This window comes from Camellia sinensis, chromosome 2 (assembly GCF_055761805.1).
Source record: "Camellia sinensis isolate YWXY chromosome 2, ASM5576180v1, whole genome shotgun sequence".
Taxonomy (NCBI): Eukaryota; Viridiplantae; Streptophyta; class Magnoliopsida; order Ericales; family Theaceae; genus Camellia; species Camellia sinensis.
Genome location: NC_138962.1, coordinates 35,248,020 through 35,320,108, shown reverse-complemented (window position 1 = coordinate 35,320,108; position 72,089 = coordinate 35,248,020). Strand labels below are relative to the sequence as shown.

The 72,089-nt window shown below is 36.2% G+C and overlaps 4 protein-coding genes across 10 annotated transcripts; 3 read left to right on the top strand and 1 right to left on the bottom strand.

Annotated features, from left to right (window-relative positions):
- Positions 1-31,906: 31,906 nt before the first annotated feature.
- On the top strand, positions 31,907-35,179 carry LOC114316026 (putative indole-3-acetic acid-amido synthetase GH3.1). The gene is made up of 3 exons (XM_028262678.2): positions 31,907-32,348; positions 32,436-32,537; positions 33,636-35,179. Exons 1-3 carry the CDS (start codon positions 31,942-31,944, stop codon positions 35,005-35,007), a joined length of 1,881 nt encoding a protein of 626 aa, XP_028118479.2. The 5' UTR covers positions 31,907-31,941; the 3' UTR covers positions 35,008-35,179.
- A 2,047-nt stretch (positions 35,180-37,226) lies between these two features.
- LOC114316028 (MAR-binding filament-like protein) lies at positions 37,227-46,302 on the top strand. Of its 2 annotated transcripts, none has more exons than XM_028262683.2 (6): positions 37,227-38,853; positions 40,394-40,599; positions 40,978-41,266; positions 41,776-41,883; positions 44,929-45,173; positions 45,946-46,302. In XM_028262683.2, exons 1-6 carry the CDS (start codon positions 38,476-38,478, stop codon positions 46,034-46,036), a joined length of 1,317 nt encoding a protein of 438 aa, XP_028118484.2. In that variant the 5' UTR covers positions 37,227-38,475; the 3' UTR covers positions 46,037-46,302. The 2 variants fall into 2 exon arrangements, with proteins under 2 accessions (XP_028118484.2, XP_028118483.2); XM_028262682.2 differs by having other exon boundaries at positions 41,776-41,925.
- A 435-nt stretch (positions 46,303-46,737) lies between these two features.
- Positions 46,738-50,565, top strand: LOC114316027 (putative pentatricopeptide repeat-containing protein At3g08820). Of its 6 annotated transcripts, none has more exons than XM_028262679.2 (4): positions 46,738-48,739; positions 49,508-49,608; positions 50,024-50,074; positions 50,151-50,565. In XM_028262679.2, the coding sequence occupies exons 1-4, from the start codon at positions 46,832-46,834 to the stop codon at positions 50,185-50,187; spliced, it is 2,097 nt and encodes a 698-aa protein (XP_028118480.2). In that variant the 5' UTR covers positions 46,738-46,831; the 3' UTR covers positions 50,188-50,565. The 6 variants fall into 6 exon arrangements, 2 of the variants coding, with proteins under 2 accessions (XP_028118480.2, XP_028118481.2); XR_003648035.2 differs by having other exon boundaries at positions 46,742-48,879; XR_014360796.1 differs by having other exon boundaries at positions 46,742-48,879; positions 49,429-49,608.
- A 12,598-nt stretch (positions 50,566-63,163) lies between these two features.
- LOC114297132 (uncharacterized) lies at positions 63,164-67,781 on the bottom strand. Its single transcript, XM_082908175.1, has 5 exons — positions 67,694-67,781; positions 66,113-66,987; positions 65,609-65,649; positions 64,361-64,757; positions 63,164-63,891 (listed from the first exon to the last, which is right to left on the bottom strand). The coding sequence occupies exons 1-5, from the start codon at positions 67,700-67,702 to the stop codon at positions 63,249-63,251; spliced, it is 1,965 nt and encodes a 654-aa protein (XP_082764301.1). The 5' UTR covers positions 67,703-67,781; the 3' UTR covers positions 63,164-63,248.
- Between the last annotated feature and the right edge of the window lie 4,308 nt (positions 67,782-72,089).

Genomic DNA, 72,089 nt, shown 5'->3' with positions numbered 1-72,089 from the left:
CGCAGTCCGCCGTCGACGGACTAACTCCAGAGGGGGGCACAAGGCGTGAAGGATTACCTTCTGTCCCTCCCATGGCGGACTTGGAGCCCCAAAGACATACCTCCAGGAGGGATGCTAGGGGGAGACGGACTCACAGCCCCCGTCAATCCCATTCTCAAAGTCCCGACAGACAAAGACGGAGGATTGACCCTCAAACTCTGGAAGATCGCGTGAAAGAGCAAGATGAATTGATAAAGAAGATGGCGGCGGACATGGAAGCCTTGAAGCGCCAGATGAAGAAAAAAGAAGTGGCGACAGGAGAGGGGCGCAAAAACAAGACGCTCCCTCGCCACTCAGAAAATCGTAATAGGAATACTACACCCTCGCAAGGAGAGAGCAAAAGCCTTAGGACAGGCGACACTCAATCCTGGTCTTCCAAAACTCGTCATTCCAAGTCTGAGAGGACGAGATTTGAGAGATCATATACTGAAGGAAGCACATATTGGCCTTCACATTCTCACCAAACCAGATCTAGACAGACAGAATTACCCAGATCATCTGACTTACGAACCGTGCTCGAAGAGAAAGCACGATGCAAGGAGGATGCCAGGGCAAGGGATCCACATAGAGTTTCAGCCTTACAGCGGTTGGCTCCTCGGACGCATGGAAACGTCGAGGTTGGAATGCCAATACCGCGACCGGCCTACGAACCAACGGACAAAGCATTGGCAAGACTACAGACTTCGCCGTTTGTTCCAGCAATCGAAAACGCGCCCCTACCATCATCAGGCTTCCTTCAACCGAAATTCACTACATATGAAGGGAAGACGAACCCGTGTTCACACTTGAGCCACTTTCGCCAAGTCATGGCCGTATACAGGTGAAACGAGGCCTTAATGTGCATACTCTTCCCATCAAGCCTTGGCGACCTAGGCTTGACATGGTTCGAAAAGCTTCCAGAGGGCAGCATAGCCTCCTGGGCTCAATTGGCAGAAGCATTCGTAACAAGGTTCCGAACAAATACTAAGACACCGGTAGAGATCGACCAGTTACTCTCCATCGACATGGGAGATAAAGAGACCCTTAGATCCTACAACAGTCGTTACTGGGAAACATTCAATCAGATTGGAGACTGCCCCACCAATCTTGCCATTGCGCAGTATAAGAGAGGCCTTCCAGTCGGGAACAGACTAAGGGAATCAATCACCATGACGCCACCCTTAACCATGGAAGCCCTGATGGAGAGAGTGCATCAGCACATCAGGGTAGAAGAGGATGACGCACGTGCCAAAGCAAAATCTAGTGCGACCGTAGTACCAGAAAAGAAAACCTCAGCAAAGGTCAATACAGTAGATCGGCAGAATAAAAACGGACGTGGCAGACGAGATAACGGAGAAGACCCAGACAAAAGATGGTTGAGAATCCGCACTGTCATAACAACGGTGTTCAAAAAACCGATATATCGGATTCTGAGCGAAATAAGAGATGAACCTTTCGTCAAGTGGCCAGCCAAGCTAGGAGAAGCCCAGAAGGATTATGACGAAAGATCACGGTGCACCTTCCACAAAGAAAAAGGGCACCGCACTGAGAATTGCACGCCATTGAGACAACACTTGGAAGAGTTGGTGGCAGCAGGCCACTTGGACAAATATATTGAAGGAGGGACGCAACCAGCCCCCCAAGATCACAATAACCCCAACGGAATGCCAATCGACGCCCCACCTCAAGGCATTATCAATGTAATACATGGAGTCTTTGAACCTGAGCGTGTATGCGAGCTCAGGGGATCAATCAAGAAGGCTGAGCACTTTAGAGAGGTGCTAAGTGCCCTACCAGCCATCAAGAAGGGAAAGACAGAGGCAACAAATGTAATGTCCTTTTCGGATAAGGACTTGGATCGAATATACTGTCCTCACAATGATGCCCTAGTCGTCACTCTCCAAGTCAAGGATTTTGACGTCAAGCGGATTCTGATTGACCAGGGTAGTTCATGTGAAATCATGTACTACGACACATTCAAACAACTGAAGCTACAAGACAAAGACTTGGCGCCTGCAGTTTCTCCCCTAATTGGATTCAACTCCATGCCAGAATGGCCCGTCGGCAAAATAATTCTTCCAGTCAGAGCAGGAAGCGTGACAAAACAAGTGGAATTCTGGGTGTTGAAAGTCCCCTCCACTTACAACATCATCATGGGCAGAACATGGCTGCATGCCATGCGATCGGTGGCGTCATCTTACCACCAAGTAATGCGGTTCCCCAAAGACACTGGTATAATTGAAGAAGTCTATGGAGATCAGATCATGTCAAAGTAATGTTTCGCCAAGTGAATGGCAGCCGCGCTGCCAAAGGATACGTTCATTCGGTGGAAGAACGGAAAGTAATGAACTATTCGCGGACGTCGGTAAAGAGGCTGATCAGAAAGCGGTGGAGGACTTGGTGGAGGTAAAAATAGATGAGAAGAACCCGGATAAGTTCTTCTTGCTTGGCTCATCGTTGTCCAGCGCTGAGAGATTAGAGGTCTTGGAATTCTTGACCTCTAACATCGAAGTGTTTGCCTGGACGCCCTACGACATGCCAGGCATTGATCCAAACTTCATCAGTCACCAACTCAATGTCCACCCATCCGCCAGACCAGTCATTCAACGCACACGCAGATCGGCACTCCACCACGCCGAAATAGTGGCAGAAGAAGTAGGCAACCTGCTGGAGGCAGGAGCAATTAGAGAAGTGCACTACCTAAGATGGATCTCCAACACAGTCGTAGTGCCAAAAAAGAATGGTAAATGGCGTGTCTGCATCGACTACAAAGCTGTCAACAAGGCCTGCCCAAAAGATAGCTTTCCTCTACCAAGGATAGATCAACTGGTGGACCTGACGGCAGGGCACAACCGACTCAGCTTTCTGGATGCATACAGAGGCTACCACCAAATCGCCATGCATGAACCAGACTAGGAGGTCACATCCTTTACAATACCAAGGGAATTGTACTGCTACAAGGTCATGCCCTTTGACCTAAAGAACGCAGGGGCGACATTCCAACGGATGGTCACCAAGATGTTTGAACCATTGTTAGGTAGAACAATAGAGGCTTACATCGACGACATGGTGGTCAAAAGCAAGGATGAGAATGACCATCTTAGGGACTTGGGAGAAATGTTTAAAGTCTTAAAGAAACACAAGTTGCGCCTCAATGCGTCCAAGTGCGCATTCGGAGTTGGATCTGGCAAATTCTTGGGCTTCCTTGTGACCAACCGGGGTATAGAAGCAGACCCCTCCCAGATCAAAGCAATCCAGAAGTTGGAGAGACCAAACTCAGTCAAAGAAGTGCAGCATCTCACCGGCATGGCGGCTGCGCTCAATCGGTTCATAAGCAAGTCGTCAGACAGATTACGACCATTTGTACCTGGCAGTCTCTCAGCACGCAGTTAGCGCAGTGTTGGTTCGTGCAGAAGGAATACAACACTTGCCCATCTTTTATGTCAGCAAGACATTGTTGGGAGCCGAAACAAGGTACTTGCCCTTGGAGAAACTAGCATTAGCATTAATGATGGCATCCAGAAAATTGGCACACTACTTTCATGCCCACACCATAGTCGTCCTCACAGCTTTTCCACTAAAAGCTTTGTTTGAGAGGGCGAACTTTTCTGGGCGAATCTTAAAGTGGGCAGTAGAGCTGGGACAATTCGACATCAAGTTCTAACCCAGAACCGCAGTAAAGGCCCAGTCTTTGGCAGACTTTGTCGCAGAATTCACTCCTGGTAGTCATCATATCTGCCCAGTCGACCTAACTGACACGACCGAACTAGGGATGGAAGTTGACGCCGGAATAGCGCAACCCCTAGCAGTTAGCACTCAGTCAGACTCCAAGGCAGACCAGACCAAGGACAACAAGGAAGAAACAAACAAAGATTCACCAACAGTACAATCAGATGACGAAGGGCAGACAGCAAACATGGACCTTGAAGAAAACACCATCCTTGACCCCACGACATCATCTGACCCCTCCACTTGCTGGAAGTTATTCGTTGGAGAGATGTGGAAGCTCTTTGTGGATGGAGCATCCAATTGGCATGGTGCAGGACTTGGCATAGTCCTCATCTCTCCAGACGGCCTGGTTGTAGAGCAAGCAATCAACCTTGGCTTCCCAGCATCCAACAATGAAGCGGAGTATGAGGCGCTTCTCGCAGGACTCAAGTCAGCACACTACATGAAGGCCACCGAACTAATGGTTTACAGCGACTCACAACTGGTGGTAAATCAAATTTCTGACGACTATGAAGCGAAGGATGACAGGATGGCCAAGTACCAAGAGTTGGTCAGAACAGGGATCAAGAAATTTGAAGTAGTAAGGATAGAGCAAATCGGCAGGGAGGAAAACAGCAGAGCAAACGAACTAGCAGGCTTCGCCTCAATGGCAGATTCCTCCATACCTCATCCACTACTGATCGACTATTTACCAAGACCAAGCATAGAAGATCCCAAAGCAGAAGAAGTATGTTGCGCAGAATTAGGCCCCTCTTGGATGGATCCCATCATCCTGTTCCTAAAAGACGGCATCCTACCAGAAGAAAAAAAAGAAGCCAACAGAATAAGGGCGAAGTCGCAGCGATTTTGGCTATCTCCATCTCTGGCATTATACAAGAAGTCATTCTCAGGGCCTTACCTAAAGTGCGTTCATCCCAGCAAAGTAGAAGCATTCTTGTTTGAAATACACGAAGGAGTGTGCGGAAGCCATCAAGGGGGAAGGTCGCTAGCTTACAGGGCCATTTCACAAGGTTATTGGTGGCCATATATGCAAGCAGACTCAGAGAAATATGTGAAGAAGTGTGAGAAATGCCAAAAATTCGCACACCAAATACATCAACCAGCAAGAGAACTCCTACCATTAACCAGCCCATGGCCTTTCGCAATGTGGGGCTTGGACATAGTAGGACCACTTCCAACAGCATCTGGCAACAGAAAATTCTTTCTCGCAGCAACATACTACTTCACAAAGTGGGTGGAAGCAGAAGCATTGGCATCAATCAAAGAAAAAGATGTGAAGAAGTTCGTTTGGCAGAATATCATCACTCGGTTTGGCATACTAAAAGCACTGATCTCAGACAACGGTACTCAGTTCGACGGCAGAATCTTCAGAAGCTTTTGTGAAGAATACAAGATAGAATTCTACAATTCTACACTGGCATATCCTCAAGAAAATGGGCAAGCAGAAGCATCAAATAAAGTCGTCCTGGATGGACTAAAGAAAAGGCTAGAAAAGGCAAAAGGCAAGTGGGCGGATGAACTTCCTCATGTTTTATGGGCTTACCGCACCACACCTCGGCGATCAACAGGAGAAACACCATTTTCCTTAGCCTATGGAATGGAAGCAGTAATCCCACTGGAAGTTGGCCTCCCCACAATTCGAAGCGAAAATTTTGATCCAAACTTGAATGGAGAATCCATAACATTGGAACTCGACCTTGCAGAAGAAAGAAGAGAAAGAGCACTTGTTCATATCGCCGCATACCAACGAGAGTTAATCAGAAAATACAACAAAAAGGTGCATCCAAGACAATTCAAGATCGGCGATTGGGTACTGCGCAAAGTAATGGGAAACACCTTGGTTCCAGGAGACGGCAAGTTAGGGCCAAACTGGGAAGGTCCTTACAAGGTGGTTAGGTTAGCAGGCAAAGGGGCATACCACCTAGAAGACAAGGATGGCAAAGCAATTCCTAGGCCATGGAACACGACCAATCTCAAGTTATTTTACTTTTAGCTTTTCTTTTTCAAACATGTAATTTTTTCTTTCTTCAATAAAACAAGCAATTCTTTTCAGCATAAATTGTTTTTTGTAAAAGTTAGCTTTAGTGAAGATTAGGTACATTGCAAGCATTTTTCTAAGTTAGCTGGAAAAACTAACTTAGAGGTTGGCTGGAATAAACCAACACCCTTCCTAAACCCAGGATAAGGATCCAGGCTGCAGGACGTTTGGTCGGACTAACCAAACACTATTCTAAGTTGGCTGGAAAAACTAACTTAGAGGTTGGCTGGAATAAACCAACTCTTTGTACCCTTCAGCCGAAGTAAGGGTATGGCTGAAAAGTGGTTGGCTGGAATAAACCAACTCTTGTTGCTCTTCAGCCGAAGTAAGGGTATGGCTGAAGAGTGGTTGGCTGGAATAAACCAACTCTTGTTGCTCTTCAGCCGAAGTAAGGGTATGGCTGAAGAGTGGTTGGCTGGAATAAACCAACTCTTTGTACTCTTCAGCCGAAGTAAGGGTATGGCTGAAGAGTGGTTGGCTGGAATAAACCAACTCTTTGTACTCTTCAGCCGAAGTAAGGGTATGGCTGAAGAGTGGTTGGCTGGAATAAACCAACTCTTGTTGCTCTTCAGCCGAAGTAAGGGTATGACTGAAGAGTGGTTGGCTGGAATAAACCAACTCTTGTTACTCTTCAGCCGAAGTAAGGGTATGGCTGAAATTGGATCGGCTGGATTAAACCAACTGTGTACTCCTCAGCCGAAGTAAATATGTCGGCTACGGAGTGGTTGGCTTGTAAGTATAGTTTAACCAGCTAAAACCGAAATAACAGTTGGAGTAATAGAAAGACATTACAAGCGCAACCATATGAATTAAAACTGGAATAAGAGTTAAAGTAAAATTTTTCATTTATTGAAAACCCATTACAAAGAAGGGGCATAGCCCGGTTACAAGAACAAAAAATAACGAAAGAAAAAAGTACATAATCAAGAAAAAAGTTCTTCAATTTCGGCGTCAAAAGCTGCATCACCATCAACTTGAAGACCGGTTTCAAGAGGAAGTTCGCTCTCAGTTGCCAGGATGGTTTCGGTTGGAACCACGGTTTCACTTGGCTGTTCAATAGGTAGGTCCTCTACCATGGGCTCCAACCGAAGTGATGGGTCTGCACTAACAACCGGAGTATCTTCGGAAGCAGAGGAGTCGTCGGAATCTGAGTCTTCTAGAAACTGCTGCTGCATAACATTCGCATACTCTGCAAAGGATTTCGGTATAAAGTAGGCTGGAGGGTCGAAAACCTCGGTCTGAGGATCATGACCGAGCTTCTCAACGGCTCCCCTCCAGCCGCACTTAAAAAACAACTCCTTGGCAGCCTCACATTGCTTGACGTATACATCCTCAGCCTTTTTGAAACCTTTCTTCTCGGCCTCTTTTGCGCTCTCCTTCGTCTGGGTTATTTCGGCGTCTTTTTTCTTTTCAAGTTTTACCAGCTCGCGCAGGTACTTGTCCTTCAGAGCAATAGCAGTCTTTTGTTTTTTGGCTTCGGCCAAACTAACCATTCCGGTCAGTCTGCCGACCTCACCCCGTAGTTCGGCCATTTCCTTTCTGGCCTCCTCCAGCTCGGCCGCTTTTGCCTCAGCCTCTGCCGCTGCTTGCCTAGTTACTTTCCTAAGCTCCAGTACTTTCCTATGGGTGATTTTGTTTTTCTGAAGGACCTGACAAAGCAAAGATTTCCCTTTAAACCGAAGTAGAAGTTGAAAAAAGAAAGTAGACAGCAAAACGACCAAAGTTGCTTACCAGAATCATGGATTTTGTCGTTGACCGGATGGCCTTTAGTTCGGTATTCAGTTGTTTTTGGTGATGCTCCATGTCTTTGGGGAGGCACACACCCTTGGCCAGATTGAGGGCCAACAAGTGGTCTTTTTCAGCAACAACCGAATCTGTATCTCGGATGTCTCGGTCGTTGAAGGTAAGTTTTGGGGCCCAGCTGCCGGTAGTTCGGTCAGAAGGTACCAGTTGAGGGCTCGGTGGCAAGCTCGGCGAAAGTACGGGTTCTGCTTCATCAACCAAAATTTGTTCGGTCTCAGCAGTCCGGGCGCGCTTGGTTCGGCGAGAAGAGGACGGCTGTTGAGAAGGGAGGGCCACAACAGCAGGTTGCGATTGGCTGGGTGGTGTTACTTCGGGCCTAGTTGTTTCGGTCAGAAGGGCCCTAACTCTGCTTTTCTTTGCCATCTCTTCTTCAGCGGTTAGTGGGACAAGTCGTATTTCGGGCAAGGTTGGGTCCGGTTCAGGTGCTTCTTCAAGAAGGAAATCGGTCACTCGGGCTTTTCGACGACCGCTATATCTGTAGGTCGGCTCAAAGTTCAGAAGCTTCGCCCAACTCCTTTCTTTAAACCATAATGCCGCTCGGAGTGTGTTCAGATTTGGGTAACTGTAATGGAAAGCAAGATGAGCTGAATCTGCAAAAAGGATACAACTGTCAGATCGGTTATAACATCCGAAACCGAAGTAAAAGAAAAGAATGTATAAAACCGAAGTAACTATACCAGGTTCTCCTTTCTTCCAATTTATACTTCGGCCTGGGATTGGGGCTTGCTGATCTTCAAAATTGCCCGATACCCAGAAGAAGTCATCATCATTTACATCCTTATCCGACGTATCTTTTATTATCTTTTCTCTACGGCGACGTATCCTAAGGTAATAAACCCAGCCATCATCTTTGGAACCTATGGAGTACTGGTGGAAGATTTCGGCTAAACCGAGGTTCAGGCCTGCTTGGCGGTTTAGTTCGGCTATACCCATTATTATCCGGTATGTATTGGTGGATAGCTGGGTTGAGCATAGTCGGGTTTGCCTAAGAAACTCACAAATTAAAGGCTAGACTGGGAACCTTAGTCCGGTCTCTATAATTGAAAGCAGGGTAAAGGGTACAAAGCCTGCCTCGCCCCATGGAATGATATCCTTCTTGGCTAGTGTAAGGTGAACATCGTCTGGGATGCCATAATCCCTTCGGAATTCGGCCATGCCACCAGGGGTCTTTACCAAATATCTATACTTACCCATTTGTTGTATAATTTATGGATAAGTTATATCGGTGCAAAAGTTGTGCTCAGTAGCACGGTTGAGCGCATGAAGATGTGCCTGGGCAACCTAAGTCTGCAAAGTAGAAAACAAAGGGGTTAAGCACTGATCATTGGACCGTGCTACAAATCAAAAGCAAGGTATAAGAGCCCTACTTCGGCCTCGTAAACTGGTTCTACCTCGGTTCGTCAAAAGGTTTGGTAGCTCGGTTTGAGCAGGTTGCTTATTAGACCGGTTCATCATCTAGGGGCAGCTTACTGAGTTCGGTCCAAAAAACTAAGGAAGCTGGCTTAGCCCCGAAGGCTTAGCTCGGTTGAAGACCGAGGTTCCAAGTTTAATAAGTTCAGACTTCATTCAAAAAGGTTATCTCGGCCAGTGTGATTCGGGATTTGGTAACCTATTGAGATTTCTGTTATTTATACAAGTTCTAGTTCGGTTATTGACTAAAGTGATCTACCTATGTAGGACAAACAGTATCCTAGTTCGATTGCTACATAATTTTGGATCTAAGACTAGTTTTCTACAGAAGTTCATACACGCAAGGGTTCTGCTAATGTTTTTTCATAAAAGTACAGAAGCGAGCCAGAAATGGACAAAATGTTTGCAAAAAACATACGAAACAAGATATACAGATACGAAAGCAAAACAGAGCAAGAAGGATAGGCTTGCTTACCAGATTGAATAAGATCTAAATGGAAGCGGCAACAGTAAATGAGGCACACACGAAGTATACTTCACAATTGCAAGAAAAATGAAGAACTCGAAGAAAAGGAAGAAAGTGAATGGCAAAAGTGAAGGGACCTAGCCTCAGGGATTGTTTTTGTTAGAGAGCCCAAAATTTGGGCGGGACTGTTCAAAATTCGCGAAGTACGAAAGACGGCGTGACAGCCGTCCTCAGCCTATCAGAATCTGCCACGTGTCATTAGAAAGGGAAACGTTACAGTCGCTGTGATTAAAGAGACGTTTTGACCGGACAAACAGAGCCCGGAGTGAAAGTAGCTCGGCTGGAGAGGCTAAACTGTTTTTTAGCTCGGCTGGAAAGGCTTAAAGAACTCTAGCTCGGTTAATAGACTAATAATCCCAATCATGCTGTGTAGATGGAATTAAGGGGCAATTGAGAGGGTAATTTTTGGGAAAAATTGGGCCGAGCTGTAAGTTGGGCTTTGTGGTCCAGAGTGCGAAGGACTGAGTAAAAAGGCCGTAATGATTACTCCGGCCCAATAGAAATGGTTACTCCGGCCCAAGAATTATAAAGTTACTTCGGTTCAAGAATAGTAAAGCTACTTTAGTCCGGGCAAGTTAGAGCTAGGCCGGTCTCGGAGTTAGTCCGGTCGGGATATATCTTGAATAGGTCGGTCTAACGGTATCTTTGAGTTAGACCGACCTAGGAGTTATACCGGTCGCGACTTGTTAAGATTGGTTCAACCGTGCTACGGGTTGAGCAGAGGAGAACCGAGATGAGGAGTAAAAACAGAGCCGAACTAAGAGTAGTTTGGCCTACTCGGCGGCTCTACAAAGCCAGGTTTATCTCGGTCAAGTGACAGTTCGGCCGTAATGAAAACCATCCCACTTGGTTTAAGCAGTGGGGGGGGGGTGTAAAAGGATAAGCATTATCCTTAGGAGTATGAATCCTAGGAGGACTCTGCATGGAGGAATAAAAGTCCTACAAGGATTGTGCCATTTGAAACTTATAAAAGCTCACAAACATCACCTTGGTGGAGGTAACAGAACACAACACACAATTTTGCTTTCTGAAAACATAGAGCTTTGTCTATTTGTCAAGTTTACTGACTTAGGCATCGGAGAGGTTTCTGGCACACACCCGCCGGCTAGCTCACGTTTGTATTTTCAGGTGACAAAGCGACGTCGTACGGAGGAGCGTGGACTTGGTCAACAGGATTATACGAGGAGAATTATTTCTTCCCCGTACACATATCATTTTAAATTTTAATTTTTGTTGCGAAGCAATCTTGCTTCACTACCAATTTAATTGGGAGTTTTTTTTTTTTTTTCCACCGGCCTAGCTAAGAGTAGAGTATGGAAGTAAAAATCAAGGTTTCAACAATGGTTTCTACGTTCAGAGTTTTAGTTTCAACAATGGCTGCTACCCTTAAAATTTAGAGTTTTAGTTGTATTTGTAAGAATTTGTTCTTAATTAGGCTGTCATTGACTATATTTTGTTTGGTTTGTGAAAAACGGGCTGAACGTGATTCAGATAGATTACTGGTATGAGCCCAAAATTATTATTGTGATCCATAAAGTTTGGGCTACGGTCATCTTAGTGTATATATTATTTTATATGTGGATATGTGATATGGAGGTGTAAGGCCTGTTTTAAGTTATTTGGGTTCCTTAATGGGAGGGCCCAGTAATTGTTTTATTTAGGCCCAGTCCCCTCTCCTATCCTTATTAGGGTTTACATATATCTATATATATGTAGATCAAAGGGTTGTCAGCCCCATTGAAAGACAACGTGAAGATTAGGAGAAGGAGGGAAAGAGCTGGTGCTAAGGTTTTCCAATTGTGAATGCCATATTCCTTCAAGGAAGCAAAACTCAAGACAATAACGGAATCAAATGGTATGTATCTGAGTTTATATTTTAGTAGTTACTTATATTCATATTGTTTTGATTTCTAGTATATAGATCCTATAATCTTACATGTGGTATCAGAGCAAGTTTATACTAGAATCAAAATTATGGCAGATTATTTCAGTAAAATTATTTTATATAATGATAAGGAATAAATTAATATTTCTTTTACTGAATGATGTTTTTGCATCTCAAAATTGTGCTTTAGTAATTTCAAGCAAACTTTTTCAATGTAACGAGTGCATACTGTTTGAGTATTGATAGTTTGCTTCCAATTGTATTATATATATAAAAAAAAAAGTAATTTAGATCTGGTAATTTTACGAAATTGTGAAGTATGGACATGTGTATATTGAATCTGTATTGATATATATATATATATATATATATCTCAAATCTTACCTAATCAAACATTTGCAAAACATATGAAACATATTCGTTTTTATGACTTTTACATAAACATCAAGATTGTTTAAGAGTTCTATATCATGTATATCACTTTGGTGTATTTTTGTAAATTCATATGCGAATTTTGGTTGGCCGTGAGCTATTATTTTTGAGTAACTGTTTGGTAGTGATTCGTAATATGATATTATATATGCTTTGATGGGTTACAGATTGCATTATTGTTAATAAATAAATAAAGTTTTAAAGGTGGACAAATATTTATTTTGTAGTCTCAGTTTGAAGATTTTTGAATCAATATGGGTGATACTGCCGAAGTGGTTAACTCATTGAGATTTAAAGTGATTTACCAATAGGGATTCTGGGAAGCTCTTCTAATATTATATCACTCAATTACCTACCCAAAGAGGGTTAATTGAGTGTATTAATTTTAGAGGTAGTGTGAGCCGCTAATAAGGGAAATTTTATTGTTTTTGAAAGAATTTATCTACCCAAAGGAGATAATTTCTTGATAAATCATTCTTGCTGGTTGACTTGTTTATAGGTGTTAGTGTAATGACCCCGAAATACATGCTACAATTAGCGGTAATTAATTATGTGTTTATGTGAATTAATTGAAGAATATCTGTTTGAATTAGAAGAATATCTGTCGAGATGAGAACTTTGGGACTGAAATTGATGACCGTAATGGGTTCAGAAAACGAAATTGAGCACACCTATGTGATACCGGGAATTTTTAGAACCATTGGGGAAAATAAATTGAGGACTGAATTTCGTCTGAATCGTTAAGCCTTGTTTGGCTCATGTTTATGGCACAATTTTATGAATATGACTTAAGATAAGGATGTTGACCATGTTTTGACTCAAAACAAAAGAAAAGAAAATATCTAAGAGAAAGAGAGAGAGTGAATTCGTGGAAGAGAGAAACCAAGGGGGAGAAGATAGAAGAAAAGGGAAAATCAAGCTTAAATCTTCCTCAATTAAAGAATCAAGGTAAGAATTTCTTCTCTACTTTCTTGAAATAAGGTTGAATCATCAATGATCTCGTGTCGAATAAGAGGATTGAAAGGAGAAATATGTTTAATTTGAGCATGTATGGCATGAATAGATGATTTATGTTTATATTTGGCATTCTTGAGGAAGAACCTCCATGGATATGAAGAAATGAAGCTTTTACATGAATAGTTATGATTCTTCACCTCAATTCATGGTTTGATCTTGTATATGATGCATTTGGGTTTGTTTAGAAGCTATAATGTGTAATTCAAGTTGTGTTTCAAGTGTTTTGAGACTTGGGTTTCATCGTGTTGAAGTGGTTTTGCAAAAAGGAAAGATTCAAGCTTTGGAAGATTTCAGAATTTCGGATTTTTGCATGGTCCGCTCGAGCGGAGGGATTCCCGCTCGAGCGTGAAAATCAGCCTCCCAGCAGTTTTGGGACTTTTTACAATACGCTTGAGCGGCCAAAGTGGCGCTCGAGCGGGAAGGCCTTTTTCAAGAAAACTTTGGGGAAGTTGTAGACTTGATTTTAACATGTTAATTGCATCATTTATCATCTTATGAACATGAAATGAGTATGAATCAAAGTAAAGAAAGATTAGAATGAACATGAAATGAAGTAAAGGAAAGAATGAAGTGCATGAATTAAGTGATTTAATGATAATGTGTATTGAAGAAATGTGTTATCATGTTGATAATTGCAGGTCAAGAGGCGAAGACCGTGCAACCGGTTTTGGAAACCCACTGTGAGTAACATTTCTGTAAAGATATGTTATTATGAACTATGTTTTAAATGTATTACGTTATGCTATGCTTTGAAATGAGAATTTTTTCCGTGAATGAATGTCCTGATTTGCGAATCTAGTATGGCATCCATAGATAGTTGGGTCATAGGGGCGGGAACATGCAGGCCCATGCGTCATGAGTCATGGGGAATGGCATGGAAGGACAAGCCCATGACTAGTTACGAGATCTCGTAGACTGTTGACTGATAGACTGTTATGAAAGGTTCTGTGGAGTATGCCATTACGTATGTTCTTATGATGACTGATGACTGATATATGTTTATGATTGATTTATTGTGGATTTATGAAAATGTCGGACTTCATTCACTAACCCCTTTACTTTAATGTTACTTGCTGAGCTCTAGCTTATTGTTTGTAATTATGTATTATAGGTGAGCATTCTGGAAGTCAAGCCTAGGCGGGTTCTCTAGCCGAGCTGCTGTTTTGAAGCCTAACAAGTGTTTTGTGTGCTCCGAGCCGGGGCTAGGCCTGGAAGGCCGTTTTGTGAGCTTTGCCTTGTTGTATCTGTGGCTTTTGCCTAGGTGTTGTATATGATCTTTTATTGCATGTGATGTACAGTAAGTGGGTAAATTAACACCTTTTTGGCATGAAAATACTTGTTCATATTTATGCACAGCTCTTTGGACTATTAGTGGTTATTATTTTCGCTTCCGCGAGCCCTTTTATTTATGCTTTGTATAGCAAGGCATGTGGTAATCTAGGATTACTAGCCGGTCTCGTTGCCAAACTTCTAGGGGCGAGTTTGGGGCGTGACAGAGTGGTATCAAAGCGCACGAGTTAATTTACCCACACACGTGTCCATCAGAGCTGTAGGGTGCCATAGAAAAGAAATAGAGCATGGCATACATGTGTGCATGTGTGTGTGTGTTTGAAAGAGAAAGAAACGAGAATTGTATGATGAGGCAACAGAAGAACTGTTATGTGAAAATGAGATGTTGTATTTTCTATGGGTTCTATAGACCAATGGAAGACGCCAATGCAAGAAATGCAGATGAGACAGAACCTTCTGATGCTAGAATGACTCGGTTAGAAAGAATGGTTAAAGCTCTGACTGGATTGGCTAGACAACAGCTAGAACAAAACCAACAACCACAACAACAGAGACAACCATTTCCACCTCCTCCACCACCACCTGTGCAAAAGGAACCGATTAATAATGATGATGTTATCACCTTAACACAGAAATACAAGAAATTGAAACCGCCAGAATTTGCAGGAGGTATTGAGCCATTACAAGCAGAGGCATGGGTACTTGAGACTGAGAAAATTTTTGAAGTGTTTCCATGTAATGATACATATAAAGTTCTATTAGCCACATTCACTTTGAAGGAAGAAGCGAGAAGATGGTGGATGCTCATTCGAGATATGAACAGGGACTTAACATGGGATCGATTCAAAGAAAAATTTTATGAAAAATACTTTCCACAATGCATGCGAGATAGGAAATTATCTGAATTTGAACAGTTGAAGCAAGGCACTATGTCAGTAGCGGAATATGAAAGTAAATTTACTGAATTAGCCCGTTATGCTCCTCATATGGTTGACACAGATTACAAGAAGGCAAGGAAATTTGAGGGTGGCTTACATGTTGAGGTCCTTGACAGGGTGAATGTGTTGAAATTAGAAAAATATGTTGACGTACTTGACAGAGCCTTGATGGCTGAAACAAATATTGCTAACTTGAAAATGTGCAAGCCAACAGCAATGACCGAAGCAGAAAGTAAGAAATTCAAGAAACAGAAAGTAGAAACAGTTAGTGAATCCATGGGCTCCGTGAACGAAAATGTGACTTCAAAGTTTAGTGACAACACAAAAAGGGAAAATGGTGGCAGTGTAGGTGTACCTACTTGTAGGGAATGTGGAAAGCAGCATGGGGGCATTTGCCGCCGAGGAACTGGAGGTTGTTACAAATGTGGACAACAAGGACACATAGCCAAGACTTGTCCACAAGTGTATCCACGGAATGAGAGACCCGTGACTAGTGGAGCTAACTCAACAGTGACCCCAAGGACAACCGCAACAGCTACTCCCGAGGGGAATACGTTGCGGCAAGCAAGAGTTTTTACCCTAGTGGCAGATAAAACGCAAAATACTGGAAAAGCAAAGACAGGTATGACTTTAATTGTCTATTATGAAGTTAACACTGTTACCTATGCGATGGAAATATGAACATATGACCATGACGGAATAATATACCTTTGTTATTACTTATTAAGGAATGATTATGTCTATATGACTACTTTTATATTGAACATTTCTGACGGAAGAATTATCACGTACAACCGAAATTTCTGATTTGAATATTATCAGCATAAGCGAAGTTTGGAGGACCAAACTTTTTAAGTTGGGAAGAGTGTAATGACCCCGAAATACATGCTATAATTAGCGGTAATTAATTATGTGTTTATGCGAATTAATTGAAGAATATCTGTTTGAATTAGAAGAATATCTGTCGAGATGAGAACTTTGGGACTGAAATTGATGACCATAATGGGTTCAGAAAACGAAATTGAGCACACCTATGTGATACCGGGAATTTTTAGAACCATTTGGGAACATAAATTGAGGACTGAATTTCGTCTGAATCGTTAAGCCTTGTTTGGCTCATGTTTATGGCACAATTTTATGAATATGACTTAAGATAAGGATGTTGACCATGTTTTGACTCAAAACAAAAGAAAAGAAAATATCTAAGAGAAAGAGAGAGAGTGAATTCGTGGAAGAGAGAAACCAAGGGGGAGAAGATAGAAGAAAAGGGAAAATCAAGCTTAAATCTTCCTCAATTAAAGAATCAAGGTAAGAATTTCTTCTCTACTTTCTTGAAATAAGGTTGAATCATCAATGATCTCGTGTCGAATAAGAGGATTGAAAGGAGAAATATGTTTAATTTGAGCATGTATGGCATGAATAGATGATTTATGTTTATATTTGGCATTCTTGAGGAAGAACCTCCATGGATATGAAGAAATGAAGCTTTTACATGAATAGTTATGATTCTTCACCTCAATTCATGGTTTGATCTTGTATATGATGCATTTGGGTTTGTTTAGAAGCTATAATGTGTAATTCAAGTTGTGTTTCAAGTGTTTTGAGACTTGGGTTTCATCGTGTTGAAGTGGTTTTGCAAAAAGGAAAGATTCAAGCTTTGGAAGATTTCAGAATTTCGGATTTTTGCATGGTCCGCTCAAGCGGAGGGATTCCCGCTCGAGCGTGAAAATCAGCCTCCCAGCAGTTTTGGGACTTTTTACAGTACGCTCGAGCGGCCAAAGTGGCGCTCGAGCGGGAAGGCCTTTTTCAAGAAAACTTTGGGGAAGTTGTAGACTTGATTTTAACATGTTAATTGCATCATTTATCATCTTATAAACATGAAATGAGTATGAATCAAAGTAAAGAAAGATTAGAATGAACATGAAATGAAGTAAAGGAAAGAATGAAGTGCATGAATTAAGTGATTTAATGATAATGTGTATTGAAGAAATGTGTTATCATGTTGATAATTGCAGGTCAAGAGGCGAAGACCGTGCAACCGGTTTTGGAAACCCACTGTGAGTAACATTTCTGTAAAGATATGTTATTATGAACTATGTTTTAAATGCATTACGTTATGCTATGCTTTGAAATGAGAATGTTTTCCGTGAATGAATGTCCTGATTTGCGAATCTAGTATGGCATCCATAGATAGTTGGGTCATGGGGGCGGGAACATGCAGGCCCATGCGTCATGAGTCATGGGGAACGGCATGGAAGGACAAGCCCATGACTAGTTACGAGATCTCGTAGACTGTTGACTGATAGACTGTTATGAAAGGTTCTGTGGAGTATGCCATTACGTATGTTCTTATGATGACTGATGACTGATATATGTTTATGATTGATTTATTGTGGATTTATGAAAATGTCGGACTTCATTCACTAACCCCTTTACTTTAATGTTACTTGCTGAGCTCTAGCTCATTGTTTGTAATTATGTATTATAGGTGAGCATTCTGGAAGTCAAGCCTAGGCGGGTTCTCGAGCCGAGCCGTTGTTTTGAAGCCTAACAAGTGTTTTGTGTGCTCCGAGCCGGGGCTAGGCCTGGAAGGCCGTTTTGTGAGCTTTGCCTTGTTGTATCTGTGGCTTTTGCCTAGGTGTTGTATATGATCTTTTATTGCATGTGATGTACAGTAAGTGGGTAAATTAACACCTTTTTGGCATGAAAATACTTGTTCATATTTATGCACAGCTCTTTGGACTATTAGTGGTTATTATTTTCGCTTCCGCGAGCCCTTTTATTTATGCTTTGTATAGCAAGGCATGTGGTAATCTAGGATTACTAGCCGGTCTCGTTGCCAAACTTCTAGGGGCGAGTTTGGGGCGTGACAGAGTGGTATCAAAGCGCACGAGTTAATTTACCCACACACGTGTCCATCAGAGCTGTAGGGTGCCATAGAAAAGAAATAGAGCATGGCATACATGTGTGCATGTGTGTGTGTGTTTGAAAGAGAAAGAAACGAGAATTGTATGATGAGGCAACAGAAGAACTGTTATGTGAAAATGAGATGTTGTATTTTCTATGGGTTCTATAGACCAATGGAAGACGCCAATGCAAGAAATGCAGATGAGACAGAACCTTCTGATGCTAGAATGACTCGGTTAGAAAGAATGGTTAAAGCTCTGACTGGATTGGCTAGACAACAGCTAGAACAAAACCAACAACCACAACAACAGAGACAACCATTTCCACCTCCTCCACCACCACCTGTGCAAAAGGAACCGATTAATAATGATGATGTTATCACCTTAACACAGAAATACAAGAAATTGAAACCGCCAGAATTTGCAGGAGGTATTGAGCCATTACAAGCAGAGGCATGGGTACTTGAGACTGAGAAAATTTTTGAAGTGTTTCCATGTAATGATACATATAAAGTTCTATTAGCCACATTCACTTTGAAGGAAGAAGCGAGAAGATGGTGGATGCTCATTCGAGATATGAACAGGGACTTAACATGGGATCGATTCAAAGAAAAATTTTATGAAAAATACTTTCCACAATGCATGCGAGATAGGAAATTATCTGAATTTGAACAGTTGAAGCAAGGCACTATGTCAGTAGCGGAATATGAAAGTAAATTTACTGAATTAGCCCGTTATGCTCCTCATATGGTTGACACAGATTACAAGAAGGCAAGGAAATTTGAGGGTGGCTTACATGTTGAGGTCCTTGACAGGGTGAATGTGTTGAAATTAGAAAAATATGTTGACGTACTTGACAGAGCCTTGATGGCTGAAACAAATATTGCTAACTTGAAAATGTGCAAGCCAACAGCAATGACCGAAGCAGAAAGTAAGAAATTCAAGAAACAGAAAGTAGAAACAGTTAGTGAATCCATGGGCTCCGTGAACGAAAATGTGACTTCAAAGTTTAGTGACAACACAAAAAGGGAAAATGGTGGCAGTGTAGGTGTACCTACTTGTAGGGAATGTGGAAAGCAGCATGGGGGCATTTGCCGCCGAGGAACTGGAGGTTGTTACAAATGTGGACAACAAGGACACATAGCCAAGACTTGTCCACAAGTGTATCCACGGAATGAGAGACCCGTGACTAGTGGAGCTAACTCAACAGTGACCCCAAGGACAACCGCAACAGCTACTCCCGAGGGGAATACGTTGCGGCAAGCAAGAGTTTTTACCCTAGTGGCAGATAAAACGCAAAATACTGGAAAAGCAAAGACAGGTATGACTTTAATTGTCTATTATGAAGTTAACACTGTTACCTATGCGATGGAAATATGAACATATGACCATGACGGAATAATATACCTTTGTTATTACTTATTAAGGAATGATTATGTCTATATGACTACTTTTATATTGAACATTTCTGACGGAAGAATTATCACGTACAACCGAAATTTCTGATTTGAATATTATCAGCATAAGCGAAGTTTGGAGGACCAAACTTTTTAAGTTGGGGAGAGTGTAATGACCCCGAAATACATGCTATAATTAGCGGTAATTAATTATGTGTTTATGCGAATTAATTGAAGAATATCTGTTTGAATTAGAAGAATATCTGTCGAGATGAGAACTTTGGGACTGAAATTGATGACCATAATGGGTTCAGAAAACGAAATTGAGCACACCTATGTGATACCGGGAATTTTTAGAACCATTTGGGAACATAAATTGAGGACTGAATTTCGTCTGAATCGTTAAGCCTTGTTTGGCTCATGTTTATGGCACAATTTTATGAATATGACTTAAGATAAGGATGTTGACCATGTTTTGACTCAAAACAAAAGAAAAGAAAATATCTAAGAGAAAGAGAGAGAGTGAATTCGTGGAAGAGAGAAACCAAGGGGGAGAAGATAGAAGAAAAGGGAAAATCAAGCTTAAATCTTCCTCAATTAAAGAATCAAGGTAAGAATTTCTTCTCTACTTTCTTGAAATAAGGTTGAATCATCAATGATCTCGTGTCGAATAAGAGGATTGAAAGGAGAAATATGTTTAATTTGAGCATGTATGGCATGAATAGATGATTTATGTTTATATTTGGCATTCTTGAGGAAGAACCTCCATGGATATGAAGAAATGAAGCTTTTACATGAATAGTTATGATTCTTCACCTCAATTCATGGTTTGATCTTGTATATGATGCATTTGGGTTTGTTTAGAAGCTATAATGTGTAATTCAAGTTGTGTTTCAAGTGTTTTGAGACTTGGGTTTCATCGTGTTGAAGTGGTTTTGCAAAAAGGAAAGATTCAAGCTTTGGAAGATTTCAGAATTTCGGATTTTTGCATGGTCCGCTCAAGCGGAGGGATTCCCGCTCGAGCGTGAAAATCAGCCTCCCAGCAGTTTTGGGACTTTTTACAGTACGCTCGAGCGGCCAAAGTGGCGCTCGAGCGGGAAGGCCTTTTTCAAGAAAACTTTGGGGAAGTTGTAGACTTGATTTTAACATGTTAATTGCATCATTTATCATCTTATAAACATGAAATGAGTATGAATCAAAGTAAAGAAAGATTAGAATGAACATGAAATGAAGTAAAGGAAAGAATGAAGTGCATGAATTAAGTGATTTAATGATAATGTGTATTGAAGAAATGTGTTATCATGTTGATAATTGCAGGTCAAGAGGCGAAGACCGTGCAACCGGTTTTGGAAACCCACTGTGAGTAACATTTCTGTAAAGATATGTTATTATGAACTATGTTTTAAATGTATTACGTTATGCTATGCTTTGAAATGAGAATGTTTTCCGTGAATGAATGTCCTGATTTGCGAATCTAGTATGGCATCCATAGATAGTTGGGTCATGGGGGCGGGAACATGCAGGCCCATGCGTCATGAGTCATGGGGAACGGCATGGAAGGACAAGCCCATGACTAGTTACGAGATCTCGTAGACTGTTGACTGATAGACTGTTATGAAAGGTTCTGTGGAGTATGCCATTACGTATGTTCTTATGATGACTGATGACTGATATATGTTTATGATTGATTTATTGTGGATTTATGAAAATGTCGGACTTCATTCACTAACCCCTTTACTTTAATGTTACTTGCTGAGCTCTAGCTCATTGTTTGTAATTATGTATTATAGGTGAGCATTCTGGAAGTCAAGCCTAGGCGGGTTCTCGAGCCGAGCCGTTGTTTTGAAGCCTAACAAGTGTTTTGTGTGCTCCGAGCCGGGGCTAGGCCTGGAAGGCCGTTTTGTGAGCTTTGTCTTGTTGTATCTGTGGCTTTTGCCTAGGTGTTGTATATGATCTTTTATTGCATGTGATGTACAGTAAGTGGGTAAATTAACACCTTTTTGGCATGGAAATACTTGTTCATATTTATGCACAGCTCTTTGGACTATTAGTGGTTATTATTTTCGCTTCCGCGAGCCCTTTTATTTATGCTTTGTATAGCAAGGCCTGTGGTAATCTAGGATTACTGGCCGGTCTCGTTGCCAAACTTCTAGGGGCGAGTTTGGGGCGTGACAGTTAGAATGTGTCTTATATATTTAGCCCAAAGGTATTTATATGATGATACATTCTGAAACATCTAACAAGATTGTTAAAGTTTATTTGCAGCCCATTGTTATGAGATTATAATTATTGTCCATGTATAATCAATTAAGATTATATTAAAGTTTAAAGATGTTGATTGTATTCTATATATTTAACCCAAGGTGTTTATATAGTGATACATTCTGGCACATCTGAGAATATTGCTAAAGTTTATTCGCAGCATATTCTTGTGAGATTATACTAATTGCGTATGTATAATTGAAAGTTGGAGTTGCGAACATGCTTTCTATATATTCAGTTTAAGAGTGATATATTTTAAATATTTGAGAATATTAATTGTGATTATGAGATTATTATTGTCTATATATAATTGAATGATATTATATTGAATTGAAAGTAATGAAGGGAGATATTTTTATGAAAATCAAATTTACTCCATTAAAGTTTTGATTATGAATCGGTTAAAAGATATTCAGTTAGCTTTAAGACTACCTGATTTAGACATTGACATACTCGAGAATGTGTCTTCTTAACCATTTATATTAAGACCTCAATATAGTGTGAAAGATTGAAATTATATTCAATGTTAACTATTTAAAAAAGTAGAGTTTTAAAATATTCACTAGGTGATTCTTATAAGAAAATCTAAATTATACTCTACAATGCTCTATATAATACCTTCGACTTTTACAAATCGTTATCTTTCTTCAGTATTTTATGTTTTCCTTTTCAGAATATTCCGCAAATCTCTTTATATATTATTAACTCAAGTAAGAAAAATTCTTTAGAATTTTTTGTGAGTTATGACGCTCTTCCCACCTTCGGAATCTCCTTATTTATTTTTTAAACTGCTTAAAAAAAAAATGCTTGTGTTGATCAAAATTTTATTTTATGGTCAAGTTATTTAAGTTATAGTTTAGTACTGATCTTATTTTAAAGAATGTTATTTTTATATTATCCATGAGATACAGTTCAATTTTAATGTCAACAAAATAAGCATTGTTATTATTTTTAATTTTGGTAATAAATAAAATAATAATAATAATAATTGAAATAGATTTTCATTTATCATAAGGTGTGTGGGAAAAATTATTTTATTAATTTCATAAATGAGTATTGATGTTAAGCATTTGTTTATCTCATTTATGTTGAAAAACATATTGATGAAGTTTTTAAAATTATTAATTGAAGATGTATATTAAAGTGAACATGATAATTTTGGTTAATGTAGTAACCTCTTATTAATTTTTACAAAATTGTGGAATCAATATAAATATATCATGCTTGCAACTTCGGAATAAAGTTGAGTATTTGAGAATCGTAATTGGACTCTAATAAAATGATGAGGTGTAGGTTAACATGTTTAAATTATACAAGTTTTTGTGATAAAATATTTTTAATTGCTATGTATACTTGTGTATACTTTACATATGGTACCAAGTTAAAAATATTTTAAAAACACTTTTGAATTGTGAACTAGTAGAAAAGTAAAAATTTGTTGTGCTTTTGAAATTAAAATGGGACTTATTGCTATTTGTTGTTACTTTTGTAAGTTGTCAAGGGTTCTATTATCTTGATTATGACATAAGAATCTTTTAAGCTTTTAAAATGTGAAGTTATTAGATTGGTGAACAGTTTAAATATATAAATATTCTTGTATACTTGTGCCTATTATAATAAATTGGTCCGTTCATTCTCACATAGAGAAAGTGAGAGTGCAAGTAGAATCTGAAGTGTCTATTCAGTCTATTGATAAAAGTTGAACATGTATGACATGTGCAACCTTCTAGACATTCTCATACAATTAAAAGATCCTTGCGATTATATTATTTTTCTAAATGAGCAATATCAAGAGATTGAAAAGATAATTGTTACGTATGATGAAGATATTGGCGATTTGTAATATGGTAAATGAATTGGTAGAAATTATTAATTAGATATGAGATCATGTTATACCTTTTTAAAAGTTTGAAATCTAATGAGTATTTTTTAAAGATAAATAAATAAATACAATGCTATTGCAAGAGATTGTGATTTGAAAAGAGTATTGTTCTTACCAATGTCATAAATATAGGTTTATAATTATTATAGTGGTATTGTGACATTTTTATCTTTTGCTTCGCCAAACAAAATAAATTTGATTTGTAAGTTAAACAAATTTATCTATAGTTTTAAACGAATTTCTGAGTAATGATATTTAAAGGTTCACCAAATATTATTACTTGGCTTTATGGATAATACTATTAATTTATGCATACATTTCAAGGTCAGTGGGAGCAATTTATTTTTCTTGATCCTTTATACCGATGGAATTTTACTTACTAGTAATAATTTCGAATTAATACTTGATGTGAAGATATTGTTGTTAATAAATTTTTGATATGAAATATCTTGATAAAGTATTTTATGTGTTTGGCATTAAGATACTTGAAAAATAACTTAGAGGATTATTTGTCTCATCTCAAAGAGCATACCTAGAGCACATTTTTACTGAATTTAATATGCAGAATTGAAAGTTTTACATTGCTCTTCTTAATGATCGAGACTAATTAAGTAACATTTAGTATTCATAAAATGATTTTGAGAAAAAGTTCATGAGGAATGTCTTGTATGCTAGTGTTGTGAGAGTTTAATGAATTATGAAGTTTGAATTAAACTTTGTGCATATGCAATTAGTTTGTTAGACAATTATTATTTTATTTTAAGCCTTGACCATTGGGTTGAAAGATATAAAGTGTCATGATATTTATAGAGAATTAAAGATTATACAATTAGCTATGGAAGAATTAATCGTGTTAATATTATTGGTTGTATAATGTCGACATTGGAAGTTGCTCAAATGATATATAGTGTCTGTTACTGGTTACATATTTTATGTTTGCATGAGATCTTGTTTCATGAAAGAGTTTCATAAAATCTCTTATAATTTTTCACTATGCAAACATGTTTTAGAGTTCGACTTGAGTTATGTAATTAAAGAATTTTATTTCTGGGCTTGGAATTGTTAATTTCATCTCCAAACCTATAAAGATGTATTATGATATATGGTTTTAATTTTCTCTATGAAGAATAACAAAAACTCTGATGGTGTTAAATACATAATTTTAAAGTATTTCAGAATTACAGAGTTGTTAAAGATGATATTCTTTATGAGCACATGTTATAAAATACATACTAGTTGATCCTCTAAATATAGGGCTTAGGCCAAATTTTAGTTTACTAAATATATTGAGCATATGGGTACTTTATAGTTTTTATGTTCTTGGTTAAAGAAATTTTTTACCCATGAATATTTTCTATGGTGTATTTCAATTAATAAAGTTTAATGTGTTTATTCACATTTTGTTTATAGTTATGTGTGTACACATAAATGGTAACTGTTATGTATGTATCTGTCTTATATGAGCTCTTACAGTTATATTTAAATTTTGAGATATAAAGATTGACACTTTAATTTAGAAGTATATAATGCTTCGGTTTAGAAGTGTATATGGATCCATAAAGTATGATGCTTGGTTTAAAGCATGAAAGACCTCGGTTTAGAGGAATAAAGACTTCTTTTGGAAGTGTAAAATGGAATAAAATTCCTTGCAGGGTCTTGTCAAGACCATACAGAGGACTGAATGTGGAATTAACATGTTATATAATTTTTGGATCAATTATGCTGAAATTCCACACTACACTTTATCACATATAGGAATCCATGTTGGTGAGATATTAGTGTTTGTAATTGTGGAAGGTGTTATGTTGTTCAATAGCATAATTACCGCTACAGTTCGATATTAATATTTCTCATTGAACGGGATTCTGTACTGAGATGTTTTTGTTCTGAATCATGTTTATGTGGCCATTAAAGTTGTTTAACCCGAGAGTCATTTTTCTTAAATAAAATATTTTCTTAAAGTAGTAGTCAATGCTGCCTAAGTGGGAGAATGTAAGAATTTATTCTTAATTAGGCTGTCATTGACTATATTTTGTTTGGTTTGTGAAAAACGGGTTGAACGTGATTCAGATAGATTGACTGGTATGAGCCCAAAATTATTATTGTGATCCATAAAGTTTGGGCCATGGTCATCTTAGTGTATATATTATTTTATATGTGGATATGTGATATGGAGGTGTAAGGCCTGTTTTAAGTTATTTGGGTTCCTTAATGGAAGGGCCCAGTAATTGTTTTATTTAGGCCCAGTCCCCTCTCCTATCCTTATTAGGGTTTACATATATCTATATATATGTAAATCAAAGGGTTGTCAATCCATTGAAAGACAACGTGAAGATTATGAGAAAGAGGGAAAGAGCTGGTGCTAAGGTTTTCCAATTGTGAATGCCATATTCCTTCAAAGAAGCAAAACTCAAGACAATAACGGAATCAAATGGTATGTATATGAGTTTATATTTTAGTAGTTACTTATATTCATATTGTTTTGATTTCTAATATATAGATCCTATAATCTTACAGTATTTGCATTTAATGATTTTATATTGTCAAGTTTATCTATAAATAGCTGATGTATCAAAATGATCAAGGTATGGGAGAAAGAAGAGAGTTAGAGAGTAAGAGTAAGAGTATGAGTTTGAATAAAATAAATCTGCGTTTTTTTTTTTCCTTTTCAGATTATAAATCTTCTCTCTTGTATTTGTTTTTGTGAATCACCCTAAGTGGTTTGCACCCCACTCCCACTAACAATTTTATTATTTCAAAATTGCATATTTAATACGTGGTTTATTGCACCAATGGATTGATATATATTGTTAGTAAAATCTTTGTTAAGTTGTTGATTAACAGGCCTTAACACAAATTTTATAATATCAATAATGATTGAGTAATTGTGTCTTGGTAGATTTAATGAATTGTTTGAAATCCCAAGAGAAGAAAGAAATTTGCAAAGAGAAGAATAGAAAGAGAACTTTATTAATAAATTATTGTATTACACTTGAATCGAAAAGCAACTACTGTTAGATAATGTCTCAATGGGACCACATAATTAAATGTGGTGTTATCATTTATAAGAAGCCTACAATTTAAGTGATTCAATTTAGTTAATAGGCTTAAAGGTATATGTGTTATGGACCTAATGTGTAGATACTAGTTGTATAATTTCTATTTCTATGAGGGGCAGAAATAGAAATTAAAATATATTGGTTAAAGTTGGTTTTCATTCCTTTTGAACTTCCACAACCTTTCAGTTTTGAAAACCAATAAATAGAAATTAAAACCAATAATGGTTAAAGTTGGTTTTCATTCCTTTTGAACTTCCACAACCTTTCAGTTTTGAAAACCAATTACAACCTTTAAAAGGTTATGGTCCCTATTCCTTCCCAGGTGGAAATAAGAACACTGCCATTTTTTTCCTAAATCCTCTCAAGGAGAAACATAAGGCACCAAAGGGGAAAGGATTAGAAGACAATAACATAATCAATAACAAAGAGTTCATTGATAATCACGCTTCCGTTTAACCGTTCATCAATGGATTCAGGTATGTCATTTTGTCTTGATTTCTTGATAATACACATGGTAAATGATCCAAAGTGTAAGGTTTATGTTTTGAAATTTATGTTTACAATTGGTATCAGAGCCATGCATATCATGTGTCTTATCAGAATTGATATGCTTTATTCATTCTATTTAGTTTCCTGGAATCAGATTCTGAATTTTCTTATGGATATAAATTCTGTTTTTTCCTATTTTGTTCTGTGAAAATGGCAATCTGTTTTCTGGAATTGTAAAATGATTCGGTGGGCAATTTTTTTTTTCTCTCAAATGGATGAACATCATGTATTTATATATATATATAGATATATCTTGCGATTTGATCGGTTTAATTTTGAACATCATAAAAATAAAAAAAAATAAAAATAAAAAAACTATTTGTTTTTGGACCCGTCAATTCTATTTATATATGTATATATATAATTGGAATTGCTGCAGATTATATAACATATACGGGGTCACAAATTTAGAAATCTTTAAATTTAATGTAATTTCATACAACGTCTACAGAAATTTAATTTTCTAACATTCTCAATATAAGTCAATTCAAACAAGATGTTACAAAAGTGATCTCTCTTGTCTAGATTGTTTTATATGGAATGTTTTGAAGTTCATGTCTGTGTATCTCATGCGGGTATTTATCGGTCCAAAGACATGATTAAGACTTGGCAGAATTACACACACATTTTGTGGTGATAACATGTGCTAATTGTCAAGAAAACCTAATGTGAATAATAAATCCATCAAAAGATAGATTTGTTATTTGACATAACTTATTGTTAATGTTTGATCATTACAACAAGAATACCACTTACAGTTAATATCACTACCCAAAGGCTTGGTATTAATGTTGTGCTAGGTATCTTGAGATGTTGTCATTAAATTAATTTATTTAAAGATTATCTGTTTGGTAACCCATTCAAGATGAGGTAATTGTTCCTGAGGAACAAACTCTACAACTTCAACCTCAAGAATCTGTGCCATTAAGGCGATCCACCAGAGGAAGGAGATCATGGAAAGTTCCAACTCTCATAAGTGGATAGAAACCATGAATGAAGAATATAAGGCACTGCAAGACCACTTAAGTTATATTGTGACAATAAGTCTGCAGTTTTATATTCCAATAACAACAGGAGCTCGACAAAATCAAAGCATATTGATATCAAGTTCCTAGTTGTAAAAGAAAGAGTGCAGAGTGGACAGATTTCCATAGAGCACATTGGGACAAACTCCATGATAGCGGATCCACTTACGAAGGGACTACCACCCAAGGTCTTTCATGAGCACACTGCTCAGATGGGTGTTGTTCTATTTGAGAACATTCTGGTTTAGTGGGAGTTTGTATTTATATTACTACTTTATGTCAGCCTTGAGTTTTATCTATGTAATTAGATTAATTTCTGCAGAAATGAAATATTCAGTTTATTACGCTCTGTTACGTATTGTGAAGTATTGATCTCAATAAAGTTAAGTAGGACCAGTTGGAAATAAGCATGTATGGATCACATCACATGTAATTTCCATGCTACGCATCCATGATTGATCTATGTCATTTAGCTGTATTAGTATACGTGACCATTGGTGGGTCGAGTTACGATTGATGTAACGAAGACCGCTTTGATCCTATATTAATATAGTTAATGGACAAGATTGTTTGGATACCCTCAAGTTATGATAACAAATTTCTGAGCTCACTAAAGTTAAGCACATTTTTCAGGATACATATGTGGTCCAGTGGGAGATTGTTAGATAATATCTCAATTGGACCACATAATTAAATGTGGTGTTATCATTTATAAGAAGCATACAATTTAAGTGATTCAATTTAGTTAATAGGCTTAATGGTATATGTGTTATGGACCTAATGTGTAAATACTAGTTGTATAATTTCTATTTCTATGAGGGGCAGAAATAGAAATTAAAACATATTGGTTAAAGTTGGTTTTCATTCCTTTTGAACTTACACAACCTTTCAGTTTTGAAAACCAATAAATAGAAATTAAAACCAATAATGGTTAAAGTTGGTTTTCATTCCTTTTGAACTTTCACAACCTTTCAGTTTTGAAAACCAATTACAACCTTTAAAAGGTTATGGTCCCTATTCCTTCCCAGGTGGAAATAAGAACACTGCCATTTTTTTCCTAAATCCTCTCAAGGAGAAACATAAGACACCAAAGGGGAAAGGATTAGAAGACAATAACATAATCAATAACAAAGAGTTCATTGATAATCACGCTTCCGTTTAACCGTTTATCAATGGATTCAGGTATGTCATTTTGTCTTGATTTCTTGATAATACACATGGTAAATGATCCAAAGTGTAAGGTTTATGTTCTGAAATTTATGTTTACAACTACACCAAGGACTCGTTTGACAAGTGTTTGTTTTAGTTTAAAAGTTAAAAAATTATTAAAATTATTAAAAAGCCTATAACCTATATAAAAAATTAAAGATTCTCTTTTTTTTAACTTTTTACACATCTTTTTGTAAAAAATTAAAAAATTATTTTAAATATATTAATTTTTTTTATCTCATATTTTAATCAAAAAAATTAAAAAATTACTAAAATAACTTATTGCTAAAGGAGCCGTAAGTATACCCTACACTAAGCCATTTGTGTACGGAGAAAAAGGCATTTATTTCTATCTTCATTTTCCTTCTATAAGTATTCATGTTGTCTATTAGCAATTGCACAATATCGCTGCTACCTATGATAGTTTATTGCTCACATCTAAATGATTGATTGAACATAAAAGAGGCCTTAAGTACTCAAATTTTCACTTTGTTTTTCACTTTTGTGTTTCCTCACACATGACCTTGAGATACCTTAACTTAGATCACCTTTGTCGTGTTTGATGATTTAATTGCATGAGCTAATCTCATATTTATACTAGTGAAGAAGTTTCTAAAAACAAACCTCATCCACAAAATGAGTGGTGATAAATTTATTTTTAAAATATTCTATGATATACTCATACTTTTATTGTACTCTAAAACTATCTAAACTATTTTAGGATATATTAGAGTTTTTTATACTTTTTTAAAATATTCTATAACTTTCCAGAATCTTCTAGATTTGTTTAGTTTCCCGAATCTTCTCCAATGTTTCGGATTCTTCTAAGATGTTCTAGACTCTTCCAGATTTCTCTAGGTCTTTTCAGGGTACTCTAGATTTTTTCGAAATATTTTAAATTTATGTGAAAACTTCTAAAGTATTTTAGAGAAAAAATTCTAGAGAGTTAACAGAGTTAGAGTGTCGATCGCAACATTGCTTTAAAGAAATATAAGTGCTACATACTCATAATTTTTTGTTCACAAGTTTATCCACAGATCAATGTGTAACAACTAAAAAGTGGACTCCTATCATACGACATCATTGTGGGTCAAATAATGAAAATTTCTTTTAACAATCTCAAATATTTTCCTAAAAGAGTAATAATTACTACGAAAATTAATTAAATTTATGAAAAAAATTCTTTACTAGTGTAATATGCAATAATATAACTTTAAAATAAATTCTTTAAAATCTTATCAAAACAATTTATATAATTTCAAATATATATAATTTATTAATTTATATAATATTTTTCAATAAATAGAGAATCATTTCGGCATATGTCTCACGTGCTGCCTAGTTGCCCGGTTTCTCCATCGTGAAGGACAATGTTACCTAGAAAGAGCCATGACGCGTATTACAGTCAAACTACAGACCAGTAAACCATAAAAATTAGTATAAATTATGATCATTTCTATGTGGACTAAAAAATTCGTTCTCCATGTTTTTTTAATGCCTTGAAAAAGTCTTAAAATATTTATTTTGTTCTAATAATTTTTAAAAATATTAATAAGTGAAAAAAATAAGACTTATAGATAAATAAATCTACTCAACAGGATTGATCCATAACTCTTCTAAAAATTATTAACAACATTGAGTTGTACTTAATTTTTTGAAAACAAATTTATTCACACACAAAAGTATGTGAATAAAACACATTTTATAATTTGTAGAGAATGTGAGTTATTCTTACCAAAAAAAGAGTCAGGCTTCTTTCTAATTCGAGATTGGACTGGAGTGTGGTGTTGGATCAAAGGGGGCCCACCATGGGTCATTTTTTGATGATCCGAATCGTCACATATGTAGAGCTCGTCGAATACTTTATTCTTGAAAAAAAATCACGTTGATCAAATATCGATTGTTATTTGATCGGATTAGATTTCTCTCAACGGTAAATTTAATTTTTAAAATAAATTGCTAACAAAAATCTGATCCAATCAAGTAGCTATCGATATTCGATCAACATATTTTTTTACAAGAATAAAGTACTCGAAGAAGTTTACATATTAAACGATTTGAATTATCAAAATAAGACTCAGGATGAGCCTCACATATCTTTATGAACTAGAGATAACTTTTCCAAAAAAAATATATTGATCCTGTGAATATCACCACTCTCCACCAATTAAAAAATGTGTCTTTGCTTACACATTTCGAGTTATGTGGGAAAAATTAAACTCTAATTTTTTGAGTGATGATAGGTGGATCAATATTTTACACATATAAATATTATCTAGGATATTTAATTATATTTTTTTTAGAATCTTTTTGCAAGTGAATTTTTAAAAAGAACAGTCTCTACCTGCTGACGTGTCGGTAAGGGCCCACATGTCTTCCCCATTTCGCAAATGACAGCGTGTCATGGGCCCACATTGTCCCCCCCTCCTCGCCCAACACATTTTTGTAGGATAATATTACAAAATTGTCCTCCACTCGTCAGCTTAGACCCTTTTTTTGTACCTTACCATCACACGTCTATTGACATCTCACTTCATGCACTTCCCTCCTCTTCTATATAAAGTCAATGCACCCTTCAGCTCTCCACACTCCACCTCACCACCATCATCTTCTTCACATTCACAATTACAGTCTCATTTTCTCTCTCTCTACAATGGCTGTTGATTCTGCACTATCGTCTCCGCTAGGACCTCCGGCGTGTGAGAAGGACGCGAAGGCGCTTCGACTCATCGAAGAGATGACTCGAAATGCGGACCAAATTCAAGAGAAGGTTTTGGCCGAGATACTGAGTCGGAACGCCGAAACTGAGTACCTCCAACGATTCAATCTCTCCGGAGCAACCGATCGAAACACGTTCAAATCCGAAATTCCGGTGATTACTTACGAAGATCTTCAGCCTGAGATTCAGCGCATTGCGAATGGTGATCGTTCTAAGATCTTGTCTGCTCATCCCATCTCCGAATTTCTCACTAGGTATTTTGATTTTAAATTTATATAATAAAAAAAATGGTAAATGAGTTGACTAGGAGTTATTAACTTGTGATTTTGAAAATTGTACAGCTCTGGGACTTCAGCTGGTGAAAGGAAATTGATGCCCACGATTCAGGAAGAGCTGGACCGTCGTCAATTGCTATACAGTCTTCTCATGCCTGTCATGAACCTGTAAGTATATATATCTATAAAACAAGTAATGTTACTCCTACAAAAACAAAACAAAAACATATATATACACAAAACATGTAATTTGAATTTATTTTGAGGTTTCGTTTGGAAATAAATTATTTTAATAATTTTTTAACTTTTTATGAAAAGATATACAGAAAAATAAAAAATGTGATGTAATAACTTATAGTGATTTTTTAACTAAAATTAAATGTTACCAAACAAGGTTTGAGTGAAGTCTTAGTTACATGATCTTGAACACATAAATAAATATATAATTAAACACAAAATATATATTAAAATATTTATTGGTGGCATATATTCTTTTAAAAATCATAATCACTTCTTAAATTTGTTCTAAAATTTTTATATTTTATTTTTGTCTACACAACATTATTTAATAATTTATACATCAATTTTTAAAATACCACACCCAAACCTTTTCTCAATAAATAAGTAATTCATTGAAGGAAAATGTTTGAGGGCCCGAAATGCCTGGCTCGAATGTGGCTTGAATTTTTTTTTTTTTCTTTTTTTCTGCCATTTTCGACGCAGAGGAAGGTTGAAGCGGAGGAAGAGAGAGAGGGAGAGGGAGAGAAAGAGGGAGAGGGAGAGGGGTCGCCGTCGTCTCCGATCCATCGCCGATCGCCGCGCCTCCGCCTCCGTCGCCTCCGCCATGCCTCTGCTCACCATGCCTCTGCTCGTCGCCTCTGCCATCGCCGATCGCCGCGTCCCCCGCCTCCGCCTCTAGCCCATTTTTTAGGCCCCCTCCAGTCCCCCTCCCCCCCTTCCCCTCCCCCTCCTCTTCCTCCGTCTTCGTCTTCCTTCCCCCTCCCCCTCCTCCGTCTTCGTCTCCCTTCTTCTGCTGAAAAGAAAAAAAAAAAAATTAAAACCACGAAACGACGTCATTTCGTGGTTTAGGGGCATTCAGGGCGAAGGAATTCAGGCTCTCAATCACTACTGTTCATTGAAATAACATACATTCTGACATATAATTTTAAAACAAAAGAATTCAAAATAAACAATTTATTAAAGCTGCAACAAATAACATTTTAATGAGTTTTTTCACTAAATTTCTTTTTTTGCTGACTGTAACAGATATGTTCCCGGTATGGACAAGGGCAAGGGGCTTTATTTCTTGTTTGTGAAGTCCGAAACAAAGACACCGGGTGGGCTTTTGGCCCGGCCAGTTCTTACAAGTTACTACAAAAGTGACCACTTCAAAACCCGACCCTACGACCCATACAATGTCTACACGAGCCCCAATGAAGCGATCCTCTGCCCCGACTCGTTCCACAGCATGTACACCCAGATGCTATGCGGCCTCATAGAGCACAAACAAGTCCTCCGGGTCGGAGCGGTGTTCGCCTCCGGCCTCCTCCGAGCCATCCGGTTCCTCCAACTCAATTGGGCACAACTCACCCACGATATCCGAACCGGAACACTAAATCCGAAAATCACCAACCCATCAATCCAAGCCTGCATGACCCGGATATTAAATCCCGACCCGAATCTCGCAGATTTCATTGCAGCAGAGTGTTCAAAGGACAATTGGGAAGGGATTATCACTAGAATTTGGCCCAACACAAAGTACTTGGATGTGATAGTAACCGGGGCAATGGCCCAATATATTCCGACCCTGAACCATTACAGTGGCGGGTTGCCCCTAGCCTGCACCATGTACGCTTCGTCGGAGTGTTATTTCGGACTCAATCTCAACCCGATGTGTAAACCCTCCGAAGTCTCTTACACCATCATGCCAAACATGGCGTACTTCGAATTCCTGCCCCACGAGCCCAACTCCATCGGGCCAACTCGACCCGAACTCGTCGACCTCGCCAACGTGGAAGTCGGAAAAGAGTACGAGCTCGTGATCACTACTTACGCCGGGTTGTACCGGTACCGAGTCGGCGACATCCTCCTCGTCACCGGGTTCCACAACTCAGCTCCACAATTCCACTTTGTTCGGAGAAAGAACGTGTTACTCAGTATTGACTCGGACAAGACAGACGAGGCCGAGTTACAGAGAGCGGTCGAGAACGCTTCGCAACTCGTGTTGAGCGAGTTCAACGCGAGCGTGGTGGAGTACACGAGTTACGCGGACACGAGGACGATTCCGGGTCACTACGTCATTTATTGGGAACTGTTATTGAAGGACTACTCGGGTGAGTCACTGAGTGACGAGGTGATGAGTCGGTGCTGTTTAGCGATGGAGGAATCGCTTAACTCGGTGTATCGACAAGGCCGAGTCGCGGATAACTCAATTGGGCCTCTGGAGATTCGTGTGGTGAAGAGTGGCACGTTTGAGGAGCTCATGGATTATTCGATCTCGAGAGGCGCCTCTATTAATCAGTATAAGGTGCCGAGGTGTGTTAGCTTTACTCCGATCATGGAGCTTCTAGATTCCAGAGTGGTATCGGCGCATTTTAGCAAATCCTTGCCTCGTTGGACTCCAGAACGACGTCGTTAGTCATGGATTAATTGTTCAACTTCCAAGTTAATAAAGAGATTTTTAGTTTTTAATTTTTAGTTTTTGTTTTTTGTTTTTGGGGTCTAGAAAGGTTTTGTAAGGTTCATCAATTAACATGTAAAAATGATGTAACATTTCAGTGTTATTAACTAATCAAGTTTGTTTTGTTCAATGATGATTTGCTAATTTGTTACATTTTGGAGATGAAACCCCGTGAATCATGTTGATGCTGTGTGAGGCTTCATCGCTGTCTTTTTATTATTTTTTTTATGTGTTTTATGTTTTAAAAGTTTAATGTTGGTTGTTGGAGTATCAAAACAATTTCTTCTGTTACTCAGACTTTTATAATTTTTTTCAATAAAATATAATTTGAAAAAAAAAATTTAAATATAAAATTTTTCAAAAATTATGTCCGTTTTTCAAAAAAATAAAAATGGTGAATGTTTTTCATTTTTATTTTTATCAAACTAGTTTTAATTTTTTTTAAAATTTTTATTAGAAGCAGTTTGTTTGGTTTGAGTTTTCTGGATTAAGTTTTTTGAAAACTGACTTTTTCGATTTTTGTGTTTTTTGTTTTTAGTGAATATTTTTTAAATTTTAAATATTTTTTTTTTACTTTTTTAGATGCACTTTACTTAGATGTATCTAAAAAGTAAAAAAATTATGAAAAAATATTTTAAAAAATTAATAAATACATAAAAATATAAAAAATGTACCGAATTCTTGTATTTTTTTTTATATTTTTGGTATTTAGTGAATTTTTAAAAGATTTTTTTTTACATTTTTTTACTTTTTAGGTGTATTTATGTTAGGTGTGTCTAAAAAGTAAAAAAAATTACTTAAAATATTAAAAAAATTCAGTAAAAACAAAAAAATACGAAAAATAAGAAAAGTAAAATTTTGTGAAAAGTGTTTTTTGAAAAATATAAACAAGCAATTGTTTTGAAAGGAATGAAGTTCTTAGATTATGTTTGGTTTCAAATTTGTAATATTTTTTTAGAAAATATAAATTAATTTAATAAAAATAAATACCACAAATATATTTTATTTTAAAAAAATTAATTTTGTCCCAAAAAGGTAAAACTATATAAAGATGACGAGTATATTTTATTTATTATTATTTATCATTAAATTAGTTTTTAATTTTTTTAAAAAAGATTCACAAAACATATTTTGAAAACTAAACTAAAGTTAGCCTTAATTTTTAAAAGAGGTAAGAAGTAAAATGTTAAATTAAATTTAAACATAGTATCACATGTATAATATATAGAATATATATGATTTATACTCCATGTTTTCTAGTAACACTTGAGTTAAAAGGGGGTCCTCAATAGGGTTGAGGAAGGAATCCGTGAAATCCGTAATCCGATCCAGTTCAGCCCAATTCGATAGGTTTGGATTGATTTTTTGAATCTGCGGTTTGGTTCTGGATTGAAGAATTAAAAATCTGTAATCCACGGATTGGTTCTGGATTGAACCCCACGGTTCCGGATTAGAACCGATATGGACCGTATACAAATAGTCTATATTTTTATTATACATTCTTTCCATAGTATCTTCTCTTATTCTATATAAAATCTAAACACAAACTTAAAACCGTATAATATCTTCTTTTATTATTTTTGTTTGTTAGTTTTTAGTTTTAACTTGTAATGATCTAAATACTTATGGTGAAACCAGTTTTCTTATGATTGTTTAAATTCTAGAACAATATGTCGCTATTATAGAAAAACATATTGCTATTGTGGAACTAATATAGCGCTATGTTTATATTTTTATGAAATTAAAGTGTTATATATATATTTTTTTGTTATTTAATTATGTGAATCCGTGGTCCTAAACTGATCCAATCCGTATTTAAATGGATTGGTTCGGATTGGTTTCAATTTTTCAGGAATCGTAAATAACGGATTAATCCTGATTTTACCCCAATCCGGTTCAATCCAGACCATGCTCACCCCTAGTCCTCAATACTTTTCGTTCTTATAATTTCCCCTTTAACGTAATTCCATATTTAACATTGAAAGTTCTTTTAATAAAAAAAAAAAGTATTTTATTGTAAAGTGTAATGTTTAGATTCGAATATTACATGTAATTTTATTTTTTCATATTTTTCTTCTATCAATTGTAAAAAAATAAAAACGCATAAACTAATAGTTAAGTATTTGTTTGGTTGCATAATATATTTAATGTTTTTTTGTTTTTTAAAAATAAAAGTATTTTTTTTTTCCAATAGAGTTTGAAGTATAAATGGCCTTCTGTTTACAAATAACCACCTTTCATTTTTGGTAACAAATAATTTTTTTTCCTTCTTATTTTTAGTTTTACCGGGGAAAAATAAATAAATAAATTATGTGCCCAACATATTTTGGCTTCATTTGATATATGGGTTGACTTTTTTATTTTTTTAGCTATTTTGAGAAGTGCCTCACAAAAAAATTTAAAAAAAAAATCAAAAAATAACTGTTAATCATCTTCCTAAAACACCCTTTATCGTGAGGCTAAAAAACCTCGTTTTATATAGGTTTTTATTTTTTATTTTTTTGACTTTTGTGAGAAAAAATTAAATGATTAGGATTTAGATGTGACATTTTATCTTATTAACTTTTTAACCTATTTTATATTTTTATGACTAAAAAAAATCCCAAAAAACTCATATGCCAAACAAAGGCTTTGTTAAAAAGTAAACGAGAGACTTACGTAATAGGTAGATTTATTGTCCAATATATTTTATGATAATTAATGATGTATTTCATCAAATACTATTAAAAAAGTCATTAATTGTTAATTTTTAATCACAATTTAAAAATTTTCTCACAAAAATGTCACTAATTATAAGTTTTAGCGACAGTTTAAAAAAATCATCACAAAAATATCATTTTAACTTTTAGCGATAATTTGGAAAATTCGTATAGAAAAAGGTCGCTAATGGCAAGTTGTAGCGACAATTTCAAAAATCGTGGCAAAAAAAGTTATTAATTGTCAATTTTTAGCGATATATGTAAAAAATTGGCAAAAAAATTAATTTTATCGACGATTTTACTATGACTTATTTTTAATAGGATTTGATAGAAATTAAATCCAATTATTAGGACCCATTGATAGTTTATCCAAAATAAAAGTAGGATAAATTACACTAACACCCCTTGATGTTTGATCCAATTATATCCTACTTACTAACGTTCTGGAAATGGCATTCCCGCCCTGTGGTTAATTTTCTCATTTTATAAACCCATACTTTTATAAAAGGTAATAACTCTTAATAGAAAAATAGAAAAAAAAAAAGTAAAGCAAAAGAAAGGAGAAAAAAAAAAGAAAAAAGAAAAAAGAAAAGGAACTAAAGTAAAGCAAAGTAAGAAAAGAGAGTGCACGAATTTAATATTTTCATTCAATTTAAATAATTACAATAACAGAGAATTTGTGTAATTTTTCAAATATCAAGGGTGATATGTATTAAATCTAAATTTTATGAGGTGCGAGTGTAATTTACCTATAAAAATATCAAAACATAAAATAAATCACGAGACAAAAGCAAGAGCCAAACACGCCCTAACGTTTGACTTTGTTGTTCGGGTGAGAGAGAGACAGAGAGAGAGGAGAGAGAAGGAGGAGAAAGGTGAGTGGTGGTCGTTAATGGCAACCCTCTCCTCCATCCTCTCGTTCTCTCCTCTTCCTCTCCCCTCTTCACGCATTCGTCGTTCTTCTTCCTTACCCTCCCTTGCTTTGTCTCCCCTCCAACCTTCTAAAAACCCTAGAAAAATTCGAACCCTAAGAACCGTAGTTCGTGCTTGTTCAGCATCTTCTTTCGATGATCTCTACTCCAAAACTGAAATTCCACGCTCAAAGGTTAGCTTTTGTTCTTGAATTTCTCACTGTTACTCTTAATTCTTTATTGAATTCATTGAATTTGGTAGGTTTTTCCCCCCCTGCAATTGTAGTGCTTTGGAAAGTGTAAATTATCTCATTGTCAACCAAATGGTGTATAATTAAGTACTCACAAAATCTCAATCTATTTTATTATTATTTTTTTTTCAATCATAAATGTATTGTTGTTGTGGTACCTTAGAAAACAAGAATCTAACTAATTGTGTGAATTCAACTAATTGCTTTTGACAAGATGAGGAAACCCAGACAGCAACTAAAACATAAATTTCAAAATTGTATGTCTTTCTCTGATTTTTAGTGACCTAATGGAGGGTCAATGCCAGGCCAGAAAAGTAAAAATAAAATAAATGGAGGGTTAGTGAATTGAGTACGAATTCAAAATCGAAATAATGTTTAATTATTATCATAACTATACTTTGGGGGGATAGAGTGTTTGTTGTTGGTGATTTACAACTACGCAAGTAAATTTTTCAAGAAGGGAGTTGTTTGAGAAAATCAGTTCTGAAGTTAAAAAATGGCTCCTTGATAAATTAATGATTTGATGCAACCGCACCCAACATCGCCTTACATCTCATTGGCTGGTATCCTATGCTAATCCTCTGCTGCTTGGATGCTGAGGTTATATTCATGTGTTTTTAAAGCCTACTCACTCTCTTCTTTGGCCTTCATCTTCCCCTTGTAACAATTTTGACATGAATTATAGTATTGTGCTCATTATTGTATTCTTTGCTCTCCGTTGCACTCAACTAAATTTTCTAAAATGACTGTCCATTAGCTCGATTTCACTCAATAGTCAATACTACATCAACTCTGTCCTTTCTTGTATTGTTAGTCATCTATCTAATTGTCCTCATTTTGACAACACACCTTTTATGTGTACTTTGCCACATTATGTGATTGCATAACACTCTAAAAGCACTCTCCATTTCTTCCATCATGCTATAAATTTTTGTAGCAACTGTTTTTTGACACACCCTTATGGATTGTTGATTGATCCTAGATAGCATAGAGGCCTTGAGGATTTATCTTCATTGCAAATTGTACTTATTTATGAAATTTGTAATGAGGTTATGATCAATTGACCAAATATGAGACTGGGAGAATGATCGAATTAATTTTTCATAACAAAGTTTTGTATTGAGTTAAAAACTGTTTAAATGCAATTTAACAGTAGTGCAAACTGGCAGCTCACAAAAGCTAGCATTAAGGGGTGAGATACCCATATTTACACCAAAATCCCGTGACATTACTAAAAGCAATTGTGTGAATGAAGGGAGAGGTAGATATATATTTTGGTTTCACTTTTTCATTCCAAAATCTTTGCCAGCTTGTACAGGAATTTCTTCCTGCCACCACCCATGCTTCTTGAAAAAACTGGTTGATGTATTAGAATTGTCAGTTACTATTAATAAATCCTAGTAGTGGCAAAGTGAAATAAGTAAATGACTTCATGTTAACCTTTGTAATGTTCTTTTACAATTAAGACTGTTTGTTGTTTCAGAAATCAGTTCTCTTGAATCTGGTACAAGAGATAGAGCCTATGGATGTGAGCCTTATTCAGAAAGATGTTCCACTCACTACTGTGGATGCTATGAAGAGGACTATTTCTGGCATGTTGGGTTTACTTCCCTCTAACCAGTTTCAAGTTTTAATTGAAGCTGTATGGGAACCTCTCTCCAAGTTATTGGTTTCTTCAATGATGACTGGGTATGTTTATTTATGACTGTATTTCATGCCTTTATACTCTGTTTTGTTTCCAATAGGATGTAGATGATGGAAGGGGGCTTGAGATCTTGCAGTTAATTTGTATATATGGATGGTGGTTGTAGGATTCTAAGTTTTGTATGCATATCATCTTAAAAATCCCATATTCAACATTTTCTTGTCTGAGCTGAAGCAAGTTTACATTAGAATAAATTGATTAGGTGACTGAGACTAGGATCATAAATAGATAAAATGCTTTTTTGATATGTTATTGAGCTATCTTACTAAATTTTTTTAATTAAAATTTTAAATTTCATTTCTTTAGTGATGTATGTCTATGAAGATACTAGATTTTTGAGTGCTATTCTTCTTGTACTGCAGGTATACATTACGGAATGCTGAATATAGACTTTGCCTTGAAAGGAACCTTGATATAGATGAAGGAAGTATTGAAATAATAAAAACAGAAGATTCCAAATTTGAAGCACCAAGGATGTTGCTTGACTATGAGAGAAGGGTCAACTTGGCTAGAAAAGATGAGATGCCCAAATTAGAAAAAATAAGTGATAAGGCATCTGAGAGTATTGGTGTTGAAGGCCTTGGGAAAATCACTCCTGAAGCTCAACAATACATTTTAAATTTGCATTCTCGTTTGTCTTCTGTAAAAAAGGTGAACTATAAATTTCCATCTAATACAACCCTCGTACATGGGTTCATTACATTATTGACATAGCCAAATTAAAAATAAAATAAAAAAAAAGAAAAAAAAAAGGCCTAAAACTAAAGAAATGTTTACTTCATAAAAAATGTGCATACTCTTTATACCCTTTGCCTGATTTGGATGCCAAGATAGGAAGATCAGAATTGAAATGCTTTCTGCCATCTTTTTGAAATATATTTTTGTTATTTTTATTTTGCATATTCATTTGTACTTGCTAAATCATAGATTAGAGATTGTCCTTTGATTTAGGCCTTTAGCATGTTTCATTTGGAATCTTTTTTCTCATTTAGTTGATAACAAAAACCTCATGACCTTTATATTCTTGAGTAATTCAACTGTTGTGGTTTCAATGGATCTGACAGCATAATTGGCTTTCACTATTTCCCTTTTCTCCCTGCAATAGGCCAGTCTTAGAAGACATCTGGCACTTTTATTTATTTTTTGTTCTATATATTCAGGAGCTGCATGAAGTCAAGAGGAAAACTGCAGCTCTTCAAATGCAACAGTTTGTTGGAGAGGAAAAGAATGATTTGCTGGATTACTTGAGATCGCTTCAACCGGAGAAGGTTAGCCATACATCTATAGAACACTCCAGCTGGTTTGTGTTGGTAAAAATATTTTGCAAAACAAGTTTCCCTTGTTTTTTTTTTTTTTGGTTTTCTAAACTTTTATTGCTATGTGCTTTGCTGTTTTCTTATTAAGCTTGGTGACTCTAGATTTTGTTGGTAGTCCTATTCTGTTACAAAGTGATTTGTGTATATTGGGAAGTCTATTGAGGATGTCATATCAGTCATTGTTATATGGAATGTGATTGATTCATGCTTTTCTAAATCCCCCGATTCATTTTTTAATTGGCAATAAGAGGAAATAGGAGAAAGAAACAGAAATTTAATACAGCTGTTCATTTAAAATAAAAAGTAAAAAAATTCCGTGTTGTTTCTTCAATTCCACTGGCTTCTCGTCTACAATGCTGAGGATAAGCCTTTGGTAGTTTCTGTAAGTATCCTTCTTAGCTGGGAATTTTTTTTGTTTGATGGTTTTGTGTCACGTCTAAACGATTGTTCACTGCAAATGTTTGTCATGACTTGTTCAATCTTTGCAGCAATTTACTGCAAATATATTTTTATCAAGAGTATTGGTTTGGAATTAGTTCCCAGTACTTCTGTCTAGAATCCAGAAAAGCAATTGACAGTTACTGTTGTTTCTAAATAAACCCAACCTTGTAAATCTACATTATTTTTCTTTTATCTTTACACCCTAGGTTATTATGTTCGAACTTATAATTAATTTCATGTGTCCCCAAATGATGGATATATGTGTCCCCCAAGTGTCTGGGTATAAAAAAATAATAGGACATGTTTGGACGAGTGCCTGACACGTGTCGGGAAGTGTCCGATGCGGACACACCACCTTCTTTGAAATGCCCATGCTTCCTAGCCTGAGTGTCTATGTGATTAAAATTGTTGATGATCCAGAGACAAGAAAATGTGTGTTCCAATCCAATCTCATGTAAAATCGCATGAGGATATTCCATTAGTTTATTTAGCCATTGAATATTTAACGTGTTATGTGGGAGTCAAGTGAGACTAGCATGCTCAAGCAGGGTAGCGGCGATTCAGCTATGTAGAGGTTTTGCAAGCCCTCGCTTGAAGCCTGCTCAAAGTGAGCTCAAGCGGGCAAGCGGATTTCTGAATCCCCATACAACCTAATATGGAAAAACTATAAATAGGGCCTTTATTTTTTTAGTCTAATACGAACAAAGACACAAATTCAATCTTTAATGCCCCAGACACCCTATGAAACCTATTTCTCTCGTATTCTAGTAGAAGATATGATTTGCTTATGCATTGGGAAATGATTTGAGAAAACTCTTCTCATTGTTCTGTAAAACAACCTACACTTTTACTGCATTTTGATCAATCAATGGGCATTGGTTAATTGAATTCCCGAGGAGTGGAGACCTAGATAAGAGGAGACTAACTGCTGTGTTAGAATCACTTGCTTGATGGGGCGTCAATGCTAACTTATTCAAGGTTGGGTTGTAAATGGTCTATTGGAATCTGTGTTATCAATTGTTCTAATGGATTTTTGACCAGCAAGGGTGCCCGTGGCTTTTTTCTGATGTCGATTGTTGTTCCAAGGGTTTTCAATGCATATGGCTGTGTTTATTATTATCTTACTTTTATTATTATCATAGTTGTCAAATTGAGATTCGAATCATGAATCGAAATGGTATTGTACTGAATCGCGAATTGAATCGAATTGTGAATTGTAAAGATTTGGTCACATTTTTTTAATTACATAGAAAATATATGGGGTATTCACGTGTAGGTCCTAATAAGTGGACTTATTGTCTAATAGGTTCTATGGGAAAAATTTGTCATAAAAAAGTCACTAATTGTAAGTTTTAACGACAATTTATAAAAATCATGACAAAAAAAGTCACTAATTGTTAATTTTTAGCGACATATATAAAAAATTGTCACAAAAAATTATTTTTAGCGACAATTTTACCAAGACTTATTTTCAATAGGAATTGATGGGAATTAAGTCCAACTATTAGGACTTATTGGTAGTTTACCCAAAATAATATCTAAACACTTAGATATTAAATATATCTAATAAATATAAAATATTTAGACTTAAATCAATAAAAATATTATTTTAAATGATGATTATGTGGCATGGGTAAGAGGTTAACACTAGTTCCCACGTTTACCACTTCACCTTTTCCCTTTTAGATACTATTTCTTATTAATCGTTCTTAATAAAGAAAGCAAATAAAGATAAATTTTCAATTTCTACGTAATAATAACTCAACAACAATGCTTTTAACTTTTTACAAGGTTAAAAAATCAAATCTTTAAACTTTTTCAAAAATCTCGCTTTATGTCTTCAAAAAATTCATTTTATAAATACAAATACTTAGATAAAATTGAATATGCAAACCTAGAATATTGTAGAGAGGAAGTTCATTTTTTTTCCGACTAAGGTTTGAGTATTTGAGAGTAAATATGGAGGGAGAAAGTCAAAAGATGGCATATAGTAATCCTAGAGACCTTAAAAAGGTTGTGTGAACCTTTTTCCAACAATAAAAAACCAAAAAAGAAATCCAAATATCGATTTTAGCGAATTGAATTGATTCACGATTCACCGATTCGGTTCACTGATTCACCTACGATTTATAGTTATTTGCGAATCACACAACCTGATTGAATCGATTACCGATTGAATTGAATCGTACGATTCAAATCGCAAATCATACGATTCTAATAGCAGAGATTATTACTGTGATTTTTTGTGAATGGTGTTTGATATGATTGACTGATTAATTGACAAACTGAATTAATTCAAATTATTCTCTTGGTAAATTTTAATTGGTTTGTTTTAGATTGACTTATTCACCCTCTAGGCACAAACGTGTCTGCCTCTGCTATTTCAATTCAACTTTTTTCCACCTATATGTTTTTCATCAATCTCCTTTATCAAATCTTCCTTAGTGATGACTAAGCTAGTGTGCTGACATCATGCTCAACTACATTCTACTTGTAGCTCCTGCAATTCTCTGTTATTCCGTCTTGCTACTGATACAAGTACTTTTTTATGAACAGGTGGCTGAGTTATCAGAGCCAACATGCACTGAGCTGAAGGAAGTGATCCACTCTGTCATACATGGTCTACTTGCAACCCTTTCTCCAAAAATGCATTCCAAGGCACCTCTATCAGAGAACACCTCAACTGGGATTGTAAATGTTGGAATTGAAGAAGATTGCATTGATCTTGTGGAGAATGCTTCACTTCAATACCAGCCTCTGATTTCATTAACTCGGGACTATCTAGCTCGTCTTCTATTCTGGTTAGATCAGCTCCTTTCTGTGTTTCCTTATTGCAGTAGTTTAGGAAATTGGAATGCTGCCTACTGCTAGCTCTCACTGACCATAGATGTAAACTTACAAATATTTGTTTTCTTTTTTCCCTTTATTTTCTTTTATGAGATTAGACCAAAAAACTTTCTGAAAATGTTAACAGCATGGGCCGACTTCCCTACTGATCAAAGTTTTTCTTTTTCCGAACTTAATTAAATTTCTGAAAATACACATTTGTGTCTTTCCATTTGTTTCATTTTCAACTTGATTTGTGTAACCTTCCAAAGTCTGGTGCTAGATAATTTAGTTTTAACTTACATTCCCTCTGAAGCCAGTTTAGTCATAATACCCGTTATTGACTTGTACAAATTTAGTGCATGTACAAGAACTAGTTTTTCACTATCTTATTCGATTATTTGAACTTTGTGCATTTGCAAATGTTTGGGGATTAAAGACTACAATTGGGATCTTGAAGAGGGGATGCAGACCTTGAACGAGGGGTTTGGGAAGCCTGGATAATGACTGAAACGCTTTCCAAGACCCTTGTTTTCCAAAAAATGAAAAAAACAAAAAAACAAAAAACAAAAACACAACCAAATAGGCTCCTATAGTCTCTGTGCCAGGACACACTACTCCAGCTTACTCTTCAGAAATAAGCAAATAATAATCTTCATTGTGGGGAACTCGTATTATTTGAACTATTGCTATTGTTTGTATCATTGGTTTATGGGTCTGTGACGAGTCTATTGTCTTTTTGTGAAGGTGTATGCTGTTGGGACACTACCTCAGAGGCCTCGAGTATCGCCTGGAGCTTATGGAACTTCTCTCTCTGCCAAGCAATGTAGAAAATTGATGGCAATGATATTGGAGAGCAAGTTGCTTGATAGCCTGTCTACTTTTACTTGTTTCCTCCTGTATATGCCTTTGTTGTGGTAGTGTAATAGTATGCTTCACAATGGAAGAAGCCCTAGTGAAGGGATGTGAGATTGTAGGCGATCGTCTTCTTTTGCTGGTTGAATGTTCATTCTCCAGACCTAGAAAGTGTGCAATTCCTATTCTGTCATTGTTAATACAATGAAAGCAAAATAAAGAAAGAAAGATATTTTTGTTTCTCACAAACTGTATTTCAATCCTAAAAAAAACCTCAGTTGGATGGCAAAACAGTTTTGGTTTGGTTTGGTTTGGTTTGTATGACATTTTCTTGGACGTAACTGATATTATCTTTAAAAAAATGCATTCACAGAATTCGATCACAGGAGATTCACCTCTTATGTGATCTTACCCTCAAATATTGAGCTGAAATTCTAGATTAACTTCAGAGATGTCACTTCTTCGACATGCTAACAATATTGTTTCTAAATTTCTATAATCTAATGTTTCAATGTATTTTCAACTCTTGGATTATGTAGTAAGTAGTTAAATTTTTTGTCTTCGTCATGTCTTAATATAATCTCAATTTTTAGATTATATCAGAATTTTGTAGCCCGTAAATCTTGACATGGTCTAATTTTAATAGATTATGATTTTTGGAATCATATAAAAACCTTGATGTACTTAAATTGTAAAATTATAATAATAATTGAAATGTATAGAGAGCCCACCAAAAAAATAAAAGAAATAAAATTCAAATCATGAGAAGCTTTCTAAAATGATGATTATGAGTTCATACTCTCAAATCTTTCTTCAACAATGCTCTTTTTTTCTTCGATCTCTACCTCTTCATCAGAAATATATGCATTTACATTACGTCTCTTCCAATTCAACCTCTCATAGCTTCATCAACCTCTCCAATCTCTTGCAAGGTCGCATTTCTCGCTCTCATCTCCTCCAAATCCATGCCCAAATTCTCCGAGTTAACGCACACCAAGACAATCTCATTGCCACTCGCCTCATTGGCCACTACCCATCTCAATTCGCTCTTCGAGTGTTTCACCAACTCGAAAAACCCAACATTTTCCCTTTCAATGCAATCATCAGAGTCTTGGCTGAAGAGGGTCTTTGCTCTGACGCTTTCTTTGTCTTCAACGGGTTGAATTCGATGTTAATTTCGCCCAATGGGTTTACATTTTCTTTCCTTCTTAAGGCCTGTTTTCGTGCCAATGATGTAGAGTGTGTGAAACAGATTCATGCCCATGTTCTGAAATCGAGTTTTGTGTCTGATTCTTTTGTTTGCAATGGTCTTCTTGCTGTTTATGCTAAGGGTGTGAAGGATTTGGTGTCTGCACGTAAGGTGTTTGATGAAATGCCTGAGAGGAGTATGGTTTGTTGTTGGACTTCTTTAATTACTGGGTTTGCTCAGTCAGGTCAGCCTGATGAAGTTTTGAGACTCTTTTTATTGATGGTTGAGGAGAGGTTGACGCCAGAAGATGATACTATGGTCAATGTCTTATCTGTTTGTTCACATCTTGAGATTGTAGATATTGAGAATTGGGTTAGAATTTTATCTGAATTTATTAATGATGTCGATTCTAAAAATTTGGGTCTAAATTTGGGTCTTGATTCGGTGAGGACTGTTCTTGTTTATTTGTATGGGAAATGGGGAAAGACTGACAAAAGTAGAGAAAGATTTGATGAGATTGCAGACAGTGGAAAAAGAAGTGTGCTTCCTTGGAATTCTATGATAAGTGCGTATGTTCAAAATGGTTCTCCTATGGAGGCTTTGAGTCTTTTTGGCCTAATCATGGAGAATCATAGTTGTAGACCGAACCATGTTACAATGGTTAGTGTGCTTTCAGCTTGTGCTCAAATTGGTGATTTAGACAGTGGAATTTGGGTTCATGAATACTTTAAATCTGAAGGGCAGAAAAGTATTCTAGCTTTAAACAAAAATGTAGCCACTGCATTGATAGACATGTATTCTAAATGTGGAAGTTTGGCAAAGGCGAAAGAGGTTTTTGACCAGATGGTCACGAAAGATGTTGTTTCAATCAATGCTATGATAATGGGTCTTGCAATAAATGGTAAAGGAGAGGATGCATTAAGGCTTTTCTCCATAGTTCAGGAGTTTGGTTTGCATCCCAATGCGGGAACCTTCCTCGGTGTTCTTTGTGCATGCAGTCATTCAGGGTTGTTAGATGATGGACGTCAGATATTCCTCAATATGAGCCAAAGCTTTTCGGTCCCGCCTAAATTAGAGCATTATGCTTGCTATATTGATCTCCTTGCTCGAATGGGCCATGTTGAAGAAGCACTTGAAGTTGTTAACTCCATGCCTTTTGATCCCAATGATTTTGTGTGGGGGGCTTTGCTTGGGGGTTGCCTGCTCCACAACAGATTAGTGTTGGCCCAACATATTTCCAAAAATCTTGTTAAGGTGGAGCCTCAAAATTCTGCAGGCTATGTGATGTTGTCAAATGCATTTGCGGTTGATTGTCGATGGGGAGATGTCTCTGGAATGAGGTGGTATATGTGGCAAAAGGGCGTGAGAAAGCAGCCAGGGTGTAGTTGGATCAGCATCAAAGGAATTGTGCATGAATTTCTTGTGGGCTCCCTAGCACATCCTCAAATTGATAGCATTTATCGGACATTGGATGGATTGGTGAAGGAAATGAAGTTGGTAATTCCTTAGGAAGTTCATAAGGTTTATGGGTGATGCTTATGTTACTCACTCGGGTGTCATTTTAGAAGTGCTTCATGTTTTATCATTTTGTCAGAGACCATTTTGAGCAACTACTGCGCTGTATGCATCAGTGGCCGGTATACTTCATCACATCTAAAATTTACCACTTCATGTCTGGCCTGTGATCTATGTCTCAATCAATAGTTTTGATATTAAATTGTGAAATATAAAATTACAAAAAAGACCTTTGACACTTGAATATATATAACTGGAATGAGATACTGTTTGTGCTGTAGGATTGCATGCTGCTGTGTTATATGTCCTTTTAACATGAATTTGCCATATCTCCAAGTATGGTTTCAGATTAACACTGAATCCCTTGTGATTATACAACATTCTTATTTATTGGCTAGGACAATTAGAGATCATTTTCTTTGTGTTTTAATGGTCTATGCTTTTTGTCATACTGCTGATGTCATGCATCTTTTCATGTTTTGGCAGCCTGTATGACGTGTGTGTGTGTGTGTGTGTGTGTGTGTGTGTGTGTGTGTGTGTGTGTGTGTGTGTTCTTTTTAAGATAAATAGTTGACAGAATAAAAGACCTCACAATATGACCGCTCAAAATCATTTATTGTCCTTTTGGCACATTGTCCATTTGGTAATCTTTGGCCTGGTTGTCTGTTCAGGTTTTTTGTTGGACATGTATAAGGTCATTTTGGCTCTTTCGAGAAAATTACAATAACTGTAATGTGGTTGAAACTATAGGTTGTAACCTGGTCTTCTTCTTCCTCAAATCCTGGACTCCTCGTGAGATGGTATTACAGCTCCAAGTGCTCAAGGGAATCTGAGCAAAGTTGTTACAACAGGTAAACTAAGATGCCCAGTACTAATATTAAAATTCCACACCCTAATCATGAAATGGAAACTTGAAGACAAGAAATTCCAACTTTCTCCAACACTTGTAAGGAGTCCTTAAAACCTAGAAATATAGGCTTCCTCTCCATCCAGACCAGAATAGATAGTTTTCCAAAAAAGAATCTGCTTGTGGAGTAAGATCTCCGAGTATGGTAACTAGGTTGTGTGCAGGAGCATGCTTGTTTATTTAGCCAGAAAATTATTCAATTTAAGTATCGTTTTGCTGTATTAATTACTTTGTCTTTATAATGTTTATATTTTTTTCTTCTAATGCCAAACAGGTGTATTTTCTAGTTAATAATGATTTGTGTATAGTCTTTTTCATAATTCTAATCTTTGCTTAACCTTGATTGATGTTGTTGTCAGGAACAAGTGTATCCAACAAATCAACATCTTGTTGTCCCTTCTCTTTCAGAGGTAGAATTGTAGTTTACTAGTTTATATACCTTTTGATATTGGGGCAACTTGTGAACCATGCTAATGTTGCTGTTAGGAACAAGCATTCTTCCCAGCTTTCTGGAGCCTTCTGACTTTTGGGTATCTTGGAAAGTGAGGTACATGGCTCTCTGTTTGATTGACACTGAAATCCCTACTCCTTCGATATCATAGAACTGGCGATGTGTCCGTTAACTACACTGCCTGTGGGAGCTTGAGCTGCATGTGTCTTGTTCATTCGGTAGAGATACAAGCTCTGCCTGATCCATAGATCTTCGCCCTGTTTAGAGTCAACACAAGCTTCGAGAACACGAAACTCATGTTGGTTAAATGTTCTTCTGTTTCTATGTAATCAAACATTATTTATTTATGTTTTCTAGTTAAACTAAGCCTGTTTGATTGTCAGTTTAAACCCATGTAAAATAATCATATCAGGATTTGGAAATTAATATTTATTGAGGATTGCATGAGCAGTTTGATTGTTTTTGGCTTGCTGAGGTGGTACTTAACTATGTCCATGGGAATGTAGTGGCACACCCCCTATGTAAAAATATCTAGCGGTGGCCTTAGTTTTTTTTGAAGGCCTCTTAGTGATGGCCTCTTTGTTGATCCCAAGTAGTTGGAGAGATTTTGCTTTGAGATATCACTTCTCCTTTTTCTTTTTCTCTGTTTGGTTGAGCAGAAAACTTTTTTTGGAAAACTTTTTTTTTTGGGCATTTGGTAGAATGAAAAATAAAATTCAATGAAAAATATTTTTCATAATCAATGAAAAATAAGTCTATTTGGGTAAAAAATATTTTTCACTTTTAAAAGGTTAAAAACATTTTCCGAACAAAATTTTTATCAATGTCGCCACATTACCACTATCACCACCTCCACCTTTGTCCCACCACAACCACCAAACATAGAAAAATATTTTCTTCAAAAAATATTTTTTTAAAATATTTTTTTTAACCCAAACAAACAGAATATTAATTTCTTAGAATCCCATTTTTTTTTTGATTTCATACGTTGAGGTTAGTAGGAGAAAAAATTCGAAGGAAAATTGTAGGGGTTTATTCGTAAAATAATGGTAAATTTTGTCTTGTCATAATGCAAATAAATTTTCTTATGAAAACAATAAATGAAAATGTTAAATTTTGCAATTAATTATTGATTTACCATTTATGACGTTGACTAATAAGAAAGAATAATGTTTGAGGGCCACAAAATGTGTGGCTCAAATGCCTCGAAACTGTCAAAACGTCGTTTTGGCAGCAAAATGACGTCGTTTTGGCAATTTCGAGCCATTCGAGCCACAGATTTTCGGGCTTCCTACCAGTGCTGAATAAGAAAACAATAAATGAAAATGTTTTGAAATTAATTAACTTTGACTAAAAAGTAGGGGTTTATTTATTGATAAACTGGTAGTACTATTTTACTATAACTCAAATATCATATAACTTGTGGTTGGGAAATTTTATATATATATCTATATCAATTACTTGATAAAGTCCTATTAACAATATGTTGAGATAGTTGATTCATGTGTGAATCGGATTTAATGAGAATTTTATTAAAAAAGTAAGAATTATTTGATATTTTTCTTATACATAATATAGTTAAGAAACATGGTAAACCAAAAGAAGATAAATTATACTTTTGCATACTTGAAATATTATTCAATATTTATTTTGGCCAATAAACTTTAGATTTTTTCAATATTAGTTATTTAATTATTAATTTTTTATTAATGTGGTTCAGTTAGTAAATATTGTTCATTTATAATAAAAAAAAAAACGGCCCTAGCGTTAAAACATTCTCCACTCTAACCTTTTAAACATCACATGTATTTTTTCACTTTAATAAACGCCTCTTTAAACTTCTTCATTTTGCCATTTTGAATCAGTGGCACGTCACGTTAGAGAATTTGGAAAAATTATTAAAATAATGCTATATGTATCAATTAATGTACTAATTAATATACTAACAGATAACATAACATAATTTTAAAAGTTTTGAATGTTTATAATTTGTATAATAAGTGAGGTCAGTAATAATAACACTAGTTTGTATACTAATATGTACACTAATTGGTGCATGCAGTACTACCGTTCAAGTATAAAATATTTTGGTCCTATTCTCATCACTAAGTAACTCTTGTCGCCACAAACTACCAATAATAATAATTTAGAACACCACTTAACAATACTCTTGGATCAACAAATAATTTTTTAAAATTTATGAGTCAGGTAAAAAGAGTTTGGAAGTCTAATCAAGTTTAAAACGATTATGAGTTTATGGAGTAATTGCCAACCGCGCATTTAAAAAAATCTTTAAATGAAGGCGATACTGTCAATATTTTTATCAATTTAATTTATTTATTTTCTTTTTTGTCTACAAGTTACTAAAATTTCGTGAGATGCACATGTCATTTTCATATCAAAGTAAAATTTATAAGAAGCTATACAAATCACTAGTATAAATTATTATTATTTTCTTGTGCTAAAATTCTCACACGAGTTGCACATGGTCATTTTACATTGCAACAATATTTATCATTTACCTAAATTTATACAACTCACAATTTCAAATGGGATCGGAGGCCATGGACGTTTGAGTTCAAATGGAAATGGAGGTTATGGAGGTTCAAGGTCAAATGGAATTGGTGGTTATGGAGGCTGTGGAGGATCGAGTTCAAATGGGATCGATGGCTAACGGAGGTTTTGATAATCTTTTTACAATTACCATTCAAGTATTAAATATCTTTGACTTCATTCCCATCACTAACCATTATTGTCCGCTTGTTAGGTGGACACAAACCACCAATAATAATAATAAGAGCACCACCTCGCGATGCTCTTGGATCAACCAATAATTTTTCAAAAATTTAAGAGTCATGTAAAAAATATTTTGTAGTTTAATAATCAAGTTTAAAAAGGTTACAAGTTTGTGAAGTGGTTATCAATGACGCATTTAAAAAAGTCTTTAAATTAATGAACGCAATACTAATCACATTTTTATCAATTTAATTAATTTTTTTGGCTCAAAAATTACTAAAATTTTGTGAGTTGCACGTGCCATTTCCATGACAAAATAAATTCATAAGAAGCTAAAGAAATCACTAGTGCAAATTATTATTTTCTTGTGTCAGAATTACTAAAATTCCCATGTGAGTTGCCCGTGGTCATTTTATATTGAAACAATGTTTATCATTTACCTAAATTTATATAACTCACAATTTCATATGAAATTGGAGGTTATGGAGGCTACAAAGGATCGAGTTCAAATGGGATTGGTAGTTATGGAGGCTACAAAGGATCGAGTTCAAATGAGATTGGTGGTTACAAAGGTTTTGATAATCTTGTTACAATTATCATTCAAGTATTAAATATCTTTGGCCCCATTCTCGTCACTAACTATTATTACCTACCTGCCAAGTGGATACAAACCACCACAATGCTCTTGGGCCAACTAATAATTTTTCAAAAATTTAAGAGTCATGTAAAAAAATGTTTAGTAGTTTAATAATCAAGTTTTAAAAAGTTACAAGGTTGCGGAGTGGTTGCCAACCGCGCATTCAAAAAAATCTTTAAACGAAAGCGATACTGACCACACTTTTATTAATTTAATTAAAAAAAATTTGTCTGAAAATTAATAAAATTTTGTGAGTCGCTCGTGTCATTTCCATGACAAAGTAAAATTCATAAGAAGCTATAAAAATCACTAGTGTAAATTATTTATTATTTTCTTGTGTCAAAATTGCTAAAATTCTCACGTGAGTTGCACGTGGTCATCATTTTACATTGAAACAATATTTATCATTTACCTAAATTTATACAACTCAAAATTTCAAATGGGATCGGACGCTATGGAGGTTCGAGTTCAAATGGAATTGGAAATTATGAAAGGTTTGAGTTCAAATGGAATTGGAAGTTATGGAGGCTATGAATGATCGAGTTCAAAAGGGATTGATGGTTATGGAGGCTATGGAGGTTCGAGTCCAAATGGGATCGGTGGTTATGAAGGTTTCGATAATCTTTTTATAATTACTATTCAAGTATTTAATATCTTTGGCCCCATTCTTGTCACTAACCATTATTGCCCGCCTGCCAGGTGGACACAAACCACCACCAACAATAATAAGAGCACCACCTCATGATGGTCTTGGAACAACCAGTAATTTTTCAAAAATTTAAGAGTCATGTAAAAAATATTTAGTAATTTAATAATCAAGTTTAAAAAGGTTACAAGCTTGCGGAGTGATTATCAATCACGCGTTCAAAAAAATTTAAAACGAAAGCGATACTGACCATACTTTTATCATTTTAAAAAAAATTTGTCCAAAAATTACTAAAATTTTGTGACTTGCACATGTCATTTCCATGAAAAAGTAAAATTCATAAAAAGCTATAGAAATTATTAGTGTAAATTATTATTATATTCTTGTGTCAAAATTGCTAAAATTCCCATCTTAGTTGCACGCGGTCATTTTACATTGAAACAATATTTATCATTTACCTAAATTTATACAATTCACAATTTCAAGTGGGATCGGATGCTATGGAAGTTCGAGTTCAAATGGAATTGGAGGTTATGGATGCTATGGAGGATCGAGTTCAAATGAGATTGGTGGTTATTGAGGCTATGGAGGTTCAAGTTCAAATGGGATGGTGGTTGTGGAGGTTTTGATAATCTTTTCACAATTACCATTCAAGTATTAAATATCTTTGGCCGCATTACTGTCACTAGCCATTGTTGCCTGCCTGCCAAGTGGACACAAACCGCCACCAATAATAATAAGAGCACCACCTCACAATGATCTTGGGCCAACCAATAATTTTTCAAAAATTCAAGAGTTGTGTAAAATATGTTTAGTAGTTTAATAATCAAGTTTAAAAAGATTATGAGCTTGCGGCGTGTTTATCAACCACACATTCAAAAAAAAAAAAAATTAAATGTAGGCGTTATTGACCACACTTTTGTCAATTTAATTAAAAAAAAATTGTCCAAAAATTACTAAAATTTTGTGAGTTGCACGTATAATTTCTATGACAAAGTAAAATTCATAAGAAGCTATAGAGATCACTGGTATAATTATTATTTTCTTATGTCAAAATTGCTAAAATTCCTATGTGAGTTGCACGTGGTCATTTTACATTGAAACAATATTTATAACTCACAATTTCAAATAGGATCCGAGGCTATAGAGGTTCAAGTTCAAATGGAATTGGAGGTTATGGAGGCTATGGTGGATCAAATTCAAATGGGATTGGTGGTTATATATGGAGGCTATGGAGGTTTGAATTCAAATGGGATCGGTGGTTATGGAGGTTTTGATATTCCTTTTACAATTACCTTTCAAGAATTAAATATCTTTGGCCCTATTCCCGTCACTAGTGGTTATTGCCCGCCTCTAAGTGGACACAAACCATCAATAATAATAATAATAAGAGCACCACTGCACGATGGTCTTGGGCCAACTAATAATTTTTCAAAAATTTAAGAGTTAAAAATGTTTAGTAGTTTAATAATCAAGTTTTAAAAAGTTATGAGGTTGCGGAGTGATTATCAACTGCGCATTCAAAAAATTTTAAATGAAAGCAATACTGACCATACTTTTATTAATTTAATTAAAAAAAAATTATCCGAATATTACAAAAATTTTGTGAGTTGCACATGTCATTTCCATGACAGAGTAAAATTCATAAGAAGCTATAGAAATCACTAGTGTAAATTATTATTATTTTCTTGTGTCAAAATTGCTAAAATTCCCACGTGAGTTGCACATGGTCATTTTACATTGAAATAATATTTATCATTGACCTAAATTTATACAACTCAAAATTTCAAATAGGATTGGAAGCTATAGAGGTTTGAGTTCAAATGGAATTGGAGGTTATGGACACTATGAAAGAGCGAGTTCAAATGGGATTGGTGTTTATGGAGGCTACGGAGGTTCGAGTTCAAATGGGATCGGTGGTTATGGAGGTTTTGAAAATCTTTTTGTAATTACCATTCAAGTATTAAATATCTTTGGTCCTATTCCCTTCCCTAGTGATTATTGCCCGCCTACAAAGTAGACACAAACCACCAATAATAATAATAAGAGCACCACTGTATAATGGTCTTAGGCCAATCATGTAAAAAATGTTTAGTAGTTTAATAATCAAATTTATAAAGTTTACGAGTTTGTGGAGTGGTTATCGACTACACATTCAAAAAAATCTTTAAGTGAAGGCGACATTAACTACACTATTATCAGTTTAATTTATTTATTTTTCTTTTTTGTCCGAACATTACTAAAATTTCATGAGTCGCACGTGTCATTTCCATGACAAAGTAAAATTCATAAGAAGCTATAGAAATCACTAGTGTAAATTATTATTATTATTTCCTTGTAGTAGAATTGCTAAAATTCCCACATGAGTTGCACGTGGTTATTTTACATTGAAACAATATTTATCATTTACCTAAATTTATACAACTCGCAATTTCAAAAACATTTTATGTTTAGATTGCAAATACCCTCAACTAAAAAATAATTAAAAAGGTTTAAAAATTGGGCCATTTTTTGATAAGTCCTATTTATAACAGTTTTGTTCCATAAAACCCAAACTGTTTCTGAATATTCCATTAGGTCCATTAATTGTTAAAGGACGAAATAACCCTCTCCGCCTCTCCCGCGTGAAACCGATTATGCAAAAACCCATTCCTATTCGAAATATTCAGTCCACAAAATTTCCAAAACAAAAACTCAATCGACGAAACGATACTGATATTGCCTCCAGTAACCCTAGATTCCTCTTCGTCTCACCACTGCGAAGCTTCACATCGGAAGGAGGGTGCTTCGTCGTTCGAAGATTGTTGTCGCCCCATTGAGTTTATTTTATCCACTGAGTGTGATCCATACCCACCAACCATGACGAACAAAAGTAAGGAATACCATTTCACCTTCTGCTTCTCAATCATAATGTCATCATTGATGTATACATACACCCTCTGGTTTTCGGATTTGAATTTGTAAACATAGATATTTTCGGAATTAATTTTGTAAAAATATATGTAAACATTCACATTGGCCTCTAACTGTTGTAGTTTTCGGGATTTGTTTTTGGCCACATGGATGATGTGAACATTCACATTACTATTGATTGCTGGGTAAATTTAGAGTAGTACACACTGATGTGAATGTTCACATCATGTGAATGTTCACATTAATGTCAGAACCCCCAAACTTCACTCAACACTGTGATGGAGGATGATGTAAACATTCACATTGTGACATCAATGCCCAAGTTGTTTGTGTTATTGGGTGTAGTTTTGCACTGTTGGTTCCCCCCTTTGATTTTTAGCAAATTATAACATAATGTGATCACCCATGTAAGCATTCACATTGCCCAGTAACTATTGTCGTTTTCCGAATTTATTTTTCAAACATGGCTGATGTGAACATTCACATTAGTATTGATTGCTGGGTAATTTTAGAGTAGTACACACTGATGTGAATGTTCACATCATGTGAATGTTCACATTAATGTCAGAACCTCCAAACTTCACTCAACACTGTGATGGAGCATGATGTAAACATTCACATTGTGACATCAATGCCCAAGTTGTTTGTGTTATTGGGTGTAGTTTTGCACTGTTGGTTCCCCCCTTTGATTTTTAGCAAATTATAACATAATGTGATCACCCATGTAAGCATTCACATTGCCCAGTAACTGTTGTCGTTTTCCGAATTTATTTTTCAAACATGGATGATGTGAACATTCACATTAGTATTGATTACTGGGTAAACTTACAGTAATAAACACTGATGTGAACATTCACATCAGTGTATAATAATGTCAATGTTCCAATTACTGTCAATGCTGGTTGTTGAATGTTGTTTGCTGCTTCGAGTTCCATCCTCTGTGTTTCAACCAATTACATGTGCTCATTTGAACACACAGGTCTTCCCCATAAAGTTCATGGCAAGCGAAAGCGAGGGGAATCCCGTTTCAAAACCAAGCCTGATCAAACAGCTGTTCCGGAAGAAATGAACATGAAAAAAGTGAACTACCGGTCAAATCTAACTGGACTGGTCAAACTGTTAAAGGATACCAAATTTACAAGTGGCCAATTGAAGTGCCTTAGAAAAACACCATTCTGGCCATTATTTGATAGGTTGATCAGTAACGGAATCGACCTCAACCACTGCATGAAATATGATGATGTGATTGTACGTATAGTACAAACATTCAAGCAATCTAGTGGAAGGTTTTACATTGGGGATAAGAACATCCAGATTTTTAGAAGCGACGTATCACTGATTTTTGGGGTGGACTGCGGCACCAAGTCGATGGACCTCTCTTATGGTGCAAAACCAACATCTGGCATCATACACCGAATGTGCAAGGATGTTAGCCGGTTAAGTGCTGCCAAAATACGAGAAATTCTGAGGGAAGCATTGAAGGGCACAAAAAAACATGACGATGAGGAGGTCGCAAGATTAGTTTGCATGTATGCATGCGTCAAGCTATTCTTTTCTACATCCGGAGAAACAATTGGATGGGTTTTCTACTCATACATGGACCCATTACACAAGATGATCGAGTATGATTGGGCTGAGAGCATCCGGGCAACCTTGATGGGTTCATTGGGCCAAAACTGTGGAAAACCAGGACGAGTCACCGGATGTGTGATGTTGTTAATGGTAAATCAAATCTCATACAACTTATTCTATGTTTAATATGAACATATACGGGCTCTGAACACTCTGATGTGAATGTTCACATTTCTCAGCTTTGGTGTGGAAGTTGACAACATTGATGAAAACATTCGCATAACTGTTTCAGTAATGTACAAAACACACATTAGTAGATGCTGGTGTAAACATTCACATTAACAGATGTGAACATTCACACCAGTTGTACCACTCACATTACCAGATGTGAATATTCACATCAGTAACATCACTCACCATTAGCAAAATGTGAGCATTCACATAGTAATAACACAGACTTGAACAGATGTGAACATTCACATCAGTATCATCACCCACCATTAGCAAATGTGAACATTCACATCAGTAATAGCACTGACACTAACAGTTGTGAACATTCAGGTCAGTAATATCACTCACATTAACAGTTGTGAACACTCACATCAGTAGTATCACTCAACATATGTGAACATTCACATCAGTAACATTACTCCACATTAGCAGATGTGAACATTCACATCATCGGATGTGAACATTCACATCAGTTTTAAGTGATGTAAACATTCACATTACTGGCCTAGTGGTGCACTGTGAACATTCACATTACTGCACCAGTGGTGTAAACATTCACATCAATGTTAATTTCATATGAACATTCAAATTACTGATATTTGTTATTTGTTTCAGTATTGGCTGTGTGAGCATACAACAATCTTACAACCCCACAACCCCAATGCCATTCCACGATGCGTAAAATGGGACCTCACAGCCTTACATAGCAACATGAAGTCCATAACTCTGGCTAAGCTAGGTTTAAATGAGGTAGAAGTACAACCAAATATATTGTGCTTATTCAAATAGTGCGACGAGGAACTATCTAACTAACATACTGTCTGGAAATGCAGGTATATGGCGGCGAGCTAATGGCATCACCAACTGAAGCGAAGATTTATCGTCACACAAAATTGAATGTGGAGTCAAGTGCAGTAGCAAAAAAAGATGAAAGCAATGAGGATCAAAGCAAAGACAGTCAACGCAGTGATGACAGGGATGCATTTTCTGTTGATGCAGTGGACCTGAATGATGTTGGACATTATATCAACCCCAGCTGTAGCACCCCCAATGCTGAGAAGGGAATCATCATAGCACAACCAACTGAGCCCGACATTGTGGAAGTACTCATGAAAGAAAACCAAAAAGCTTGGGCTCTTGTACGGCAATGGGAAGCGAAATACAAACAGTTGGAAGAATCGTGGGAGTTGAGGGCAAGGGTGATTGCTGCCCTTGAAGCCAAACTATTTGACCAATCGGGCTCATCCAATGTGGACATACACATGAAGACTTGCATGGAGTGGAAAGATACAGAAATTCAGCGGCTGACAAAGTTGGTCATCAACTTGGAATGTGAAAAAACAATACTTGAAGACCTTTTTGACGATCAGTCCGTACACATCATCACTCAAGTTGAAGCACAAAAGGCTCATGACAGCCTTAACAACAATCCCACTGCAGTATTGGAACACGTTATCAGCCCCCCATCAAGGGTAAAGCGCATAAAGCAGAAGGTAAGGACAGAACACAGGTTGGACGAGTTTGAATACCCCAACCTGCCTGGTCAGAAGAAAGGGAAAGAGGGAGCCCAACAGAAATCACATGCAGTCCAAATTGCACAAGATTTAGACAAGCAACCACCAAAAAAGCAGCCAACAAAGTCCAAGAAGTTATCCTTGAACAACAAACTCAAGGTCTGGGCTAACATGAACAAACTCAACAAGCAAAAAGTCCAAAATTTGCACAAGAACGGCGGTGATGAGTAAGTGATCTTACATATCCCCAACTGCTTTTTTTTCCATCATGTTCAGTTCACATACATACTTAATAAATTAGACCATTTCATAAATGTGCAATGTTGACATTAAAATTTTCTGTAATCACAATGCACAGGTTGCTAGTGTGGCAAGGGGACTCAAAGACTAAACATGTGTATTTTGATGACATCATACACCTCATCAAGGAAGAATCAATAACCAACAACGTATGGCAACTGTAAAAGTGTACAAAACACACACACACACACACACACACACACATACACATAGAGTGAAGACACTGTAAATAATGTACTGCCACCCCTCCGGTTCTGCAGGTGATAGATGCTTATGGTGAAATTCTACTTGAACTACAAGGGCTAGTCAACCCAAGTTTGGAAGATTCATCATTCATCTTTACAAGCACATGTTTGGTAACCACTAGACTTTAATTTTGATTATGTCTCCATACATGTGGATGTTATTCTCAGCATTACATGCTTACATTGTTAATTTAAGTAATAGGCAGATGTCAATGTTAACAAAAACATAAAATGACCTTTGAGAAGATTCACATTGACAGATGTGAACATTCACATCATTCGCATTGAATATTATATGCTTATTATGTTGATTAACTTAAATGATATACACATGTGAACATTCACATCAGTAATATAACTCATAGTAACAGATGTGAACATTCACATCACCAGTATTACTCACATTAACAGATGTGAACATTCACATCAGCAGTATTTACTCACATTAACAGATGTGAACATTCACATCAGTAACATCACCCACCATTAGCAAATGGGAACATTCACATCAGTAATAGCACTGACATTAACAGATATGAACATTCACATCAGTAGCATTACTCACACTAACAGATGTGAACATTCACATCAGTAACATCACCCACTATTACCAAATGGGAACATTCACACCAGTAATATCACTGACATTAACAGATGTGAACATTCACATCAGTAGCATTACTCACACTAACAGATGTGAACATTCACATCAGTAGCATTACTCACACTAACAGATGTGAACATTCACATCAGTAGCATCACCCACCATTAGCAGATGAACATTCAAATCATTAACACCAAACATCGATATAAATACTTAGTACATCATTGTATGCCCTTTGTGTGCGAAAAATCATTGAACAGTACCCCCCCACAAGAGGAATAAACTAATTGATGTACACATCAAGGAGTATCAAGGCCAGAGATTCTTAATCTTCCCATTACACGACAACTTTCACTGGACAATTGTTGTGTACGACGTGAAAGAGAATGTATGGAGGCATTATAACTCACTGCGCCTAAGAGAAGGCATACATGACCCACATATTGACAAAGCACAAATACTGGTAAGTGGCTGTCAAAAACAATACTTGTCGTGATGTGTAATATTTGAACTTGGACGTATGCCCTATGTTGGTTGGTTCCTAATATGAAATTTCATTGTTGGCAGAGGGACTACATCACAGCTTTGGTGCACAACATTGGACCGTCATCACCATTATGGACCAATTTATCAAGCCAAAATACTTCGAAAACAATCATATCAGTGGACATCTGTCCCCAGCAAGCATCAAATTTGTAAGCCTAAAATCGATTTCTACACATGTTCCACAACCTTTACCCACCTTAATTTCAAAATCTAACAAGAAGTTTGCATTTTCAGGGTGGATTGTGGGCCTGCAGTTTGTTACATCATGAGGGCGCATGTATATCGTGAAGACATTGTTGCCAGCCTAGATCGCTTTGAATGGTGTCAAATAAGAGACTCATTAGTACACCTTTTTCTGAACCACAGAAAGACAGTGCAATGTGAAAACCTATAGGTGGGGGGTGTCCACCTATCACTGTTACCCAAATCTGTTATCCACAGTTAAGACAATTTAGTTTCACTAGCTTAATTGTAAATGAAGTCTATATCACTGCTTGTACAGATACTTTTCAGTCAATATATGTATATGCATTTTCAGGCCTATTTTGCGTTGGTCGTGTACATTGAGATTGTATTTTCTTTTTTTTTGTTTGGATACACATGACATGATGTCAATGTTCACATCACAGAATGATCGTACACTTTCTTCTATTTTAAACCATACTACATGGATGTGAATATTGCTTAAAGTGTTCATGTAACACAATATGACAGGTGTGATTATGATATTTCTTAACACAAGTCAATATTCACATCTAACAATTTGATGATGTGAATATTCACATCATAACTTCTGATTATGCGAATGGCAACAATTATCTCATGAATATTCACATCTTATGAGTTGATGATGCGAATGGTTACATTGATGTAAACATTGCTTTTAACAGTAACAACAATGTGAACATTCCCACCACAGAAATGTTTCAAAGTTGAACAATGTGAACATTCACATAATGTGAATGTTAACAGCATGCATTCATCCAAAACACACCCAACATAAATGTCAGATTGGTACCTTAAAAAAGTAAAAATAAAACACAAATCAAACACTAATGCATTATTATGTTTGCCAACGCAACGTAATCTTATTGCAACCCAATGTTTCCCAACACAACACAATCTTATTTCAAAAATGAATATAAGAATCCAATGTAAAATACAATGTTGAAATGAAAAAAGGTACATCTTATATCGGCTCCGTGCATGATTTTCGATTATGGCTCCCCAACTTATCACATCTCCCGCACCTTATTTGCTTCAGTTTCTCACCCCTTGATGGGATCCTATTCTTCTTCGGCCTTCCGGGTGGTCTTTTCACGGTAGGCGGGTATATAGTAAAGTCCGTGGGATCAAAAGGCGGCTTCTCCACCGATGGTATAGGGAATATGGCTCCCGAATAGGCTGCACGATATGTCTCTACATGAAAGTAATGTTCTACACAATCATTGAGATTGTAGCGGCTCTTTTGAATGGCAATAACAGCATGGTCACACGGGAATCCGTTGATTTGCCATTTGAAGCATGAACATGTACGCCTCGCAACATCAACTGTAACCGATGGTATCGAATGAACTTCAAACACATCCTCGTTGGCTTTGCTAACTTGCCAAGACTTGCTGTCATTGAACGAATCCATAAGCCTTGTTTCGAATGTCGGACAAATAATCTCATTCCATTTGTTTGCTTGGTCACGCCGTGCAGACATTTGCCGCATCAACTGAGTACGAATTTTGTCCACCATTTGAGTGATAGGAAGATTACGTGCTTCTTTAATCCAGTTATTAAATGACTCCGCCACATTGGATGTCATCTCCCCATAACGCATGCCCCTGCACAGTATATCACAAACATTGTACGATACGGAATTTAACAGGCCTGACCATTAATGTTGACAGATGTGAACGTTCACAGTACTGCCATTAGTATACACTGATGTGAACATTCACATCAGGGTATAATAATGTGAATGTTCACATCTGCTACCAGGTTTTAATAATGTGAATGTTCACATTACATGGTTATTACGTTCTCAACTTAAATGATAGACATATGTGAATGTTAACAACAATAATAAAATATGACACGTGTCAACATTCAAATCTGTAATACATTGCATGACTATTTGACAAATTAGCAGATGTGAACATGACATCAGTCATCATTAGCAGATGTGAACATTCACATCATTTACATTGAAGATGAAACACAATTCGAAGATTGTCACCATTATAAACTGAAAATTCACATCACTACCATTCTAAACTTCAAAAATGGAACACCTTAGGAAACTGTTATTACCTGAAGTATGAATTTGCCCAGTGCTCAGGTGCTAAGTCCTTGAAAAAATTATGAGCTCGTTGTTTACCCTCCTCTTTTAATTTTGCAAGCTTTTCATGGAACCCTACCACAGTTGGCTCGTAGGCACAGTCACCCAAACTCCTTACTAGGTGATCCCTGAATCCATTATCAATTCCTTTCATCCGGTCTCTTAAATTGCTCTTCAAGTGTTGTAAGCAATAACCGTGATGAGCCGATGGGAACACCTTTGGCATAGCTTCTAACAGACCAAGATTACGATCCGAAATAAAAGTAATATGGCGCTTCCCATCAACAACCTTCCCAAGTTCATGCAAGAACCACGACCAATTAGCCGTGGTCTCCGAATCAACAATTGCAAATGCAACAGGAAACAGACCTACAACACAACACCAATACACAACTGTTCACAATATTCCAAAGTGAATAGAAAAATAGTATAAACGAAACAGGTCATGTGAATGTTCATATGTACATTGCCCTCTTTACTATTTCTATTTTCGGATTCAGGTTCGTAAACATCAACGATGTGAACATTCACATTAACGACCATTAATAATTCATTGTTGCTTGTTGATAGGGCTGAGCAAGGAATCCGTGAAATCCGTAATCCGATCCAGTCCAGTCCAATCCGATAGGTTTGGATTGGTTTTTTGAATCCGTGGTTCGGTTCCGGATTGAATAATTAAAAATCCGTAGTTCACGGATTGGTTCCGGATTGAATCCCACGGTTCCGAATTGGAACCGATCCGGACCGTATACAAATAGTCTATATTTTTATTATACATCCTCCCCCATAGTATCTTTTCTTATTCTATGTAAAATCTAAACTCAAACCTAAAATCGTATAATATCTTCTTTTATTACTTTTGTTTGTTAGTTTTAAGTTTTAATTTGCAATGGTCTAAATACTTATGGTGAAACCAATTTTCTTATGGTTGTTTAAATTCTAGAACAGTATGTCGTTATTATAGAAAAACATGTTGCTATTATGGAACTAATATAGCGCTATGTTTATATTTTTATGAAATTCAAGTGTTATATATATATTTTTGTTATTTAATTATGTGAATCCGTGGTCCTAAACCGATCCAATCCGTATTTAAATGGATTGGTTCGGATTGGTTCCATGATTTAAACGGATTGGTTTGGTTCCAATTTTTTAGGAACCGTAAATAACGGATTGGTCCTGGTTTTATCCCAATCCGGTCCAATCCGGACCATGCTCACCCCTACTTGTTGAGTCACTGAAAATGTTAACATTCACAGTACTGTTCATTAATAGATCAACTAACATTAGTATACACTGATGTCAACATTCACATAAGAGTGTAATAAGTCTGATGTGAACATTCACATCAGTCTGATGTTAACATTTCTGTCAGTAGCAGACAAAGATGTGAACATTCACATCAGTGCATACTAATGTCACTGATGTGAATGTTCACATTACTTATAATTTAGCAATCACTCTTTCGTCCAGACTACGCTGCTCAGAGCGAATATTGACATGAATAGACAGGTAAAAAAAACTTCTAACCATTGTTCCCGTCTTTCGCCGTTGCCGCAAGTAGCTGACCTTTGTACTTTCCTTTGAGGAATGTTCCATCCAGGAATAATAAAGGCCGACAAGCATTGAACCCAGAAATACACGCAGCGAATGACACAAAGAAGCGACAAAACTGTTGACTACTCGCATCATAGTCAATATTGACATAACTCCCCGGATTGTACCGCATCTCAGCATCCGAATACCACCGCAACTGGTCAAACGATAACGAGTGATCTCCATGGATACCAGCCTTTACTTTCTCCACACCCAACCATACGACATGGTAACTCACATCTAGCCCATAATCCCTCTTCAAAATAGTCACCACTTCACACGGCCGAGTCAACGACTTGTCCCTCACAATTTCAGATATGGTACTCGACACCAAATCCGAACTAACTCGCGGATTCTTCGATGTTCGAACATCCGTACCACAAGTATGCACATCACTAAACCTCTTGATGTAGAAAAAATCATTTGCTCGTTGTGCTCTACAATGTATAGCCCACAAGCACCCCCTCTCCTCCCGCATCGCACACACAGCCGTAACTCTTGTTGTCTCGTTCTTCATGTATGTGAACTTAAACCCACATTGGATCGCATACTTACATAAAACGTCACGAAATTCTTGTGCACCTCCAACAAACCGTTGTCCTACATGCGTAATACCATTTGCCCAAGGGGCTGACAACAACACCTTCTCCTTATGGTGGCAAAATCTCCGTAGTGCATCAATTTCATCCTCAACCCCCACACGCAGCAATCCCAAACTACTTGACTGACCAATATCACCCTTCAACTCAACCACAACTTCTACATGTTGTACCCCCATTGATTTAGTAAGCAGTACCATGTTCTGAAATTCTTCCTCATTGTCCAAATGACACTTATTAATCCCAGGTAGTTTACAGAACAATGAAATAGAACCAGCAGACAACTCATCCCATTTCTCACACAAACACTCCACCAAACGAGAATAACACATTGCGCGGGCAACATTTATTACAGTTGTACTACAACCATATGTACACACCAATAGCATAAAGGTATCCATCTCCTGTAAAAACACAAAAACACAACAATGAACAGTAATGAAAATCGATATGAAAATTCACATTGCGCAAAAAATAGATGACTACGTGTACATTCCAACTGCTAAATCCATAATTCACAATATGAAGATGAGAACATTCACATTACTATTAACAAGATGTCAACATTAAGCAAACATCAAAGTCCAATGACAACAACAACAATCTTCACATAATATAATGATGTGAACATTCACATCAGTGTATAATGATGTGAACATTCACATCAGTTTATGAGGATGTAAACTTTCACATTGATATTAACAAGATGTTAACATTAAGCAAGCATCAAAGTAAAATGAGAACATTAACAATCTTCAAATAATTATTAACAATCTTCACAGAGCCTCATTAAGCAAACATCAATTTAAAATGAGAACATCCACATTCTTCACATATTCCCCATTCACAAAATGTGCAGATTGACATTGATATATATACTGATAATCAAATCATCCACACCGAGCCTCATTACGCATGCATCGAAGTCAAATGAGAACTACACAATCTTCACATAATACGAATGAACTCCCCTCCACATAACCACGTAAAATGCATATAATTAAAAAAACAGAGCATTCAATCCATATAAATCCAAAAATAGAGCATCTGATCCATTATACGAACGAAACCATAAACTGAACATGTATTCATAACCAAATTGATACTAACCTTGATCATCCAATCCTACAATCGTACAGAAAGTTGAAAAAAACTGATTTGAACTAGTTATAATCCGGCAAATGTAACAACCGAACACACTCCTCTTTGTCGTCTTCACACGCAAACCACAGAACCAGACTCCAACAGCAAGGACGAAACCCTGGCACAACCAAACCTTGCAACGAGCATGCAAAACATAAACGTATCTCTCGGAATTGGATTGATGATGAAAAGCGTAAAATAGAAACTGCCAAACTGCATGAACGAAGAAACAGACACCTTTTACGTATTAACACTGTACATATATATATAGGGGCAAAATAGTCCAACAAATTATATTAAATTAGAAAAATGGACCTTATGGAATATCCAGAAAAATTTATGGGACTAATTAGGTTATAATATTTTTTAGTGGACCTAATGGGTTATAACAACTCTAGAATGGATTTATCAATAAAAATCTCTTAAAAATTCAAAGCAATCTTAACACTAGTTAATAAAATCTACCAATTATAGTTTTGAGGTCCAGTTCAACAAATTTTGACATCACACTTAAAAGAATGGTCAAGATTCTGCACAGTTATTGTCAATCACGCATTCAAAAAAAGTTTTTAAATGAAGGCGTTATTGACTACACTCTAACCAATATAATTTATTTATTTTTCTTTCTTATGTGGAAATTGCAAAAATCCGACTTAAGTTGCACGTGGCTTTTTCTGTGATCAAAATGAAATTTACAAGAAATAACAAGGATTATTAGTATAATTTATTCATTTTTTTCTTATGCAAGAATCGCTAAAATTCAACGTGAGTTACACGTGGCCATTTTATCCAAAATATTAACGACAATTAATAGAGAAATCACATTAAAACCAAATTTATCTTTTATGTAAATTTGTATAATCTACCTTTTCAATGGGTATTTTACATTTAGGCTGCAAATATTATTCAATATTTATTTTGAACATTAAACTTCAATTTTTGTTTTCAATTTAGTCCTTTAATTATTAAAGTTTTATTAATGTGGTCCCTCTATCTAGTAACTATTGTTTATTTTTACCAAAAAAACGTACCTAGCCTAACACCGAGTGTATCTATCGTATCGACGTGTCAAACCTTCTCGTTGATATGATCCCATATAACTTCTATCCATTGTGCAATGACCCTTTCACTCAACACCACCGACTTTTATCTTTCTTCTCTATCTTGCTGTTGGGTCGGTGGACTCTGATAAGTATTGTTCACTCAAACACTAGGTACTTTCGTGATTTTCATGTGCTTCTGTGTAACCCTAATTCTATACTTATAAATAGATGAGGAGGCGCCTCTTTTAGGTTAAGAGAGAGCTGTATTTTTCTAATCATAGTGAAAACCGCAGCAGCCATGGACGTAATCCTATTCTGGGATAAACCACGTAAATCCATGTGTCATTGTGTGTGTGATTTGTTTGATTCGTTAGATTCGTTAATTTCTTTCTTGTTTGTTATTTCATGTCTTGCCGATCTTTATTAGGAATGGTCAATTCCTAACAACTGGTATGACAGCATTGGTTCAAGTGGGAGTGATGGCTACAGACAAAAAGGTTAAAATCGATAAATTCAATGACACAGATTTTGGCTTTTGGAAGATGTAGATTAAAGACTATCTGTATCAGAAAAAACTGTATGAGCCCCTTTTAAGGACGAAACCAGAAAAGATGAAGGATCATAAGTGGACTATTCGTGATTGCCAAGCGCTAGATATTATTCGGCTAACGTTGTCTCATAACATTGCGTTTAACATAGCGAAAGAGAAGACTACAGCGAGTCTCATGGCGGCACTTTCAAACATGTACGAAAAACCTTTTGCCTCAAATAAAATTTATTTGATGCGTAGATTGTTTAATCTGAGGATGACAAAAGGTGCTTCGGTGGCTGAGCATCTGAACGAATTCAACATTGTGGTAACATAATTGAGTTCTATATCTATCAAATTTGATGATGAAGTTAGGGCTTTGATTTTTCTATCTAGTTTGCCAGAAAGTTGGAATGGTATTGTAACTACAGTAAGTAATTCTTTAGGAAAAGAAAAGTTGAATTACAATGATATTCGAGATTTAATTCTGAGTGGAAAAATTCACATGAGGGAATTAAGGGAAACATCAGGTTTTGCCCTGAATACGGAAGCCAGAGGAAGATCATTAGGAAAAAAATTGAACCGCAACAGATCAAAATCCAAACACTAAAGCAAGTCAAGAACTGGAAAGGGACGGAGTTGGTGGAACCGTGGAAAGAAAGGACATCCAAAGGGAGATTGCCCGACATTGAATAAGAACAAAGGTGATCAAAATCAAAAGTCTGCCAATGTTGCAACGGAGGAGATTTATGATGCTTTGCTCTTGAGTATTGACAACCCTCTTGAATCTTGGATTTTAGATTTTAGGGCATCATTCTATTTTACTTCACAGAGGGAAATCATGGACAATTACATTAGTGGTGATTTCGAGAAGGTTTATCTGGCTGATAATGAACCTTTGAAGATTGTGGATAAAGGGGATGTAACAATCAGGTTGCCAAACGGATCTATTTGGAAGATACAGAATGTCAGACATGTGCCTAGTTTGAAAGGAAACTTGATTTCTGTTGGACAACTTTATGATGAAGGTCATGTTGTAACCTTGATGGGTGGTTTGTGGAAAATCACCAAAAGAGCCATAGTTGTTGCTCGTGGTAAAAAAGAAGGCACCTTTTACATGATTACAAACAATAGGGATATAGTAGCAGTTGTTGATAAGAAGGAAAACTCAAATTTCTAACACCAAAGGCTTGGGTATATGAGTCAAAAATGGATTAAGGTACTTGCATCTAAGGGGAAACTATTAGGTTTGAAATCAGTAGACATTGACTTTTGTGAGGATTGCATCTCCGACTGATTAAGGCCGAAATGTACATCATTGAGGCCGTTAATTAGAATCTCTTAACTTCACTTGCTGGTCAAACTATATATTTTATGTGTGTTGAGTGTCAATCAGGTTGTACATCGTCGGAGCATAAAATGAGCAAAATGACAGAATTTGGGCAGAGTTGACTTTCCCGCACATGCGTTGACTTTTTCCGCACGTGCGTTGACTTTTTCTAGGAAAGTCAAACTGACGTTTTAAACCTGTTTGGACGAGATTGGAAGTATAAAAAGGCAAGTAAAAGGCTGGATTAGGGTTCTGAAATTGTTTTGACCTAAAGAGGGAGGCTAGGGTTTGCAAAAGAGGAAGAAACAAGAAGCTTCAAAGATGTCTCCCACGGTTGTTCCTTCTCCTTCTACCTCCTTCCACTCCTCCATGAGTGGCTAGTCTTCTTTTCTAGGGTTTTGATGAAACCCTAGCCATGTAATTATGTAGTTTTCTTTTTTGATTTTATATTATGTAAGGTTTGAACCATTGTATGGTGTTTTAGAAATTCTTTATATATAATTTTCATTATCTTTTCAAATATTTGACTTTCTATGATTGTTGAATATTATCCATACATGAGTTTTCTATTCCTTCACATTCAAAGTATGGGACGAACCATGCTACGAGGAACGAGTCGTATCACTACCCTAGTTTAGAGTGAACGAGTCGTATTGCTTGAGATGGTTCGTGCTCGTACATTGAATGTGATAATCTTCTTGTTAAATGCTTTGAGCTTGTAGTTGTGAAGCATTAATTCGTTCAAACCATAGCATAATTAATTTCAATTGAAAACCCTAATTATATGGTTAGTGGTGAATTCTCTACCCTAGGATTTTTCCCCAATTTAGTAAATCCAATTTCATTTAATATTGATAATTTAATTCCTTAGTTTAATTTATTTGTTAATTAAATTAGGTTATGATCATTCAATCTTTTTATCAAAATTAATTTAAGAATTTAACAATTAAATTAGTTTAATTTCACAATAGTTCCTGTGGACCGATACCTGGACTTGCCATTATTCTGATAGAATTTGGTATAGTTTAGTATTTAATTTTGGTGTGTTCAACGACCCATCAAATTTTGGCGCCGTTGCCGAGGACTTTTGGCGAAATTAGTTAATTTAAAGTTACATTCTTATTTTAATTTTTAGTTTAGGATTTTATGCTTTTGGTGTTGCTAAGTGTGCAGAGTGTTTGAAATTGGAGCTATCACTGAAGTGCAAGCGGAGCGCAGCCGATTTTTTTTTTTTAAAAAAAAAAAAAAAAAACCGCAGTGCTAAAGTGAGTAAACAGAAGCAAACACTCACAAGCAAAGCACCAAAGTGCTAAAACAGAAGTCAAAGCTCAAACAGAGGTTGGGGACAACGTCTACACGTCAACTATCCGTAAGACGAGTAAAGCGTTTTCGTTAAACCGCTGTGAGTATTTCTTCCTTTGGTATTTTGCTTTCATACTTAGTGCACAGAGTCGGAACTTG

Excerpts from the sequence above, each read along its gene's own strand:
- LOC114316026 (XM_028262678.2), top strand. The coding sequence starts at position 31,942 with ATGCACCCTTCAGCTCTCCACACTCCACCTCACCACCATCATCTTCTT. Across the intron at positions 32,349-32,435 it reads ATCTCCGAATTTCTCACTAG|CTCTGGGACTTCAGCTGGTG; the intron begins GTATTTTGATTT and ends AAAATTGTACAG. Across the intron at positions 32,538-33,635 it reads CTCATGCCTGTCATGAACCT|ATATGTTCCCGGTATGGACA; the intron begins GTAAGTATATAT and ends TGACTGTAACAG.
- LOC114316028 (XM_028262682.2), top strand. The coding sequence starts at position 38,476 with ATGAGGTGCGAGTGTAATTTACCTATAAAAATATCAAAACATAAAATA. Across the intron at positions 38,854-40,393 it reads CTGAAATTCCACGCTCAAAG|AAATCAGTTCTCTTGAATCT; the intron begins GTTAGCTTTTGT and ends TTGTTGTTTCAG. Across the intron at positions 41,267-41,775 it reads GTTTGTCTTCTGTAAAAAAG|GAGCTGCATGAAGTCAAGAG; the intron begins GTGAACTATAAA and ends CTATATATTCAG.
- LOC114316027 (XM_028262679.2), top strand. The coding sequence starts at position 46,832 with ATGATGATTATGAGTTCATACTCTCAAATCTTTCTTCAACAATGCTCT. Across the intron at positions 48,740-49,507 it reads TGGTGAAGGAAATGAAGTTG|GTTGTAACCTGGTCTTCTTC; the intron begins GTAATTCCTTAG and ends TTGAAACTATAG. Across the intron at positions 50,075-50,150 it reads TTGTCCCTTCTCTTTCAGAG|GAACAAGCATTCTTCCCAGC; the intron begins GTAGAATTGTAG and ends TGTTGCTGTTAG.
- LOC114297132 (XM_082908175.1), bottom strand. Across the intron at positions 65,650-66,112 it reads TATTCGGATGCTGAGATGCG|TACTGTGAATGTTAACATTT; the intron begins GTACAATCCGGG and ends ATTAATGAACAG. Across the intron at positions 63,892-64,360 it reads TGGGCAAATTCATACTTCAG|GGGCATGCGTTATGGGGAGA; the intron begins GTAATAACAGTT and ends TATACTGTGCAG.